This window comes from Pseudochaenichthys georgianus, chromosome 11 (assembly GCF_902827115.2).
Source record: "Pseudochaenichthys georgianus chromosome 11, fPseGeo1.2, whole genome shotgun sequence".
NCBI lineage: Eukaryota > Metazoa > Chordata > Actinopteri > Perciformes > Channichthyidae > Pseudochaenichthys > Pseudochaenichthys georgianus.
The window spans coordinates 22,143,355-22,215,443 of NC_047513.1; the positions used below are offsets into that span (position 1 = coordinate 22,143,355).

General features: G+C 41.0%; 5 protein-coding genes across 7 annotated transcripts in view; 3 read left to right on the forward strand and 2 right to left on the reverse strand.

Moving 5' to 3' along the window:
• The first annotated feature begins 9,549 nt into the window (after nucleotides 1-9,549).
• cdca7b (cell division cycle associated 7b) lies at nucleotides 9,550-33,960 on the forward strand. 2 transcript variants are annotated; one of them, XM_034093941.2, is made up of 10 exons: nucleotides 9,550-9,636; nucleotides 25,574-25,717; nucleotides 25,819-25,919; nucleotides 27,251-27,488; nucleotides 27,573-27,635; nucleotides 29,084-29,266; nucleotides 31,549-31,704; nucleotides 32,108-32,257; nucleotides 32,893-33,029; nucleotides 33,550-33,960. In XM_034093941.2, exons 3-10 carry the CDS (start codon nucleotides 25,819-25,821, stop codon nucleotides 33,569-33,571), a joined length of 1,050 nt encoding a protein of 349 aa, XP_033949832.1. In that variant the 5' UTR covers nucleotides 9,550-9,636; nucleotides 25,574-25,717; the 3' UTR covers nucleotides 33,572-33,960. The 2 variants fall into 2 exon arrangements, with proteins under 2 accessions (XP_033949832.1, XP_033949831.1); XM_034093940.1 differs by lacking the exon at nucleotides 9,550-9,636 and adding an exon at nucleotides 23,053-23,278.
• Nucleotides 10,603-11,100, forward strand: LOC117454771 (lactose-binding lectin l-2-like). The gene has a single exon (XM_034093942.1). It carries the CDS (start codon nucleotides 10,624-10,626, stop codon nucleotides 11,098-11,100), a length of 477 nt encoding a protein of 158 aa, XP_033949833.1. The 5' UTR covers nucleotides 10,603-10,623.
• A 1,314-nt stretch (nucleotides 33,961-35,274) lies between the features above and the next one.
• On the reverse strand, nucleotides 35,275-44,095 carry sp4 (sp4 transcription factor). Of its 2 annotated transcripts, none has more exons than XM_034094535.1 (7): nucleotides 43,523-44,095; nucleotides 43,199-43,269; nucleotides 41,897-42,319; nucleotides 40,257-41,433; nucleotides 39,370-39,568; nucleotides 38,647-38,840; nucleotides 35,275-37,541 (listed from the first exon to the last, which is right to left on the reverse strand). In XM_034094535.1, the coding sequence occupies exons 1-7, from the start codon at nucleotides 43,527-43,529 to the stop codon at nucleotides 37,276-37,278; spliced, it is 2,337 nt and encodes a 778-aa protein (XP_033950426.1). In that variant the 5' UTR covers nucleotides 43,530-44,095; the 3' UTR covers nucleotides 35,275-37,275. The 2 variants fall into 2 exon arrangements, with proteins under 2 accessions (XP_033950426.1, XP_033950425.1); XM_034094534.1 differs by having other exon boundaries at nucleotides 38,647-38,846.
• A 20,507-nt stretch (nucleotides 44,096-64,602) lies between these two features.
• Nucleotides 64,603-67,572, forward strand: sp8a (sp8 transcription factor a). The gene is made up of 2 exons (XM_034094890.1): nucleotides 64,603-64,795; nucleotides 65,468-67,572. Exons 1-2 carry the CDS (start codon nucleotides 64,775-64,777, stop codon nucleotides 66,665-66,667), a joined length of 1,221 nt encoding a protein of 406 aa, XP_033950781.1. The 5' UTR covers nucleotides 64,603-64,774; the 3' UTR covers nucleotides 66,668-67,572.
• A 2,164-nt stretch (nucleotides 67,573-69,736) lies between these two features.
• Nucleotides 69,737-72,089, reverse strand: part of itgb8 (integrin, beta 8) — a 17,390-nt gene continuing 15,037 nt past the window's right edge. Inside the window, exons 15-16 of the mRNA XM_034093835.2 lie at nucleotides 71,861-72,024; nucleotides 69,737-70,242 (exon numbers count right to left, since the gene is read on the reverse strand). Of these exons, the coding sequence (XP_033949726.1) occupies nucleotides 70,114-70,242; nucleotides 71,861-72,024 (293 nt within the window). The 3' untranslated portion in view covers nucleotides 69,737-70,113. The remainder of the gene's footprint in view (nucleotides 70,243-71,860; nucleotides 72,025-72,089) is intronic.

Here is a 72,089-nt window from a genome sequence, read left to right on the forward strand (position 1 = left end):
CCTTCCTTGCACTTTTGTGTATAAAAGCTGAAAAAAGTAGATTATGAAGTACTTTGTTTTTAGTAGATGTCGTTAACCCCCTGAGGCAGTCCAAAAACTAAGAATCTGTCTCTTAACCACCATCCCCCGAGAGCCATAACATATTTCAACTCCCTACAGCAGCTGAGGTGTGAACTCCCGTACAGAATGTCAGTCACTGTGTAACACTTTTTTAGTTTTGGTCGATGTGAGTGCTCGTATATCTTGAAATCGTTTTAAAAATGTTGCCAGTTTTTGAATGATTTTAATAGTTTGTTTTACTTTGCATATTTCTGCAGGTCTCCCTTGAAAAAGAGATCTATGATCTCAATGGGACCAATCTGGTTAAATAAAGGTTTTATATTGACTGGCTAATGTGCCATTTTATTTGTGTTTTACAGCTGTATTTGTCTGCCTTTCATGTCTGTGTTTTATATGTTGTAACTTTGTACATGCTGCCCTTCTTGGCCAGGTCACTCTTGGAAAAGAGATTTTAATCTCAATGAGGTTTTTTTTTTACCTGTTAAATAAAGAATATATATATATATATATATATATTATATATATATATATATATATATATTAGTGACACTCTGCAGATTTGTGTGCAATTCACATGGAGGTTGAGGCATTTTTCCAAAAATATAATGGAAAAAAAAGCGAGAAAGACAAAAACAAAATACGTTGAAAAGTGGATGAGTATGTCTGTCTCTCGGGGGTTGGTTTGTTAAGAGTCACAGTCAGAAAAAGTACTTTACTTTCTACCAGTTGTAGAGTTGTCATACATAAAAAACACTATCATAGGTCTAGGAGTGTTTTTAGCTGTAAAATACCTCCACATTTTAGTTTTCAGCGTACGGTTAAATCTTTCTACCATACATGGCTATATGTCAATGGCGGTTATATATAATGTTGTATACCGTTTTTCTTCAACAAGTTTTGAAAAACTTTAAAGAATTCTTTCCCCGCAGCTGTTAGTGACTTTTTAGGGATCTCGCTGTGTGTTAAAACTATATCAAAAGCTTTTTGGTAACCTTACCGTTCTTTTTCTTTAATGTTTGAGCACAGGTTTTTCTATATACATTTACGACTGTTAATAAATAATTAAAACCATCATTATATTCGGACAGCGACTGTATATCACAGAGATCTGCTTGAAATTGTTGCAGCGGTCTGAGTACGAAAACTCTGTTTTCTTACAAAATGCACCAGTGTCGACTTGTACAAATGTATATGGTTTATCCTCTGATAAATATTCTCTGACTTTCTATATATATATATTTAAGTATATTACCTACCTACCTCCCTCTGTTTACAACATGTTTGTCTCCATAGGGGGTTTATGTCTTCTCCATAGGGGGTTTGTGGTTTTCCCCCACCCTTATCCTTTAGCAAAAAGGCTGACTTTTTAAAATATCTGTTTTTTATATGCTTTACTTTGATTTGGAGCACCCAACGGATGGCTGTAAGTTGTCACCGGTGTCTCGCTGATTAAATTCATATCAAGACGTCTCTTGGCCATTTTCTCTCGACTTGAAAAATATTTAAGAGTGACTAAAGACGATGGCTTTTTATTTAGACAGAGGGAGAGGGTGAGGGGGAAAGTGTGTGTGTGCGTGTGTGTGTGTGTGTGTGTTCCCCCTCCTCCACCATATGTTCTCTCCCCTCATGTCCTGTCATGTCCTGTTTGCAAAAACAGAGAGGTTTAAATATATGTTTTAAAGATGCCTTACTTTTGGGATTAATTTCATGTTATTTGCAAGTATTTGTAAATTACATTCGATACTGTATACAGGATTAACCACACAGGAAGTGGTAAGGAGGCGGGACATATATCCTAGACATATTAATTGATTGAAAACAACGGCATTTTATTTTTCTCATTTTTTTAATTTTAATTTATTTTTTATTTTTATTTTGAAAACCGGAAGCGGGGGCGGGACATCCGCCGGAAGCGGGGGCGGGACATCCGGTCGAACGAGGCGGGACTTCCGGTTTCAAAATAAAAATAAAAAGGTGGGACTTCTGGTCAAATAAGGCGGGACTTCCGGTCGAAAAGGGGCGGGGCGACCTGTCACTTTTTCTGCATACTAATGAGATTGAAGTGGCATTTGTACCACTACTATCTACTGTTCTGCTCTCATTATGGGCTACGTCCCTCCTGATCTTCACAGCATACCGGGCATGGCTCAGCACATAATTGCAGAGATTCACATTGAACCCTTTCATTCTCTCATGCACCCCAAACAGCCACAACTCCTTCCATACCATCGTTTTTATTATCCTCTCGCCCCAACATTTATCAATTAGCTCTTTCAGTCTTTCAAAGTACACTCCCAGCTTGCTACATTCAAAAAAGTCATGCATACACGTTTCAACCTTTGTCTTACACACATCACATTCCCTCTTCACTGTGACATCAAACTGGCTTATGTGACGCAAATTTTCACACTCAATGCTATTCCACTTCACCCTTAAATTTCCCCATATCTTCCGCACATCAAACTTCTCAAGAACCTTTTCCCACACACGCTCAGAAGCAGGCCTTCTCATTTTATTTCCCCTCAGTATTTTGTAAATCGTCTTAGTCTTTACCTTTTCTATTTTCACACACATCTCCCTCCCCCACGTACATTCCTGCCACACTCTCTCCACCTCTTACCGCTTCGCTCTCAATCATTTCCCTCCACCCACCAGGCATTCCCTTTTTCACCCTGTTCATGATCCCTTCTACTGTTTTCAAAGGCATTCTCCCCCCTCTACCCCTCACCTCATCCACTGTCACCTGTGCCCCCATAAACCCCGGTACATACTCAAACCAAATCCCTGATGTGTCTGAAACCCGCCCCCCACATTTGGAGATCGAATACAGGGCACTTCTCCACAGCGATCATATGGTTCAGGAATACAGGCAGATTCCACACTTGTTCAACATTCACACACTCATGCTTCACCCCTTTTAAGAACTCCCCCCATGCCAATAGAGCCTCTCTGTGGTACTCCGAAACACTGCTAAGCATTTCTTTTTTTAAAGACATGAATAAAGCGCTGTCACTACAGCCTCCACACTTATTGATTGCTTCTTTTAAAAATACTTTCCAAGCATGATCTTTTTTATCTTCTTTGTCGCTGATATATTTAAGTATCATTTTGACCCTTAATGCCTTCTTTTTCCTTTCCAAGTTGATCAGCTTCATCCCTCCATCCTTATGCTCATTCTCCATTACCTCTCTCGCAATTCTAACACCCCTCCCACCCCACTAATTTATTGCCGTGTCGACTTCCTTACGAACCCTCTCCGGCATTTCCATGACAGTCATGATATAGACTAATTTGCTCCCTATGAGCCCATTTATCACAACTACCTTCCCTCTTAACTTCAAACATCTCAGCTTCCAAAACCTGAGCGTCCTCTTTATGCTGTTAATGATTCCCTCATATTGCATATCCCTCCCCTCCATTTCCTTTATACCCAAATTGACACCCAGCACCTTAAAATAATCTTTCCTTTCCCTGAGCCCTATTCCTGTCCTATCCACTCCATCCTCATTACCTCTGATTTGTCCGTGTTTATCTTTGCCCCTGACGCCCTGCCATACTGCCCTACTTTTAACACTTCCCTCACACTATCCCCATCTCTGACCGTAACCGTGGTATCATCTGCATACTGGTACAGGAGACTGACCTGTCCCCCTGGTGTCTCCACCCCCCTACTGTTTTGGTTCTGAATTAGCATTGTGGCTAATGGTTCAGCTGACAAGGCATAACATGGAGGAGAGAGGACATCCCTGCCTGACCGACCTCCCTAACCTAAACACGTTGGTTATGATCCCATTTATCTTGACACAACTCACCGCCCGACTGTATAATCTTTTGATCCAACCCACCAACTTCACTCCAAATCCCGCTTTCCCTAACACTCTATATAAATACTCGTGATTGGCACGATCAAACGCTTTGTTCAAATCAAGGCTTATTACTATGCCCCCCTTCCCCTCCATGTGTTTTATGACGTCTGATACTGCTTGTCGTATCACTTATATCCCTCCCCGGTACACTATACGCCTGAGTCCCACCTACCACTGTTTTGATAACCCCCTTGATTCAATACCCCAGTACCCTGGCCAGCATTTTTTAGTCATTGTTTTTTTTTTTTTTTTATAAACTTTAATTTCCTTTTTCGTAAACAACACATACAGTTTCAGTGACAACAAATTGCAGGTTGTCCATTTTTTTTGTTAACCCCCCCCACCCCCCTACAGAATAAGACAAGATTAATTGTACAAAAATATTTTTGAAATAAACAAACAGATGGTACAGACAGCACACATAAAAATAAAATAAATGACAAGGTCGAGATACATGTTAATCATGGTTGACTACAGAGAATCTGTGTTCTAATTCAGTTGTTTTTTTTATAAATATAAATCAGTTAGGGAAGAGTAGGCAGTTTCAAACTTTCCATGTAAGTTAAAAATGGTTGCCAGGTCCTATATAATTTACAAGTGGAGCCACCCAAAGTACACTTTATTTTCTCCATGTGTAGAAACATCATAAGTTCTGTCACCCAGTGGACATGAGTGGGAGACGCTTCCTGCTTCCACCTCATAAGTATAAGTCGCCTCGCAATTAGGGAAGCAAAAGCAACAGCGTTTGAATAATGTCTGGAAAGGACAATGTGGTCCGGAACGACTCCAAAAATTGCAGTAAGAGGAGAAGGGGTATATTTTACTTTAAAGATCTTAGAAAAAGTATCAAATATAGATGTCCAATAATTATGAAGATGTGGACATGTCCAGAAAGTATGGATGAGGGACCCTGTTACTGACTTACATATGTTGCATAAGGGATCCACCCCTGGATACATCTTTGCTAATTTTTCCTTTGATAAATGAAGGCGGTGTAATACCTTGAATTGGAGAAGGCCATGTCTGGTACAAATTGAGGAAGAGTGAACTCTTTGAAGGATGGACTGCCAATTATCATCTGTTATTTCAAATGCTAGATCATCTTCCCACTGAGATCTGATTGTCGAAAGAGAGGGAGAATGCAGGGAGGAAAGTACATTATACAACACCCTAATTACTCCTCTATTCTGCACATTTATTTCAAGAATTCTGTCTAAGGTTGTTTCCGCTGGTTTATTTGGAAACTGCGGGTATTTGCGACGTGTGAAATTTCGAATTTGGAAATATCTGAAAAGATGGCCAGGTGGAATACAAAATGTTTCTGTCAACTGACTAAATGAGGCAAATACCTTGTTTATATACAGATCTTCAAAACTACGTATTCCCCCATTATTCCAGATCTTAAAAGCAGAATCCATCACAGAGGGTGGGAACATATGGTTCGAGTAAATCGGTGATCGTATGGACATCATATGTAATCCAAACCGTTTCCTACACTGTACCCAGATTCTAAGAGAATTATATACTAATGGATTACTCTTGTAGGTATACAATTCCAATGGAAGAGCTGATCCAAGCAAAGCCGGCAATGAAGTTCTACCGCAGTAGGCCGATTCAATAAGAATCCAAGCTGGTGTCTCTGTAGAAGGAGCACTCCGTACATTCGCCGCCCAATAATAGAATTGGAAATTGGGTAGGGCTAGCCCTCCTGATTGTTTTGTTCTCTGAAGGAAATCTTTACAAATCCTAGGGGTTTTATTATTCCAAATAAATGCAGAAATATATTTGTCCAGAGTATTAAAATACTTTTTTGGTATAAAAGTTGGAATACATTGAAACAGATATAAGAATTTAGGTAGGGTGTTCATTTTTACTACATTAATGCGTCCAATTAGCGATAATGGGAGATTGCCCCATCTCTGAAAATCTTTCTTAGTACGTTCAAGAAGGGGGGTGAAATTTTCCTCAAATAACTTTCTATACAGATTAGTAACCTTGATGCCCAGATACGTCATGTAATCAGTTTTTACCTTAAATTGAAATGTTTCACATGAAATTCCTCTGGCTTTAGAGTTTATGGTGAGTAGTTCACTTTTGTTTACATTTAATTTATAACCTGAGATACTACCAAAATCCTGAAAAATTGCAAGTGCATGGGGAAGAGAGCTTATAGGGTCAGAAATGTAGAGTAAAAGATCATCGGCGTATAATGACACTATGTGCTCCTTGCTTGCCCGTTGGATTCCTTTAACTCTGTTGTCAGTTCGTAGTTTAATTGCTAATGTTTCAATACATATTGCGAATAGAAGTGGAGATAAGGGGCATCCTTGTCTGGTCCCACGATTGAGAGGGAAATACTGGGAGTGCGTGGCATTTGTCCTAACCCGAGCCATGGGTGAGTTATATAGGAGTTTTATCCATGAAATAAAATTCTGGCCCAGTCCAAATTTATCGAGGGTGTAATATAAGTAATCCCATTCCACCCGGTCAAATGCTTTTTCAGCATCTAGCGATAAGGCTATCTCAGGTAGTGGGGACGATGGGGTATACATAATATTAAAAAGCCTACGTAAATTGAAAAAGCCCTGTCTACCCTTCACAAATCCTGTTTGGTCTGAAGAGATAATCGAGGGCAGATACTGTTCAAATCTGAGAGCAAGTGTTTTTGACAATATTTTAAAATCAACATTTAATAGCGATATTGGGCAGTAGGAGGAACATTCTAGTGGGTCTTTATTTGGTTTCAAAAGAAGTGAGATTGTTGCTTGCTCAAGTGTAGGGGGGAGACATTTTGAGTTCAAGCATTCTATATACATTTCTCGTAAAAGTGGAGATATGCTCTCACTAAATGCTTTGAAAAATTCAACGGAAAACCCATCTGGGCCTGGAGATTTTCCACTTTGCATTGACGGCCATTTTAATTTCTTCCAGGGTAATTTGATTTTCTAGTTTACCTTTACTATGCGAGTCCATGGTCGGAACTGGCAATTTATCAAAAAATGTGTCCAATAACTCAGGTTTGTTTAACGAGTCAGATTTATAAAGGTTAGAATAGAAGTATTGAAAACTCTCATTTATCTTGTCTGGCTCTTTTGTAATATGTCCAAATTGTGTTTTGATTTCAGGGATTATATGTGTAGATTCCGATTTACGTAGCTGGTGGGCTAACAATTTGGAAGCTTTTTCCCCATGCTCATACCATAATCGTCTAGACTTTAGCAGCATTTGTTCAGGTTGTTCAGTTGAAAGTAGATTAAATTCTGTTTGTAAATTAAGCCTTTGCTTGTAAAGATCTGGAGAAGGAGTGGCTGAGTGTTGATGATCTAATTTCATTATGGCATCAGTTAATTCAATTAAACGTTTTTGTTTTTTAGTAAACGAACAGTAAGAAATTATATGGCCCCTTAAGAACGCCTTCAAACTTTCCCAGATGGTACTATAAGTAACATCAGTAGTTATATTTGTTTTGAGAAAAATATCGATCTGCTTCGAAATGTACTGAACAAATCCCTCATCAGATAGCAAGAGAGTGTTAAACCCCCATGAATAAACTGAGTTTTGATTTGGGAAACTGAGCTCTAAAACCAGAGGACTATGATCAGATATCACAATACTATTATATGTGCATGCTTTGACATTAGATAATAGCTTTTTGTCAACAAAAAAATAATCAATACGCGAATACGTTTGATGCACTGGAGAAAAAAAGGAGTATTGCCTACTGCCTAGTCGATGGAAAAAGAAATCACCAAGCGTCAACAACCCCATAGGTATCCAAATATGACTGTAAAACTAGAGAGGACTTTCAGACTGGTGAGGCTCTTGTGGAGGAACGGTCTAATGCAGGATTCATAATCGTATTCAAGTCACCCCCCAGTATTAATTGGTGAGTATCAATACAAGGTAATGAGTGAAGAAATGTTCGGAAAAAATCACTATCATCACAATTGGGGGCATACACATTAGCTAAAATTAGAGGGGTGTTAAATAATGAGCCCACCACAACTACATAACGGCCACTTGGATCAGCGGTTACATCAGAGACCACAAACGGAGTTGATTTATGAACAAGAATCGCAGTACCCCTAACCTTATTATTCAATTTAGAATGAAACATTTGTCCCACCCAATCTCTCTTAATTTTAGGATGATCTTGAATTTTGAGGTGTGTTTCTTGGAGAAACGCAATGTTCACTTTGAGTTGTGAGAGATGGGAGAATACTTTGTTACGTTTGGTTGGGTGATGAAGTCCTCGAACATTCCAGCTGATAAGATTAATATTGCATCCACCCTTTCTTAAAGTTGAGGAAGTAGGAACTGCCATCAACATTTACCGGAGGGGGAAATATGAAGAATAACGTGGTACTTTTGGTGATACATTTGAATTAGCATCGCAACTATAGTCAACCTTAATACAACAAACAGAGACCAAGTAAAAACAGACAAAAAAGCAAAAAGTAAAAACATCAACCCCACCCTCCCCATTATCCTCAGTATCATCCTCTTTAGAGAAACGACAAGACTCCCAAAGCTTCCTAGCTTTCCCTGAGATCAATACACACTCCTAACCTCAAACACTGTCCCTTTATTAATAATGTGTTTGAACTATAATCCTTAGGCTAAACCAATGACTATATGCAATACACTAATAAAGAGAGTCAACAAAACGGAGAGAACAAAAACAAAAACATCAGCAAATGTAGGTGAAAATAACAATACAAATAAAAAGGACACCTTTAAATCACAGCCATACCTTGCGATTACAGTGTAAAACAACTGTGGACTTGCAACGTGATTACCCGGACCACCCGGTGAACAAAAGCGAGCACACTACAGCGATACCTGCCCTTTAACCCTGTGACGTCGGTTTGTTGACAAAAGGAGCTTTAGCAAAAAGAGCTAACAGATAACCCGGCAACCAGTTCCACAATGATGCCCTATATAACACAAAATAACTGAATTTTAGAACATGGGTGAAATCAAAAGCGTACCTCACTTTAAAGAATAAAAAAAAAAAAAAAAATGTACACCGGTAATTAAATCCAATCCAATGAATGGAAATAATGTGACAACTAAACGTTAATGCGGGTCGCTGCTTTACAACGTTTCCAATAAGTAAACAGACTCACGTCGGGCTTAGGCTTCAGCTGAATCAAACAGAGGACCGTTAATAAGGTCCTTGAAATAATTAGTGAGTAGTTTCGACTTGGCTTCTTTTTTCCCCTCTCTCCAACTCACATTCAGGCTGGTCGGAACTTGGCCATGACAAAGTCCTTTGCCGCTTGCGGGTTTTCAAACATCTTCGTCTGCCCGTTAAAGGAGATCCAAAGACGAGCTGGATACAGGAGACCGTACTGGACACCCTCTTCTTTACGCAGGAGTTCTTTCACTTCGCTGAATGCCGCTCTGCGTCTACTCAGGTCGGCGCTGTAGTCTGGGAAGATGAGGATCTGTTTTCCTTGGAACTCCAGCCGTCCCTTCTGCCTGGCCAGGCGCTGAATCCGCTCCTTCTCCTGAAAATAATGAACCCGAAGGATGAACGGGCGCGGTCTGTCCCCCTCTCGAGGAACCTTAGCTGTAGCCCGATGAGCCCTGTCCAGGATCGGGGGCTGCTCTAAGCCATTAGGACCTCCGAGAACCTCGTGTAGGAGTCCGGCGATAAACTGTGTAGGGTTTCCCTTCTCCAAACCCTCTGGCACTCCTATGATACGTAAGTTGCACCGTCTTCCCCTGTTTTCCAAGTCATCCGTCTTCTCCTGTAGCTTCTTGTAGTCACTGTTCAGGTTAGCGTAACGCATCTCCATTGCCTGCAAACGGGCATCAAAGCTGTTCAGCCCTTCTTCGTGGGCACGTAGTTTGTCATGGCATTCATCCAGAGCGATTTTTAGCGGAGAGATGGCCCGTTTAATCTCTTCACGGAGACAGTTATTCTCTTCTTGAATAACTTCCTTGACAATCTCACGGAATGCCTGCCTGTAGCATGCTAGCATCCACACTGCTCTTGCTAGTAGCTTTAGCCTCCTCGTTGCTAGCCTGTCCGGTTTTTAGCTGTTTTGGGGGCATCTTGTCCAAATAATGTTCCAAAAATAAAACGTTAAATATTTTGTTGACTCTCCAAATACTAAATTAACTAACACTCAATCAAATGTAAAGCCAATTATAGCTTAAGTTGTTAAAAAAAGTGGGACCTCGTGTTTCACACGTCTACTCCATGGCGTGCCCTCTCGAGTCCCCCTTTAGTCTTCAGTGTGATGTGCTGGTTAGTCTTTTTCTTTGCATGAAAATGCTTATTTCAACACACTTCGACAGACTGTTATAACTTACCATCAACATTCATGCAGATAGTTATAGAAAAGCATGTTTTTCTGGGACTCTTTGGCAGTCAAACAGTTTTATTTAATACCTTTTGTTGGTTTGGTTGAAATAAATGATGGATTTCGTGAGACATCTCCAGCTGAGCTGTTAGTCTTTTTTTAGCCGATGTGCAGGTACTGTGTGGTTGTGTAAAACAGACAGAATATGCACAGTTCAGTTGACCAGTGATATTAGGCCAACAGTGAAAACACTTTCCCCAATGCATATATAAAAGGAGGTAGCCAGTCACTTGTCTCCTTCAGAGTCTCTATCCCATCGAACGCTTCAAATAAACTCAACCGACAACCAACCCTTCATCCTGCTCCTGTGACGGAGAGACATCATGCTGTTGTTCCTCTTCCTGTTGGGTCTGGCTCTGGGTGCTGTGTCTTCTTCAGATGACCCTCAAGGGAAGCTTAAGTGTGGCAGCTGTCCCATGTTCTGGTTCTCCTTCAACAACCACTGCTACAAGTACATCGCCAAAGATTTGACCTGGGCTGCAGCAGAGCTCCAATGTGTGTCAGAGGGAGCCAACCTGGTGTCTATCCACAGTCAAGAGGAACAAAAGTTTGTCACATCACTGATTAAGAACTTTGACCCTGCTGAGGGATACACATGGATCGGACTCAGTGACGTCCACCAAGAAGGAAGCTGGATGTGGTCTGATGGGTCTGCAGCCAAGTTATTTTTTTGGCATACAGGAGAGCCAAACAATACTAGAGGAGTTCAACACTGTGTCGCCACCAACTATAATCAGAAATGGGACGATTGGATATGTTCCATTACTCATCCCTCAGTTTGTGGATCGCAAATAACTTAGCAACTGAGATGTTACATAATGTCTGATTGAACCAGGCCACTGTGAAACTGTACACTTATATGTGTGTAAAGAAGTCATTTTACCAACCTTCATTTCCATGAATGTTATATATTTACAGGTAATTCGATTGAATAGGATTTCAAACTTAATCATATTAAAACATAAAAGTGTGTTTCTATGTTTACATAAATATGTGCATTTTTCATTGTAACTACATTTTGTATTTGCAATTATAGAATCAGTCACATACTTTTTGTTCTGTAGATTTTTTTCACCCGCTTGTTTGGGTTCATTCAAACTATTGCGACATGTTCCAATGTATCTTTCCGTCCGTGTATCAGATAAGTATTGGAACAACACAGGTATAACAGCTGCTGCATTCTCAAGGACTCTACATATCTTATGTGAAGGTCTCTTAATGTACAGGAACAGCAGCATTTACCAATCACCTATGAAAAAGAAATCCCTCTGTTAAGAGAAGAAGAATAAAGTTTGAATTGAGTGTATGAAACAGAGGCAGCAGGCAGGACTGGAGCAATAAACACATCATACACTTTTTAAATATTGCCTCACTAAGGATGTGTGGAGATGCCAAAGAAGAATAAATGCATGTCCCAAAAGTCCAAGAGGATCTAAAAGTGAAGACCAACTTTTAAGAAATCTTTAGTGTAATGAGCAGCTTAGTCTCTTTTGCATTAAAGAGTATCTTTCAAAAACAGACCATCATCTCACCCCACCAACATCTCCTGGGGATAGCTAGAGAAGATTACATCTTTTATGGCACTCTTTAGCAGTGCACATGTTTTAATATCTTCATTTAGTCTTGTTAAAAATGAATAGTAAGTTTAGTACGACATCTCCAGGTGAGCAGGCCGTCTTTTTTGCTTATGTTAAGGTATGTTTTTTTTAACATGAGGCAACATTTCTCTTTCTTCTGAGAAACATTTGTTTTTAAATCAACACAGCAATTGTTAGTCGGCAAGATCTACTAAATCAGAGCTGTGGTCTGTTCCTATTCAGTGTCATAGAAAGGCCTTGTGGCAATTATTTTACCATTACCCTGTACATTATGCCAACACATAAACACATCTCACTGTTATTAGAGCACTCGTATTGTACTATATTCCTAATTGTATTGTATATCGTTTATTTGTGTTGAGGCGACAGGTTCATGTGCCATGTTTAGAGGTTTAGTAAAGTGCAAGTGCATTTTCAGAAGGAAACTCTTGTGTGCTTTGGAGCTACATGCTGTAATGTAAAAGTACCTGTTCAATCAATCAATCAATGTTTATTTATATAGCCCAATATCACAAATGTTACATTTGTCTCAGTGGTCTTCACAGACCACTTGTTGTGCCTTGTGGCCACTGGAGGGCAGCAGAGGAGCAAGTCAGTGCGACGATCAGTTGTGAATGAAAAGAAGATTAGACACAAAGCAATAAGTCTCCCCTGAAATGAATACATTATGTTTTATGTGATATATATTTACACAAGCTTATGGTCTTGGCCTAATGTTCATCTTCATTTTTCCCAAGCTAGGAATTATTTGTGGTAATGTGGTGGCTCAATTAAATGTTTACAAAGCTTTGGTGTGATGGGCAGCTTGGTCTTCATTTGCTATAAAGCGTATATTTTAAAAACAGACCATCATCCCTCCCGACACACATCTTTTGGAGATCGTAAGAGAACATTTGTTTTTGGTCTGGCAATGTTTAGCACTGCCAACATTTGATTTGATATAATTTACTCCTCGTAAATAAATGTATAGAAGGTTTAGTGTGACATCTCCAGGTGAGCAGGTAGTCTGGTTTTGCTTATGTTAAGGTGTGGTTGTGTTTAGTGTTGATAAGTTCAGTTGACCAATAATATTAGGCCAACAGTGAAAACACCCTCTCTGATGCATATGTGGCAACTGTGACTGGGGTCCCCTTGGCTTTAAATAGCTGACAACACAAACTCCTGTTAAGGGGATGGAGGAACCTGTGGACCCTCAATCTAAATCTAAAGTTCTTTTGCAGATTGTGGGGCTTCCCTTCACAAGGACAATAACAGAGGCATGAATTACCAAATAGAATGCAGCTTTATTTCACAAATATACATGTTAAAATGTCAATGTTCAGCAGCTGTCAACGGATAAAGGGTGAACATAATATACATTACTACATTGTGGGTTTACCCTCCTCAGGTGGGCAGGTCTGGTCCACTCGGTCTGCCTGCTATCTGTGAGGGATAAAAAAGAACAAAAGCATGCACTACTCAAAGCACAACTTCTACACAATGATTACAGTGAGAGTTAGTTTACTCACCCTTTTAAAGTGTCACACCGTGCAGTCCCTACACTGAAAGCAGACAAGGTTCCCACACAGAGGGAGAGGAGAATAACCTGTAACACAAACACTTAGTCAATTATATTGCACACAAACTGCACACAAGAAAACAATTGACAGACAATTAAACAAAAAGTACTAGAGAACAGTAGTCTTTTTAAAAAAATAAACGCAACATAATAGTTGCCAGCTAAAACACCAATTCAATATAACATTAAAAGAAGGTTAAAAATCAGGCTTTCTTTGACAGAGTAATAGATCCTCCTGGCTCAATCCAGGAGGGGAAACGGTCATACTCAGCTCTATGGATTAAACACAAAAACAGACGTTATAAATAATAATAAAAGCTATAATAAAATAAAGTTAAAAAACGTCCATTGCCAGTTTCCCGGGTTGCTTGGCTGGTTATGAGCACTTATACACTCTGCAAAACACGTACAAGTTGCTTAAAAACGATTACAACTTTTAGTAAAACACCATATTAAAAAACACATTGCTTATAGCAGACCAGGTCTCGTCAGCTGACGCCCAGGGAACGCGGGTACAACGCCTTTGACCGAGAGCTCCTTGGACTCTGGCTGGCCGTGCGGCACTTCCGTTTTTTGCTGGAAGGCCGTGAATTTACGGCGTTTGTCGACCACAAGCCGCTCACGTTTGCCATGTCAAAAGTGGCGGAGCCTTGGTCTGCACGTCAGCAGCGGCAGCTGTCTTACATCTCGGAGTTCACCACAGACATTAAGCACGTGGCTGGCAAATCGAACCTGGTCGCAGATGGCCTCTCCAGGGTCATCATCGGAGCTGTCCAGTTGGGCCTGGACTATACCCGCATGGCGACGGACCAGGTCACGGACCCCGGCGTACAGGCCCTGAAGGAGGACATCTTGGGGCTGCGCTTGGAGGACGAGGTTTTCGGTGACGCAGGCGTTACTCTCCTGTGCGACGTCTCCACAGGCCTGCCAGTCGTTCCCGCCATTTTGAGGCGCTCCGTTTTTGAGGCAGTGCACGGCCTGTCTCACCCCGGCGTTAAGCCTTCAGTGCGCTTGGTGGCCACGAAGTTCGTCTAGCGGGGGCTAAAAAATGACGTGAGGACTTGGGCTGGTGAGTGCTCCGCTCGGCTGAGCACGTCTTCATCCGGCACGATGTGCACAGGGGTCCCCTACAGCCTCCTTACGATGAACCTTTCCTTGGTTTTGGAGCACGGGGTGAAACACTTTGTTGTCGACCTGGGTGGTAAGGCCGAGCACGTCTCGGTGGACCGGTTGAAGGCGGCCCACCTGGATTTGGACCAGCCGGTGGTGCTGGTGCGACCTCCGCGGCGGGGGCGCCCCGGCCTTGATCCCGTTCACTGAATTGAGACCCGTTGTTCCGGTCTCGCCTCTTCCGGAGACGCCCATGCAGAGGTCGTTTTTCCGGCTCCCAAGCTCAGTAGTCGTGGGGGTCGACCTGTCGTTCCTCCCCGCCATGCTGACTTTGTTTATGGGTCAATTCTGGGGGGGCTTGTGTGGTGACACGTTATAGGACATAATTCACCATTGGGATTATTGTGTTGCAACTCGGACCCGTTAGTGAGGGTCATTCATGCTAGCTTGACATGCAGTAGCATGCAGTAGTAAGTGTACTCACCTTGTCTTGATTAATGGATAATAAAGTGTGGGGTTCCATACTGAACACACCGCCTCTGACTCCCATTCATCGACTCTACACTATTCAAATTTGTTTTAACTTGAATTGTTAGTTTTATTTCACATGGGCAAATTTGGAGCAAAAACATTCAGATACATGATTTTCAAAGTAATTTCTGTTTGCTTCCAGACACAATCCTGTGTATTGTTGACCAATGCAAACGGACCACACCCTGGACAACAGTATTACAAGTTTAAACTCCCCAAATAACCCAAAACTAGAGTATCAGCTTCAGTTCAAAGATCATGGAAAGGAAGGAGGGAAGGAGATAGAAATAGTGTATATGGTAAATTGGCAGCATTTATATAGCACTGTTCCACTCTCGTGACCCCTCAAATGACTTTGACATAAGTCAAGCTGAACAGCAAACCAACTATACGGTTTTGATCACAAATGGAATGATTTCCATTATTATTCTTATCACTCAGTTTGTGCATCTGGCATAGCTTGTGTTTAGCAACTGAGATATGACATCTTATTGAACCAGGTCCCTGTTCACCTGTTACTCTGTTAACGTGCCTTTGGCCACAAGACACAGATGTACACTTACTGTGTATGAATGTCCTGTTTGTGATATATGCAACATAATGGTTCACTTTGTTAACAAGGAAACTGTTTGATGTTCTCATAAACGAGTCATGTTTATCATAGAACTTGGTTTAATGACCTTAATAGTGACGGAGCAACATTACATCCACATGGCAGTTATCACAACACTACTCGAATCCCGCCTGTTGATCCCTACATCCGGTACGGTGCCTGCAGAAGGACAAAAGAGACCAAATGTGAATACTCTACATCCCCTTTCTTTAGCTCTTCCTACAGTAGTGAACAAAACTGTTATACTGAGCACATACAGAACATACAGAATGCTGCAAATGTACACATTATCAAACTATGTGTGCATTTAGTAACTGATGAACACAGATGCTATCTCAAAGAATGAGTGTAGCAATTAACTCAGTAATTACTACAGTAACAAAGTAGATTACTAAAATAGAATACATTTGCACTGTGAAACAAAACTTTAAGTCTCAATATGGCATAACTGTGTGAACTAACAGTTTAGAGACATTGTTCTCAGAGTGGTATGCTTATGCATACATGACAAAGCTTCAGTCTCTGTATTTGGGATTAGGCTTGATAGCACGGCCTGAGCGTGTCCTGTAGACACTCTCAGGAGTGTCTGACAGCAGTTTAGCTGTGTGAACATCAGCCCTCATGTGTTCACTGTTCAGTGATTCCTGTGTGTTACACTCTGTAAACTCAAGTCCTGTGTCCTGATGATCAGTGTCACTTGTGGAGGTATGTGACGGGACAGGCTCAGCTACAGGCAGAATGTGCCTACGATTCCTTCTGTACAGCTTCCCGTCTGAGTGGACGACGTATGACCGGGGTTCCTTGCAAATCTGTTGAATCATTCCAGTCCTGTTGTAACCTTGTGGGGTCTGCATCCTAACAACCTGTCCTTCCATCAAAGGTTGTAGTGGTCGGCTTGACTTATCATAGCACTGTTTTTGATACAGCCTCTTGTTTAGAAGCTGGGCTTTTACCTCTTGTGGATGGCGCATGTCTGGCTCAAGCAGCTTCACCGAGACTGGGGAGTGTTGTACGTGTTTGTCTCGACATCAGTCTCTGTGCAGGAGATCCTAATTTTGCGTCACGTGTTACATTCCTGATGTTTAATAGGTTAAGAAAAACATCAGTTCCATCTCTATGAGATTTCTCCATGAGCTGCTTAGCACTGCGCACAGCCCGTTCAGCTAGCCCGTTGGACTGGGGATACTCAGGGCTGCTGGTAATATGAGTGAAGTCCCACTGTGAAGCAAAGTCTTTAAAGCGCTGGCTAGTAAACTGCCTCCCATTGTCTGACATGAGGGTGTGAGGTGCTCCATGAACTGAGAAGTGTCTTTTCAGCTTTGCAATGACTGTTGCTGCAGTGATGTCACGAAGCATGTCTATCTCATACCAGCCTGAATATGAGTCCACTAGCACTAAGTATTGCTGATTGTGCCACTCAAAGATGTCAGTTGCTATACAGTTGACCACGGCAGGTCTGGAACTGGATGCAGATGGAGTGGTTCTTTCTGCTAGTGTGGTTTTGTGCTGTTACACACTGAGTATGACTGTATTTCTGTGTGAATGTTGTCTGTCATAGTTGGCCAGAAAACAATGCCACGTGCTCTCCGCTTTGTAGCTTCTTCACCAGGATGTCCTCTGTGCATGATGCTGATGTATTCTTTCTGTAGTGACAGAGGAATAACTGCTTTGTGACCCTTCATTATGACTCCATTTTCAACAATCAGTTCGTCTCTGAAAGGAAAATACGGTCTAATGGCATGTGGAAGATTATGCTGTTTAGCGGGCCACCCGTGTCTGATAGTGGTGCTGAGTGTTTGCAGAGTCATGTCTTCAGCGGTGTGCCTCTCTAACTCTTCTAAGCGAGAAGAAGATATGTAGTTAACAGTCATCACGTCGAAGTTGTCCTCTTCTTCATCTTGCTGAACTGTGGAGCTGCGGGGAGCTCGCGACAAAGTGTCAGCCAGGAACATTTGCTTTCCGCATTTGTACCCAAGGGTGATGTCGTACTTTTGTAGTCGTAGCATCATTCTTTGTAGTCTTGCAGGTGCTGTGTGTATGGGCTTTTTTAGTATGGTGACGAGGGGCTGGTGGTCTGTTTCAATAGTGACTGGTTTACCATAGATATAGTCATTGCATTTTGAACATGCAAAGACCACTGCCAACAACTCTTTTTCGATTTGAGCATATCTGGTTTCTGTTTCAGTTAGCGTACGCGAAGCATACGCTACAGGTTTTCCTTCCTGCAAACACGCTGCACCGAGTCCGTACTGTGAAGCGTCACAGGTCACAGTCATAGAATAGCAACACCGGTGGGCAAGACATGCGTTTCTTTAAATCTTCAAAAGCTTTCTGCTGCTGTTCATGCCATGTCCATTCTGTGTCTTTATGTGTGAGCTGCCGTAATGGAGCTGACAGCTGGCTGAAGTTTGGTATGAACTTTCCAAGGTAGTTGACCATCCCCAGAAATCTTTGTAAGGCTGGGACGTCTGCTGGCACTGGCATCTCACTAATAGCACTTGTTTTGGAAGGATCTGCTTTGAGTCCCTCACTGGTGAAAACATGGCCGACATAGCCGACTTGGCTTAGCCTGAACTTGCACTTGAGGGGGTTATGCCTTAAATTAACCTCCCTGACCCTGTTAAGCACTTTTCTCAGGTTGGCGTCGTGCTCTGCAACATCTTTACCTGCAATAATGATATCATCAACGATGATTTCACAGGGGTATCCAATCTGTTCCATGGAGCGCTGGAACACCTCCCTGGCAGAATTGATTCCAAATGGCATTCTTAGAAATCTGTAACGACCAAAAGGGGAGCTGAAAGTGGTTAACATGGAAGACTTATGGTCGAGTGGAATCTTCCAAAAAGATCTCTTTGCATCTAATACAGAAAACATAGTTGCTTTTGACATGTGTGTGGCGACTTCTTCCACAGTACGCATAGGATGGTGTGGTCTTTTCAGAGCAGTGTTCAAGTCTCTTGGATTAATGCATATCCTGATTTCTTGTTTGTCCTTTTTGCTAGTGGCTACCATAGGACACCCAATGAGTGGGCTCTGAGACAGGAATGATGACGCCCAGTTCCTGCATCTTGTCGAGTTCAGCTTTGACTCTGTCTTTCATAGACACAGGTATGCGATGTGCAGGACGAACGACTGGTTTTACATCTGGATCGAGAGTCATGGAGTACGTCACAGGTAGCTTTCCAAGCTCATCAGAGAAGAGATCACTGTATTCTGTTTGGATCTAAACTGAAAAAAATCATCGTCAGTGGGGCTTAATTGATGAACTGCTTCACTGAATGAAACTAGTCCCATCCGTCTGCACGCTCGTAGCCCAAGCAGTGGCAGGACATCCTCTTCTACAATGTAGAATGGTAGCGTGTGGACTTTTCCCACTAGATGGCACTGCAGTCTGACTACGCCCGCAGTTTTGATTTTGCTACCACCATATGCAACAAGATTAGTGGATTTAAAACATGTCTGTATTTGTTCATCTCCTTTTATCACATTGAATGGCATTTTTGACATAACATTGCACTTCGCACCAGTGTCTACTTTCATCTCAACTACATCATTGATGTGCACAGTGACAAAAGCCTCATCATTTTTTTCTATCTGTGCATCAGTTGCATCAACACTTACTTGCAGTGTTACGCCATCTACATAGAATGTTTCATCTGTAATTGTATCAGCTTGATCAGGTTCTAGTTGATGAACTATCCTCCTGGGCCCTTGCCTGTTATATGCTTGTTGTATGGACTTGCAACACTTCTTGAAATGATTCCACTTTTTGCAGGTATGACACTGTTGACCATTAGCTGGACAGTTGTCCCTCTTTGCTGCATGACTACCTTCACAGTTGTAGCAGTTGGAAATACAGCTAACTCCATTTGCCTGAGGTTTCCGTTTGTTGTCGTATTTTCGTGTTCCTCTCTGGTAAGTCTGAACTGAATCCACATTTGTGGCAGAGTGATGTGGCATAGCTAGCGTTTTATTGTGCTCTTCAGTCATCTCATGGATCTGACATATGTTAACAGCCTTGATTAGTGTTAAATCACAGTCTCTCAGGAGCACTTTCCTTAAGTTGTCATTACTGATACCACAGACCAGTCTATCTCTGATTAGTTCTTCATAGAGATTCCCAAATGTGCAGCTCTTTGCCTTGATCCTTAAAGCACTGCCATACGATTAAATTGACTCACCAACTTTTTGATTCCTTGTATTGAACTTGTGTCTTTCCATCAGTGACGTGCGGTGAGGTTCATGGCTGGTGAGGCACTGACTCTTTCAGAGTTAGATTTACAAATATTATATTTTGACCTTAATCGAAATATTCGGTTATTTTCAAAAGCTTTTTTAGTCTGATGCTTCGATTCATTTTAAACAGACCGTTCAACAAAAGGATACCCAAAATCTAAATATTGGATTGTTCTTTCTTAGTAAGATCTCATTTTCATTACAATTGGGGTCTTACCTTGACTTGAAGATGAAGTCTTGTGTCCATGCTATCCTTCTGGACTCCATATCCAGGATAGCATGGACACATGTGTAAACTTGTATATGTGTGTGAACAGAAGTCCTTTTGTCTAACCTTTATTTTCATGAATGTTACATATTCATACTGGTCGCTCCAGGGGTTAACGTTAACCAAAAGCATGGCGTGAAGCTCAAAAAATGGCAGCATGGTGAATGGTTACAGACATGTTTATCATCACCTGTGTCTCAGATTTCAATGCACTTCATATAAAATGATCTGTTTTTGTTGGGAAACAAAACAAATTATTAAAACATAAACTGTTCATTTTTTATTTCTTAACTTCTTGTGTTTTTCCTTTGTTATTTGATTGAAAATAACCGGGTGAAACAAAAGTGCCCACAATCCTTCTGTGTATTGTTGACTAATGCGGACCACACCCTGGACAACAGTATTACAAGTTTAAACTCTCGAAATAACCCAAAACTAGAGTATCAGCTTCAGTTAAGAGATCATGGGCCTTTCGTTGTGGTAGACATCTTATTGTGAGAGAGGAACAGGAAAAAAGGTTGGAAGCAAAAAGGAATCAGGGAAGGAGATATAAATAGAGACTAAGTGTAAATTGGCAGCATTTCTATAGCACTTTTCCACTCTTGCGACCCCAGAAAGCACTTTTACATAAGTCAAGTTGAACAACATGCATACACAGACCTGCTAAGGTGGAACAAGATTAACACATACTCACACACTGTTGGCCATGCAATCGGGAGCAATTTAGGGTTAATTATTTGTCCCATTGACATGTTGACTGCATGGGCTGCAGGTTGAACCACTGATTGGTAAAACCACTCTCTTCTGAGCCATAAACTTAAAGCCAAAAGAGTAACATGTTTGCAGTGTGTCAACAGCTGCTTTTGTCTCATCCACACTGATTCCAGCTGGCATGTAGCCGCTAACCCCTATCATTTTGCATTCATCCTGATGAGTATTTTACCAATCAGGATTCTGACATCTAAACAGCAGTGGAGGATAATTATGATGTGAAACAAACAGGAAAAAAAGGCCTGGTGTGATGCAGGTGCTGTGTAATTGCCCTTGGAAATTGATACAAATATTAAGTAGCTGGGTAATATCATGGGTAATATCCAGGCTTTTAAGAAATACTCAGGTCAAGTCCTCCGTCACCTAGTTATATTGTTTATACGTTTACATTTTCTTTCTGGTCACGTCAAAGTACGGTGGCTGACAGGGGAAAACGCCCGAACGTGCGCTTCAGTCCCAGCTGTGTGCATCACGTTTTAGTGTCCCCTGCTTTCCGTTGTGTTTTGAGCTTCTTGCAGCATTTTTTTATTTGCTCTGATTTGTATTTGTAGCGTTTTTGTCTATGCAGCGCTTTTAGTAAACCCTGCACATGTTTCGTCAAGTTGGTGAATGCTCTTTAAATTATGTGCATGCGTTATCAAGTTGGTGTAGTTTTTTCTTCATTTGCATGTGTTTTGTCGGTTTTGTTACATATTTGTTTTTATATTTGAATAGTTTTGTGTGTGGTTTTTTAAAGAGTATATTCGGACAAACAGTGCCTTTTTTGTTTTTGTCAGAATTTAAATTGGTAGACGGGATGACATGCAGCACATTTACATTGGCCCCCAGCTCAACCAATTGAGCTATACAGTGGCCCTGTTTTGGAAGTGCAGCGCATTCTTCTAATGTGTGTGTTTTGGGCTGTTGTAGCCCCTCTGTAGACCACCATAAAGAAGACTACTATTGGGAAAGATTCAATTATTTCCTTGTTAAGCATAATGGAAACACCTCGTGGCTCCAATGGTTGCAAAGTCCCCTTTACCTTCAAATTTCACTTATTGCACATTAATTCAATATAATTTCATATGCAAAACCTTTTTCTCCATGTGCCAGAATTCATTGCTCTAATTAGTTTTCAGGCAACATGTGAAGACTATGGTTACTGAGCCTGGCTACAATGACATCTGGCACACAAGTTTAAGGAAACATTTCGGGAACAATTTTTAGGAACATTTTTATGATTTTGCCCTTAGGTCACAAGGGAGTAACTAACTAATGTTTTTATTTTTATTTTATTTGCCGAAATTCCTGTCAAGATTTCATGAAAGTCAGTGGGGGAATACCTATTTAGATACTTAACTAAAATGCAGACGCAGTGATATCGCAATTTACAAGACGCCTACTTACAGTATCATCACCAAATTGTATGTGCTATCGTAAGTAGAAACATTCATAAAGCTGCAGAATAAACCCAAATTGTTTATTGTTATATTATATTATGTAGCCTATCCTGTTGCTATTTTGAACATTTCATTGACTAAACTGAGAAAAATCATTGATTGATAAAATAAACAATAAAAATGATTGCTAATTACACTCTTACAAACTAAATAAAACACAGTATTTTCACGATTTTAAAACCTGAATGAATTGCAAAACAAATAAAAAACATTTGCAATGTGATTAATAACTTCAAACTATGAGTAATGGTGTATTATTAGGTAAATATCGGTAAATATACACAAAATAAGATTTTTGAACAACACATTTGAGGGACAAGAGAGACAATACAACAATTCAAATAATAACATTTAAAATATTTAGATTTGGTTCTACGTTTTTATAAGAAGTCAAATGTGTTTTTAAATTGTTATCTTGAAACATTTAAAAGGAGGGTTTTGTAAAACCCATGGATGAAGGGAACTAGGGCATGTTCTCCTTGATTAACACGCCCATATGCCGTTTTCGCGCGAAAGGACGGACTGCACCATTATGAGTTTCGGGGGTGATACAAAATAAAGGGACTACTTAACATACAGTTACATGTTCATCGAAAACCAAAAGAGACCAAAAACCTTTCAGTAATCCAGAGAGCTAAGTGGAGTCTCACTTGTTATAATTATTCGAATTACCTCAAAACTAACATATAAGCAGGGCAATAACAAAACCCCTACTTTTGTATTGAAAGGAATTCACCAGCGGTTAATTTTTAAACCCTCCTTACCCATTTGCTTTTCATGTTACAAGGCATACATTTCTGTTGGACTGAAATTAGCCTTAAACTGAAATAAAAATGACCCTCACATCAAAGGTAAGTGGCATAGCACTTCGTGTCAATCTAACTATTCCCCCCGTTATACTCAAATACTCAAACTATACACCATTGTTAACGCTGTCGGTTCACCTGGCCTGAGTATGCCCCATTTTTTTTTAAAAGAAACGTACTTTTATCTTCTGAAAAAGGGTGGTTTTCTGCTGAAGTTAGTTCTGTTCTGTAACCCTGACATGCCGCCATTATGTTTTGTGTAAAAGTCTATTTCCAAAACCTGCATTGTATTTGTTTTGTACCTGGTTTGACCAGCAGCTAGCTTACACGTGAGTTTCATCACATCAATGTTCATGTTTACATTTTGGCAGTGATTTAAAGTTACTAAGAGTACTGTGCTTAAGTACCATTTTGAAGGACTTGTACTTGAGTATTCCAATTCACAAGCTACTCTGCAGCAAACAAAGTAAATAAAATAATGATTATAATTAGAACGTATCATTTATATTTCACTCGGACCTGGGCAATTCTGCATAACACTTTAACTGTTGGTACTTTAGGTACATTTTGATGCTAATACGTTTGTGCTTTTACTTTACTAAGTAAGATTTTGGAAGCAGGACTTGTAACAGAGTATCCCTGCTCTCTGGTAGTCTACTTTTACCTAAACACACACTGAGTACTTCTTCCACCTGCCTGCATTTTGGCTGAATATAAGTACAGTTAGCTTATGCTCAAAGTAAAGGTAATTGTATCAAGGAGGTGGGTCTGTGCCGCCCTCGTCTTTTAAGGTCAGAGGTCAACATTTCTTAGACTAGAGGACAGTTCACAAGTGGGAGCTGGGACATAAACAAATAGATCAGACAAGGCCATAACTCTGTTGTACACTTGAACAACAGTCTCACGTGTACATATTTATCAAAGATTCCAAGCTTTAAAAGTCAGTCTTTTACATAGTAAAATGCTTGCACAATGTAATTATAAGAGCCCACAAAAGAACAACATGTTAACACTTGACCTAGTATTGTGTTTTGGGTCCTAGACCTCTTTACCAGTTAAAAAACAATCAGCTAGATACGTCATGAGTCTTGACTTTACCTAAATGTAAGGACATGCTGATTTGAAAGATAATTTTTGAATTACATGTTCACAAAGCCAGCTACTGAAAAATATTACATTACTTATTTTCTGGATTTTAGACTTTGGCTGTAAAATCTTTTGAATGCATAAGATCTTTATATAGTCTATAACTTTGATGTGGAAAGTATCATATATATATATATATATATATATTTATACCTGTACATAAATACTTACTTTTTAAATGAAATGATCATGCTGTGGTGTATTTTCCATTATTTGATACCTTCATCAAGTTTGCCTGTCCAAATATAGAAAGGTTACAGCAACAAAAAAACGTTTTTTTCATGTTTAGTTTTAAAAAGGTCAGAAGAAAAAAACCAAATTGTAATTAATATTTATTTAATAAACACACAGCATGGGGGTTCTGTTGAACAATGAGGAAGTAAAGCCAATCCCCGGAAAGTACAAGTTAAGTGTTTGTTTCCTTTGCACTTCACTTTGTCATTGGATATACATTGAGAAGCTGCACAGGTCGGATGTGATAAGGACGTTTCTTGGGTTAAGTTTAACATCTGCCAATGTCAAATCATGAAAACGGCTTCATAGTTTTCACAGTGCCACAGCCGAACTTCTCCATTGTTCCTTCCCACCGCAGACAGTTCAGTAGTCATGGATGTACACGGTTGGAACGGTGCTCCCTCTTGTGTACATTTTGAAACTGTATCTGAGAAGTTACAGTTTTCTTCTCAAGAACCATAATGAGTGTGTAGTTACAACACCTAAAGCATTGCGTGTATCTGTACGTTCTAACGCATGCATTGAGTGCTGTTTCTTCACCATAAAACATTTACAAAGCAGAGTTTTTGGAATCTGATGGAAGCTTGCATTTTTCTTCTTCCCTGTGTTTTAAGTTATGGTATTTTAATTGACAAACAAAAGACAGCACACAAGTTAGTTATATATTTTAAAATGACAAACCTGTATAGAATGTAAATACACACACATGCATACAAACGATAAGATAAATACATAAAATCTAAAGTATCAACCCTAACCAAGGTGGAAAGCTACCTTACCAGGTGATCTTTTTCTTATTCTGATAGCATAACGCCCGTGTCCCTTGTCTTGTGTGTGCACACTGGACCCAAACAAAACAGGGAGCTACTATAAAAATTAGCTCCTTGGCCTAACTGGATGTCAAAAACTCCACACCATCTAAACCTGGTTTAATATGATGCTTGGTTTGTCTGCCAACAGGCTCCATGCTTCAAATCCAAGTTCATCACTGCTGAGCTGGCTCTCCTGTTCAGTCAGTCAGACAGTGAGGAGGAGTTTGAAGGTTTTAGCGAGGATGAGGAAGAGCAGGAAAGAGGAACTTTTAACAAACGGCTAAAGAACAAGGTAGGAATTGCATATTGTTGACTGTTTTTTGTTTTGGGTGGGAAAAGTGTGCGATACTTCAGCCAAAGCACCAGGCTTAATGTTGTCTCTGGTTTCTCTAGATGGTGGACTCAGAAGAGGACAGCGAAGTGGACACAGGCTTCTACTCAGATGACGACGAGACCCGCCCTCCAAAGAGGAATAGTCTTTTGGTAGCCTTGAGGTGTGTGCCTCTTGTTGTTGTTACCACTTCCACTAACAATGAGCTTATTTGGTCTATTTGTGTCACACATGAGGCCTTAAATCCTGTTTAGGCAGAAATATTCCCTGTCTGACTGTTTGTGTGACTGCCTTTTTGTTTTTGTTTGTTTTTAGTCTTGTTTTTCTTTGTAAAGCGACCTTGGGTCCCATGAAAGGCGCTATATAAATCCAAGCTATTATTATTATTAATATTTGTGATGTTGATGAAAAAAAGTGAATTGGCCATATAGTCAAATTATTGCTGTCTTCCAGTTGTTTTCTTCTAATACACAAGATGGTTATTCCTGCATTTTACTCGCACCATTTTGTCACTTGTACTTTTTATTGCACTATTTTATTTCTTGAATTGTATGTCTTTTAAAGGTCCCATGTCATGCTTTTCTGGTTATTACCCGTCCCCTTGTGTGTTATGAAGGTTTTTATGCATGTAAACGGTGTGCAGAGTCAAAACCCCTCAAAGTACACCCTGTAGTGAGTAAAACTCTAACACAGAAAAGACCGGTCTATGCTGCCCCAGAATGCCTCGTTGGAGATTTCTCTTTTTCCATTTGTTTCTTCCGGGAACCGCATGACGTCATGCGGTTCCCGGAACCAAAATTGACCAATCTGCGGAGCTCCTCACACACCAGGATCCCTTGGCGTCACTATCAAACGCAGTGGGGGGAACCTTTAGCGTACATTTTCAACCAACAGGGAGTTCCATTGACTTGCATAAAGCTTCCTGGTTGGTAATAGATGAGTTGGGATCGCGGAGAAATGCTCCCCGTAGACCCATTCTCACAGCGTTTATAAACCTTTTTCTTACTCAATATCAAGCCACACTTATTGTTTTTACTTCGGCTGTGAGTTTGTGTGTGCTCAGGATGAGTTTCGCGCTGTCTCGCTATATCGCCGACCCGGAAACCACACCAGTAAACCAGCTCACTGGGCAGCGAGCCTCGCAACGTCCCAACCAATCAGAGTACACTGGGCTCACAGGGAGGAGGGGGGGGGGACAGGAGCTCCAACATGCCGTTTAGGACAGAGAGTGAATACACATACTTTACAGAGATGCTGTATGAGAAACCAATGTGAGTTTGGAACATTGCTCAATTTAAATCTATTCTAGTAGACCTCAACAATGGAATTATGATCAGTAGAAATGGCCATGACATGGGACCTTTAAGTATGTTTAACCTTGCACTGTTGTAGGAAGCTGTGACTGAAGATTTTAATTACAGACAACTGTGTTGTGACAACCTTAGGAATACACAGGCCTGATTCATGACAATTCCATTGATCCTTCATTTCCAGGTTTCCTGTCAAAAGACGATCCATCCCAAAAATGGAACCACAAGAGAAAAGTGTCAACAAGCCAGTCAAAGAAACTCCTTCTTCACAGAGAGCCAGAGGAAGACAGAGGATGACACTGAGGCAGCAGCTGCAGAGTGAGAAAGGGGGGGGGGAGGAGGGGGAGGGGAAAGCCGAAGAGGAGGTCCTGTCTCAGAGCCTACAAAAAAGAAACCAGAACATCCAGGAAAACAAAGCCATGGTAATTAAGCCTTTGTTTGCTCCATATTCAAACACACTTTGTTACATCTCCTTTACCTATGATCTTCTCTGTGGTTGTGTTCAGCTGGCTAAGCTGTTTGCTGACCTCAGCACCATGGCTGACCTGACTCCTCCCACCACCCCTCATGTAAGTATACGCACAAACAATAAAAGATTATTGATCATCAGTATCATTGTACTAATAAACATGAAATAAACAACCATACTTTTAAATGTAAACATAGAAATCTTTGTTGTCTTGTTAACATCCTTTCAAAGATTATCGGATAGCATCTCGCTGTTGTTCCTAAGTAGTTTAAATGCAATTAGCCCAAAATGGATATGGACACAGCAGTCAGTAATGTAAAAATAGTACACAAAACTCAACAATGAACTATACACCAAGCAACGCAAGACACAAACCAAGGCCAGTTTAAAATAACCTATTATTTTTTTGGTTTCACTTTACAGGTTTTCCCCCTTTTTACCGTGAGATATTACAAAAAAAGTAATTGCAACAGCTCCAAAATTAAGTTTGTTTGCGATCAAGGAGAACTAATTGCATGGCTATTATAACTAGAAATGGACTAATATTGACAACTTGGGGCCAGTGTCCATATAGCGCCTTTTTGAAATTGAAAAAAGACACTGGCGCTCAGAGAAGGGGTCCATGTGGAAACAGGCCCTTATTGGTTAAATTGTATTCAATAGAATGCCACAGTGACGCGTCCTAAAACCCGGAAGTAAGTTAGCATTTTTACCACGTTCGGTTTCTTCGACAAAAAGCAATTTAATTTCTCCATAGGATTTTGGAAAATAGCTCCAAATAAGGTCTGTGGTCGACACACATTGAAGAGACGGATCACGTTTTGTTCTACGACATTAAATACATCAGCAGTGTATTGGTGATTTTTGAAGAGTTTTCGTGTCTGAAAAACGATGGTTGTTAACATGTGGCTGAATAGGACTACAGAAGTTGTTGAGGCCGTTTTACGTCATTACACCGAACACGTAAAACACTCCCGCTAAGTTTGTTTTTCCCCATGTTCTGCTTGAAAGCAAGTCCCTGCCTCCTGCAAACTGTTAAAACAAACGCTTCAACTTGTACAATTTTGAATCTGTATGTTTGAATATGGATCTTAAGTTGGCGTGACGTTGAAGCTGCTGTAGTTCGTTTATAGCATAACGTTAGCATTTTGCTTCTGGCGATTAGATTTACGATTTAGAAAATTATAAAAGTAGGATAGACATGTGGATATTATCCGACTGAACAAAACGTGATCCGTCTCTTAAATGTGTGTCAACCACAGATCTTATTTCCAGCTATTTTCCAAAATCCTATGGAGAAATTGCATTGCGTTTTTGACGAAGGAACCGGAAGGAGTTTACTTCCAGGTTTTAGGACGCATCACTGCGGCATTCTATAAAGATACTATTAATTACCTTTTCGAAGCAAAGCTGCATGATTAACAGTTGCTGAAACTAAGGAGTGCTGTGGAAACGGATCAGATTAATTTTTCTGAGGTTGCCTCAATTTCTTTTTTTTCTCTTTTACTGCTCTGATGTATAAACCTTGTATTTGTTTTGTCTCTGCAGAAGAAGAAACACGCGCTAGAGAAAGCAACACCCAGGAAACGCAAGTTTGAACCAGAGATGGGCTCAGAAAGGAGGAACCCGTCCCGTAAGGCTCGTCCCCGTGAGAACTTTGCCGTAGAGGAGAAGAGCGAGCCGCTCACCAGCAGAAGCCCCAGGACGATAGACCCCAGGAGACTGATGGAGGTACTTTATTTAGGGGGTTACATTTAAAGATATGTTGTAGCCCACACATTTTCAACAACATCTGCAGAATACACCCAGCTTTAATGTATGCATAATGCAATGAAGTTCATAACAAAAGGGACCTTGCTTGATTTGGGAGTTCTCTATTTAGGAATTTCTTCATTATGTCATCCATAATGTAATTAGACTGTATACAGTAGATGCATGGGTTGCATATTTATAAACGGGCAATCAACTTGTGTTTCATGTTATATATTTCATATAAAAGATTCATAAAAAATAAAAAGACTTATTACATTTGGAGAAAAAAAAACAATAATACAATCCCCAGTTAGTTATCTAGTCAACTTAAAGGTGGGGTAGGTAAGTTTCAAAAACCGGCTCGAGTGCACTAAAATTTGAAAGTACACAACCGAGAAGAATCCACCCCTTCCTTCAGACTTCCTTACAGAGCACGTCCTCCAACACACATGAACGCGCACATGACGTCAGCAGACTGGTGAAAGTGGCCGCCTGTTGCTGGCGAGTCATTGAAGTACTGCTGCAATGCACGCCCAATGACGGCACGCCCAATGAGGGCACGAGATACATTTGTACGAGATGGAAGATGGAAGGCTGACAGTAGGGGTGCAACAACTAATCGACTTAATCGATTAAAATCGATTACCAAATTAGTTGCCAACTAATTCAGTCGTCGATTCGTTGGTGACGTCATCACGTGTGTTTTACACCCCGTTAAGCTCTAACTTTATTAGTCTTTGTATCGGTACTGGAGACATTTAAAAAAGATATGTCATGTATTATTGCTACAAAGACATTATATCGCAGTCTTAGTGTCGCCAACTCGTTTCTAATATGCAAAAAGACAAACAAATGCGTCTATGATGTATTTTCGATCTTTCTCTCCCCCGCCTGCTTGCGAGGGGGCGGGGCAGTTTACACACGGGCAGCTGCAACATGCAGCAACACACACGTGGGAGATGGCGGAGAGAACGCGCTCCGAGGTGGTTAAACTTTACCCAACCTCGATGTGGAGAATGCTCGTTACCAAAAGTGGAATAAGAGTTTAGCATGTAAGGGCGGTAACACGAGCTATTTGTCTAAACATTTAGCAAAAGTGCTCCACATCCAGACGGAGGAATGCACCGGGTTCGACTGTCTTTCTAGCAGCTCTGTAGCCCCGTCCACAGTAACGTGTCCACGTCAGGTGTTATGTATGCTAGCAGCAACACACGGAGCTAACTACATTATACAAACATAATGATTAGAGGTAACAGAGTTATTTGCGGACTTTTGGTGACAGAGCCTTCAGTGTGGCATCTCCCAACCTCTGGAACTCTCTCCCCTCCGAAATCCGCAGCGCCCCAACCCTGGACATTTTCAAAAAAGCCCTCAAAACGCACCTTTTTACCAAGGCTTTCCCCACTGTATAGTTAGTTTAATAGGTTTATTTGTCCGCTACTTCCCCCCCCACCCCCTTAACCTGTCTGCCTTTTTTCCCCTACTCCCCCCCCCTACCCGACTTGTAAAGCGACCTTGGGTTTCCTGAAAGGCGCTATAAAAATATTATATATTATTATTATTTAGTTTGTTAAAGTTTCAGCTATTCTTATATTTACAGTTGTGTCATCAGATTATTTAATACGATTTGTTAAAACACTGTTGTTTCTTTTGATGTGAAATATTATTTATTTAATTTGAATAAAAAGCAATGTTAGTTTTGTTCACAATTTAAGTTATTTCAATAATATATTTATTTTGGAATCAAGTATTCATCTTTATTGTCTTCATTGTTAGTTTCCACATGCCTAAAACAACCTCAAGCTAAATCTAAAAGTTGATGGCTAAATAAGAGCGTTTGAGAAATTGTGCAAGGCATACAGTAATAGTCCGAATAGTCGATTAATCGTTTCATTAATCGATAGATTAATCGATTATCAAATTAGTCGTTTGTTGCAGCCCTAGCTGACAGACAGGGCGGCAATCCAATCCGTTTAGCCGGGCCGGCTAAACGGATTGGTTGTACTTTTTACAGTACTACGGCTTCCATAGGTGACATTTTTTTATGGATTTTTTGTCAAAGCACTTCAGATATTCATTGCTATCGGGATGTTAAGAGCATTCCATAGAATATAACAAAAAGTGTATCTCGAGCCGGTTTCTGAAACTTACCTACCCCACCTTTAAGTCTATAGAGTAAATGTCTAAAAATGAAATTGTAACTTAAAAGGGAGGGAACATTTGTATTTTTAATTTGCAATCTGCCGGTCCTGATTGGTCAGGTGGACGAGGAACATGTCGGGGAGAAAAAGAAAAGGAGGAGGAGCCAGAGCTCCAGGAAGAGCCAGTATGACGTGAGATCAGTGGAGGAAATCACCAAAGAAGACCTGGACAACATAGCATACCGCAGCAAAGACAAGATCTGGGACAAGGAGAATGTGAGGCACATCCGGCTTTAGCTAATCAGTTGTCTTAGCAAAAAACTACACTGTCAGGTTTCTTGGGTTAGTGCGGTTTTTCACTGTGTGTGTGTGTGTGTGTGTGTGTGTGTGTGTGTGTGTGTGTGTGTGTGTGTGTGTGTGTGTGTGTGTGTGTGTGTGTGTGTGTGTGTGTGTGTGTGTGTGTGTGTGTGTGTGTGTGTGTGTGTGTGTGTGTGTGTGTGTGTGTGTGTGTGTGTGTGTGTGTGTGTGGTGTGTGTGTGTGTGTGTGTGTGTGTGTGTGTGTGTGTGTGTGTGTGTGTGTGTGTGTGTGTGTGTGTGTGTGTGTGTGTGTGTGTGTGTGTGTGTGTGTGTGTGTGTGTGTGTGTGTGTGTGTGTGTGTGTGTGTGTGTGTGTTCTTCAGGGCAGCTCGTGTCACCAGTGCAGACAGAAGACTCTGGACACCAAGACAGTGTGTCGCAGTGGTTTCTGCGTAGGGGCCAAAGGTCAGTTCTGTGGGCCGTGCTTGAAGAACCGATACGGGGAGGATGTATGCGATGTGCTGCTCGACCCGGTCAGTGCTAATACACGTCATCTGTAATTCACTTTTTATTAATTGGGATTATTTTATTTTAAGATGAGTGTGGGGTCTTTTGGGACAAACTCACATCTGTCAAACCTGTGGCTGAAATGTTTATGTCACGAAACATTGTGAGTTACAGATTAAGAACCAATTTGTCTTGTATTTTATTCTTTTCAGTTTGTTTAGAAGCTATCGCAAAGTCTTATAGAAGGGATAATGAATGCAAACAGGAAAACTATCATACACAAGCTTTTATAAGATGTCATGCTTTCAAAGATTTCTGTCTTTAAACAATTTATATTATTGTATATATTTTACACATGAATATTAATATTCTGCAATGTTTGCGAGTTCTTTCTTATAGATTTTTCAAATACAGAAATGTCAAATTACAGCTTTTAAATAGAGTATCCAAAGGGCTTTTAGATGAAGACATTTTCTTAGAAGAAATGCTGGTTTCAGCTTACATTTCTCGTGACAGCCGTTAGTGAGCATTTGACAGCAAAGACCGTCTAAAGAAAAATAAGATATCCCACAGATATACCTACAAACCCCAGCATTGCTTCACTTGTGTAGAGGAGTAACTACATGTGTTGGTCACCCATAATATATATGTTTCTCTCTAGACGTGGTCGTGTCCCATCTGCCGAGATATGTGTAACTGCAGTCTATGTCGTAAGAAGGATGGCCGCTGTGCGACCGGCATCCTGGTGGGATTGGCCCGCTACAACGGCCACGACAATGTCCACAAGTATCTGGAGAGGTACGAAATCTCATTCTCACTGAACTGTTTACTGTTACAGACCTGACTGGGATCTCCCTGAAACAGCCATGATGTGCACATTTTAGCAATTTAATTAAGAACAGTAAGTGTAATATCCCTGTTGGGTAATGTCTGTGCTAATGCATTGAGAATGAACTAGAGGTGCAGCTTGTCTTATTTGTATATATTGAAATGTATCTTTGGGGAGCATGTTGGACAAAACAAATTCATGTTTTCATATTTTATAGAACGTTTAGTTTACAATGGAAGAAGGAAGAAAGGGCTCTTTAAGGTGCTTTCAAGAAGGGAGTGTGAAAGTACAACAACCTACAGATAGCATCGGTCAGTTAGTTTGCATATATGCTCATAAAATACATGAAGCGTTTTTTGTTTCATTTCTGTCTGCCCCTCTTTGTATTAAGAAATATTGAAAACATTGCTGACAGACAAGAATGGAATAATCTTCAGTTGCAGGCCTTACCGCAGACTGAACTCATGTCTTGTTTTGTCTCCTTCGCAGTATTCAGAGGGATCTGAAGTAAAGTCCAGAGAGATCGGAGAAGAGAAGCTGCACAGTTTCGTAGAACTCATTTCAATGCACATTTTTTTATTTAGATTTCATCTAAATAGAGAAGCAAAAACGTTTAAGTCAAGGCACATACACTGTTTATGTTTCATATGTCCTCATTAAGGCCTGTTTCTGCTGTTCTGAAAGCCAGTTCTCAGGTTTGAATTGCATGTTTTCATTTGATTAGTTCTATTGTTGATGTTCACTCGTAAATATCTTAGATATGGTTATTTTGTCAGTTTTAAAGATGCAACATTTTAAAGATGCAAAAAGATGCAAAATGAACCTTTTACTGTGTATATATATATACCAACTTATCTTCTAAAAGTTGTAACTTTACGAATTTTTGTCCGTTTAGTCTACTGTACATTTTAATAAAGTATAAAAAATGTAAATTATTTTCTAATTGAATATGATCATTTATCGTCTTCAATGGAATCATATTGTAACAAAATAATAAATAACATATCTTGATACACAATTTAGCCATTTAAATGAATAATAGCAAACATATACTATAACACACATTTCTCATATGGTCTGATGAGAAGTATTTTAAAGAAATATCACTTTGGATTGTAGTTTAACTTGCGTAGGAATGTACAAAAATAGGCTTTACCATGTGGTTACTTCATATACACTTTTCACTTATTCAATTACCAGAAATGCTATATGCTATATAAACCTTTTTTTAAAGATTTTTGGAGGGAAATCCATCTATAGTACAAGTAGGGGAGGCGCACACACACTATGCTGCATGGGAGTTGTCTGAACGTTTGTGTGTGTTATCTCCTCAGGTGAGTAGGGTCAGGTTAACTGTTGCTCTTGAGCCAGTCAGCTGATCTCACATAATGAGCAGGTAGAGGTCTGAGGTCACCGGATCTTCATGAGACATGCAATGTGAGTGAGATATAGTAAGGCCATTACAAATTGTATCTAATCTAATGTCTTATTTCTTTATCTATAGTGTCAGTCTTGCAATACAATCAAACATCTGTCCTTGTTCTGATATTTAAAGAGTTCATTACGTCTTTCTTTGGTCTCAAAATGTTCACGAAATACCAGAGGCTACAGAGAGAGGTTGTAGATTTGGTGTTTTTGTAAGGAGTAACACGTAGTAGGTATGCGTGAGCTGCCTACTACGTGATGCTCTTTGTAAACTTGCAGTCAGTGACCTGCTGGTGAACTCCCAGAAGTCACACTTTGATCGTAGCTGGGTAATGCTTGGGGTGTAATGTAGGTCATGTTTTATTGAACAAGACGGCTTATTAGTCTGTTAAATGTCCACATGAACGAAAATAACCCAATCAGTCAAAGCTGTTTTGTGTTTTTGAGTGGTAACGGACTATCCTGTAACAGAACGGTCACAGGTTTCATCTTGAAGGCATCAACTTGGAGTCCATGAACAGCAGACATTGTAATTGAAAACAGTAATTGTTCCCTAAAGAGGCATGTACTCTAATCAATACACTCTGTTGTCATAATACTGTGTGTGTGTGTGTGTGTGTGTGTGTGTGTGTGTGTGTGTGTGTGTGTGTGTGTGTGTGTGTGTGTGTGTGTGTGTGTGTGTGTGTGTGTGTGTGTGTGTGTGTGTGTGTGTGTGTGTGTGTGTGTGTGTGTGTGTGTGTGTGTGTGTGTTCCATTAGATTGATATACAAAAATACCAGGGCAATAGAGTGAAATTTGAGACAGTTTTAATCACTTTATTGTCAAGTGTTATGCAGGCAAAGCATATTTTTTCTGCTCAAGGTTGTCCTTTTTTTATAGACATAACACGATTGTACAAACCAGTTTGAAAAATATCAATAAACTGGGGCCTTTGAGGCTAACCTGGCAAAAAACCCATTATCAAATGTCATGGAGACGAAGAAACATCTTTTAGAAAAAGATTTACAAATGAGATGTCACTACAAAATATCAAAGAAAAAAGTTGGTTGTCACACAAAATATTACCAAAAACATCTAAATCTGTTTGGTATCAACCTTTTCAACTTTAAACAATAGTAACTTTTTTGCTTACTTCTTCTTTTGTTATATATTTTTCTCCAAAAACAAGTTATGGCGCAAAGAGAAGAAGAAATAAAACGGCAATGGTCAGACGTAGAAAAAGAAAACAGAAGCACAAAGAGTAAAGAAGAGAGAAGCAGCACTACGGCAAAAAACTCAAACATGCTGTACACAACCTCAGAATCAACGCACACAAATACAAGTCCAGCAAAAGGCAAATAGTACAAATCAAGGATAAATAATAAATTAGCCGTACACAGTGGGGTCCTGTGTATTAACATACTTTAAGGGGACTTTTTAAAACAAGATAAATTCTATAAAATTATATGATTTTTTTTAATTTAAAAATAATGTACGCACTGAACTAACACCACCAGAAAACATTTCATAATATCCACATAGCTAAATAGCCTGACCCACCCACAGCTGTCCTCACTCTGTCTCATCTTAGCTCTCTGTGCTGTGGTGCCCTCTCCATGTCACCCTTTAAAAATGCAAGAGGCTCCCCCGGCTAACGCTGAGATTCCTTCTGTACAACAGCTTGTGTTAAGGCAATTGTGGTACATCGGTCAGGGTAAGAGGGTTTGTCACCAGAGCACAGAAAGCAAAAAGCAACATCAGTGATGGTGCTGCTGTCCAACAAAAATGTACCATCTGATGGTCGCTTATCATATAAAAATTACTGTGATGGCAAAGCCACCCAGTGGTGTCTGCAGAGTAACACTCTTTGTTCGGACGACAGCACTGCTTTCGGATGTTCTCACTAATTGTATTAACAGAGAAAACTTCCCCTGACAATGTAAACATGGTTTCACTAGGATTGTCATTAAAGTATTGCTTTCACTAGACAAACAAAGTTGTAGAAAGCTAGATTGTTTTTAATCTATAGAGCTTTTTTTTCCTCATGGCCACGGCGCCTCGATAGGAATGCATTTTTTATAAACATTTTTATATGTGTGCTTTTTTTCTACTCTTTTTTTTTTTTTATTCCCTCTCTTCTACAATAACAGTTTATCCGTTGACTGGTCTCAAAGGAATCAATACCTGAACCTGATCAGAGGACTAAACCTGAACCATGAAAAAGAAACTCAAATTAGGTAGATCCTCTGGGTGACAGCGTGGGAATTCAGACGCACGCTCATTCATACGGATCACACACACACACACACACACACGCGCCCACCCTCCCAAGACTACCCTATCACTGCTCTGCAACAGTCCTGTACCATGATTGACCCTCAGCACTGTCTGACAGGTATGAAACAGGAACACAACCTTGTGCATAGAGTTCAATTCTGTTGCGATTAAGAAACTGTCTCTCGTTGTTTTTTAAGATTCTGCAGGTCCCCTTGTCTTGTGCTAATCTAGACATTTCTTGCATTCCTTTCCCCACAGTGAATGGAATTATTTTAGATTTACTCTATAAATGCCAAACTAACTTTCATATGTTTAGGCTACATTTCTGTTATTATATGTCTGTTATTTTTAAATTGTAATGTTTTATATTTATTTGTTTCTGTTAATTGCGTAATCCTGTCGCTTTTACTCCCTTTTTCATGAGAATATTTTTTAAATTTTGTAAAAAGAAAAAGTAGCCACCCCTAAAGTCTCTGCAAAGACTCCCAAAAAAACAGGAAGTCAGCCTTCAGCAAAGCAACAGGAGTCTGTTGCTTATTCAAACTCCCCCTCTTCCACCTCCTCTTCCTCCATGTGATTAGAGGTGGTGGGTGTAGCGGGGTCAGAGTCACGAGAGAGGGTCGCCACAATCTGAGGAGAGGCGTCCAGGTCTTCAGGGGCATCATCCTCCATGTCATCAGTGGTGATGATGGCCACCGCAGCTCCGCCCTTCTTGTTCTGGTGGGTCTTAATGTGCTTGGAGAGGTGGTCGCTGCGCATGAAACGCTTGGAGCATTCTGGACACTCGAAACGCTTTTCCCCTAGGGACAAAAAACAAAGAATTAGAGAAAATCTAATCAAGAAAGGACCCTAGGTTTTCTACGTAACTCCCTAGTTGTTGACTGCTCTAGTTGGAACCTTCTCTCCAAAAAGTAAGTTGTCGTAAAACAGTTGGAATTGTTTTATTACTGGTGGAACAATATTGGTTTTTCGAATACATATTGGTATCTTTTAACATCTTACAATCCACCAAATAAAACCCTTCACTAAATAAATGCCCACAGGTATAAAAAAAGAGGACATTTTGTAAATAAAAACTCATTAATGCCAAACATTTTTAGTGTGCACAGCATTTATCAGCAGATTGCAGTATCTTCATGTTTTAACCCTTGGATGCACGAGTGACGGGACCCTACACTCTTCCATAAGTGGGTCAAAAAGGACCCGTATTAGTATAATATGTGTTTTTATGTCATTTTGGTTAAGAAAAACCACTTGTATAATATTTAGGATTATATTTTGGTTCACACAAGAAATATTTTATATTTAATTTTTCACTATTTAGAATTTCTTTTTAAATCTTGAAAAAAAAAAAGAAATTCCACAGAAAATGCATGCGGGTCATTTTTGACCCACTTATGGAAGCAGGGTAGTAATACAAAAACTACAATTTCTTAAAATGTAAATTAGAAATTTGAAAGGCATGATATCCAAAACATGTTTTTTGAGGAATAGCCGGAATATGAAATGATAAAAAAAATGTAATTACAAAGATACTCTAAGAAAACCACCTCACCGGGTCAAAAAATACCCACTTATGCATCTAAGGGTTAAAAAGACAACACATTCTTATCTTACATTGATAAAAGTGACCTTCCCTAGTGATGGCTCATTGAAAAATGCAAATAAATAATCATCCATGTTAGCGTAGTCTACAGCTAAAGCCAATTAATTCAGAATGACTTAAGTTGCTCTACCACCATTGATTAGTGGGCAAAAGTAATCACACGTTTGTTATAAGTAACAATTATGTATAAGGATATGTACTGGATTCCAATTTGCTAAAATGTTATCAACGCCAAATCCTTCCAGCGTCGCATGTTAACCCACATCACCGGCCCTCATCTCTATGTGTATTTTCTCCACCTGTGTGTGTTCTCCGGTGTCTCTGCAGCTCGTCGCTCCTGGTGAACCTCTTGCCACAGAAGATCCAGTTACAGACGAACGGCCTCTCTCCGGTGTGCCAGCGCAGATGGGCCCTCAGGTGGGACGTCTTTCCATACACCTTCGCGCAGCCCTCCATGTGGCAGATGTGCTGCTTCTTCTTTGTGGGGTCCCCGCTGTTCCTACAACACACATGCTGATTAATTTGCATCACAGCTGACCTGCACTGTGCCCTTAAGGGTTTCAATTGTACAGTACACAAGCTCTGATTGATAAACTTACATCTCTTGAGTGAATTAGCGTGAGCGTGAATATTCTCAGTGCTAGCTCCTCATTATAAAGTGAAGTGCTGAGTGGTGAAGGGTCGGATCTCTCACTTTAGGTAATGAGCTACACTGTGTTCTGACCATCTGTCAAACCAGTTATCCCATCATGACATGACAGTCGTCACCAACTTTGGGATATGCATTGAAAATATGCAAACAATCACAGTTTTTCTAACTGTAGGGGCTTAGTGGGGTCTATAGGTGGGGGGGAAATCTTAAATAATTTGTCCAACGCCAGTTTTCTTGTGAATGACTAAAAGAGCTAGATTCAAATATGTGTTTTAGACTTGTTTATCTCTTTTTAAGGAATACACACCACTTGTAAATCGCTATTCGACCGATGTTTAACACCACCTATGTCTTTGCAACGTGTCCATACCTTCCCTCTCCATCCCTGCAGTTCGGACAGGAGCAGGCAACACGGCGAAGCCTCTTGCTGGGCAGGCCCTCCTGGTCAGAAGAGCTTTGGACCGAGCCCAGCTGGTCTGGACTCATCGATGACCCCGATGCCACGTTCCCAACAGCAACCGTTACTGGAGACGACTGAACTTTTACCCCGTCCTGACCCTGTGGTTGACCTGAAAGGTGATTTAAAGAGGCAAAATGTTATATTGACCCTGGGGTGGACTGAAGAAACTTAAAAATACAAGATCCCAAACAGTCTGTAGTTAGGGCCAGCAGGACACCCCGTTATAACTCAACTTTCAATGGTATATGTACCGCACAACTGGAGATTGGCATGTTGAAACAGGAAAGCCTTATACGTATTTTCTCAATAACTAATGCCTAAACCAACACATTGTTTCTAAATCTGAGACTTTGGACATCCACTTAGGCCAAGTTTGGAAAAAGGCTTCCCCTCAACATGGCTTATTTAAATTGTTTATTTATCACACTCAACAATTGAACCAACATAGCCTAATATTGCTGTTTAACATTACTATCAACTAAATACAACATTTCTAACTAATTGTTGACTCTTAGAAAGTATAATGCTGTAAGATGTCCTTATTCTCCCTTTTATATCATATTTAAGTGAATAGGTTTTTGGTTTTGGACTGACAAATAAAGAAATGTAAAGACATCACCTTGGACATTTTTCACTATATTCGGATATTTGATTGACTAAACAATTAATTAATTCATCTAGTAATGATCAGCAGATTAATAGATGATGTACATTATCATTATTAGCAGCCCTAGAAGTAATTAATAGAACACTGCTAAATCCCTATACATTCGTACAGTTACTGAGTGCGGCCTTACCCTGAAGACCAGTAATGGTGAGGGGAACACCCTGCACCTGAACCCCCGCCGGGCCCAGCCCCGCGATGCTGACAGTCTGTACCCCAGACCCTGGGTTGATCTGGGCTGCGCTCAGCGTCAGCGGTGCTCCACTCAGGGAGACCAGCCCTCCACTCCCCATTGCCGTCCCACCGGACATCGGGGCCAGTGTCAGCTGCTGTGGCATGGCCGTCCCCAGTCCACCCTGCAGGGAGACCCCGCCGGGCAGCTGCAGTGTCTGCCAGGTGATCTGCCCAGAGGGGGACAGGGTTGGAGTACGGATAAGGACCTGGGCAGAGTTCTGGAAGGCCTGGATGGGCTGCAGGGTTTGTCCTGGGGCCAGCTGGATGGTCTGAATGTGCTGCTGCTGCCCCTGGGCCTGACTCTGAGGCTGCAGCTGGATCTGCTGCACAAACTGGTGCCCCATCTGGCCCACGATCACTTGCTGAATGCTTCCTGCTGTATCTATCTGGTGCTGCAGCCCGTTGGCTTGGTTCTGGTTCTGAGAGTCTGCCTCATTGTTCTGCACTTGGGTGTCAGCTGGTCCACCCTCTGATCCCGTAGAAACCACTTGTATCACATCTGATGCGCCGTCACCCTCGGCCCCTGCTGTCGTGCCGGTTGAGGCTGTCAGGGGAGCTGCCCCAGACACTGCTGTTGTCACTAGCTGGTTACCATTGGCAATGGAGAATGTGCCATCTGCTGATTGGATGAGCTGCACAGCCCCACCTCCTCCAACATTATTTATCACAGGCAGAGCCAGGGTCATGCCACCTAGGTTTATGGGTACTGTGGTCATGACAGGAGTCTGGGATCCATGCAGAGTCTGCAGCTGCATGGGGAAAGACTGTGCTGGGCGGATCTGCAGCGGGACCGTCTGATTGGCTGTACTTGTCAGGATGGTTTGCTGGTTGGCTGGCTGGAGGATAGTCTGGGTCTGGCCTGGACTCTGGGTCTGGATGAGCTGGACCTGCTCCGCCAGAGCCCCGATGGAGGATGCTGAGCTGATATGGATCTGCTGCCCATCCGCCGTCTGCAGGTGAGGGATGACCTGATACTGGACCCCGCCGCCGGCATTTGGGAGGTTCTGAACCTGGATGATCTGGAACTGCTGCTGCTGATTGGCTGCAATGCTGTTGATCCCAGCTACTGCCTTCACCTTCCCAACAGGAAAGGAGAAGTGATACAGTTAACAACACAAACATTGGCAGACAAATAAAACAAACTCGCAAACCTTTCTGGATCATTCAAGGATCAAAGTGTATTATAATTCCCATAGTTGTTATACATTTTAATCCTTATATAATGCATGATCTATGTACTATCCTGAAGTGTATGCGTATTGCATTACAAACTTGCTTAAGATGATCATTGTTACCAAACATATATAATTGTATCTAAAATAACTTTGCCGTTTTATAGTATTATGATACTTCAACTTAAAAGTCATTATAGAAATACTTTATAATGTATTATAATATTGGTTATAAAGCAATATTAATGTCTATGAGTACTTAAACAGTGCTATAAGAAGATTCCAACCCATAATAAACATGTTTATAATCCATTTTTAGAAATAACTGTCATAGAAAGTGAAACCCACTGCTTCTCCCACTTCTCACCTTGCGTCCACCCGCTGAGCTTTCATTAGCCAAGGTAGTGGCCAACGTCACAGCAACAGGCTGATTGGTGTTCTCTTTGGCCATAGTGGGCGCTGCTGTGATGATCTGCCAGCCGTTCCCCGTGAATTGAGCCGGGACCAGCTCCAGCTGCTGGGGCACCAGGGCCTGACCTCCAGACGCGTCCAACACTATCTGACCCTGGAGCTGACCAGCCTGCAGCTGGAACTGACCTCCCTGGAGCTGGAACTGCTGGGCCCCCAACTGGGCCTGGGCCTGAGCCTGAGCCTGGGCCTGAGCCTGGGCCTGAGCCTGAGCCTGGGCCTGGGCCTGAGCCTGGGCCTGAGCCCCCTCCGTTACCCCCTGCCCTCCGATCTTACTGCAGGTGGCCGCTAGCAGGGCCAACGGAGAGGGCTGCGAGGAATCCTGGAGGAGAGAGGAACGGTTAAAGAGGAGTGGCGAGGGAAGGAGGAGAAGCTAGATGGGGTAAGACACAGGCGGAAACACACAGAGAGCTCACATACATACACAAACAAGAAAGCACAACATATGAGTAAAAAAAGCCAAAGGGAAAGGGTGAGCCGGTATAAAAGTAAAACACACAAGGAACAATTTGAAACAAAGATGAGGGAGAGAAAGAGTGAGGGGTGGGGGAAAACACGGTGCACCAAAAAGAAACACAAAAGCTGAGAGAAAGAGAGAGAGCTGTCAGTGGAAGTGGGCGGTATTACAGGAAGCGAGTGGGTGGGCGTGTGACAACCACATTTCTCTTTTCTCAGAACACTGGAAGAAAAAGCCGCCTTTTCTCTTTCACTCTCCTCCCTTTCAAAAGAACTAGGTCGCAAGCACATTTTTATGCTGTACATCTTGGAAACCGTCTAGAATCTATAACAAATACAGCAATGCTACAATGCTTTTCTTGCATGTCTCACACACAGAGATGTATTAAAGAATAACTGTCTGTCTTAAATGTATCTAAAAGGTATACGCAACCTATACAAATATGTGTTTAGCAATTATAGAACAATACCAACACTGCAGGTCTTTTAAAAAGTAAATCCACCTGAATTCAATTATTTTTTACCCTATTTCAAACGGACAACTCAAAGATAAAGTGGCTGAAGTGTGACAGCCATATAAGCCTATTCAAGAGTCTCTCAGCAGGGCTGCACAGAAGCAGGAAGTGGAATTCACCAGAGAAACGCCCCCAGTGTGTCTGGCTGGCTGGGAGGGAGGGAGTACATTTTGGCTTACAGGCAAGGCAAAAGTAATGAAGTATGATAAAGTCATATTTGTTTTCTGTACCTGAGATCCAGAACTTTTCCCCTTCTTTGATGCTTTCCCTCCTTCAGTTCCAGATGATTCCTTCTTGGAGTCTGTCAAAAAAAGAGAGTATAAATGTGAGAATATCTCCAGTTAAAATATCTGTACATTTCTAAATAGCACAGTATGGTCATGTAAACACTAAGTTGCCTCAACAAAAATCTGATCATAAATGCAGATGTAGTCAAAACAAAAGTGATCAATAAAGATAAACCAGTAACCTCATCATCAATATGAAAAGGGTCTCCTATCTGTCAGACAGAGAGAGAGAGGGGGGTGGAGACGGAGAGGGGGGAGGGTACCTACCACTCATAACGCATTAATATACCGAGAGAGAGAGAGGGTGTAGTTCACGGTAGAAGGCCGGCCGGGTACGGAGGCGGAGGACGGGCTATATGTTCGGCGCTGGGCCGTGTCGGATCTGCCCGTTTGACGAAACCACCCACCGGCCAGGAAGGGCGGTGCCAAGCGCAGGCACAATCAAACAGTCCCTAGATAACGGAGATAACGGAGAACACAGTGAACGTCACCGGCACCCTCGCAGCCACTCCGTATGTCTCTTTTACCGTAAAGCCAGTCCATATACGAACAAATTGGCGCTTGTCAGAATAATATCCACAGAGAAGTTGGCAGTGTGTGACCGTAGAGGCCCACCCACTTCCATTTAAGCATCAGGACAACACCCTCTCCGTTGCTCCTGCCTGTCGCCGCCGCTCCTCTCGCAGCACGACGCGGGGACGCCTCGTCTCCGTCCGTCGTGCACCGAAAACACACCGTCACCAGTGTTTGTATTTAACGCGTATTCTCCTTTTTTTCGTGCACAATTGGTTTTTTAAAGGGAAGATACTGTGAGATAGCTGTGGCTTTTGTGGGCGGACGCGCTCCTCCCATATATTCAGATTGGACGACGGGGCTCGGCGTGCGAGGGTCGAGATGGGAGTTGTATTTTGATGAAGCCTCGCCTTCTCGAGCTCGGTTAGGCTGTCGTGACTACAACTCCCAGAATGCATCGGTGCGTCAGTAGGGGCTGGCTGGAGGTAGTCATGTTGGTGTGAGAGCAAGGGGAAGGGCGGTGACTTCTGTGTAGTGGGGGTTGGGCGAACGGGAAAGGGAGGTGTGTGTGTGTGTGTGCGTGTGTGTGTGCGTGTGTGTGTGCGTGTGTGTGTGCGTGAGTGAGTGAGTGAGTGAGTGAGTGAGTGAGTGAGTGAGTGAGTGAGAGAATAAACCAACAAACCAACGTGCAGCTGACATGTTTTATTTAAGCCTAATATGGAAAGCTATTTGCATTACATTGAGGTCTTTACCCAAAGCGACTTACAATGTATGCAATAAACCCTAAATATTCAAGAAGAAAAGTGATGACATTTTCACTCAAAACAAGCAAGTCCATTGTAAGTGCTGGTGCATAAGTGAAACTCCTAAATACTAGAAAATATATATTTTTTTAAAATATATTTTTATAATGTATATAAGGTATATAAGAGAAACAGGTGGGTTTTCAGTTTGCACTGGTGGGTTTTCAATTCAACAGTCCCTATTCACAATCTTGAGTCAACTTTGAACTTATATGAGTAAAAAGAGTACTTTGCCATATCATAATATATTTGAAACAATGTTTAGTCTCACCTGGGCCCTAACCACATATGCAGGTATCTGTCTCTCTCTTCTTACGGCTGGCATCCAACCTGCGTTTTGCAGGACTTTCAACCTTCAATAGCACACACGCCACACATGCACTGCACTACTTTCATTGCTGACATATGCACATTGTTGTTTTTGTGTGGACCTTAGTTTAATAGGTAATTTCCTTTTTGAAGTAGATTTGTCATTTAAAGGTGGGGTATGTAATTTTGGAGAAACCAGCTCGAGTGCCAGTGGCGTAACAAGGTTGTGATTAGCCCTGGTGCAAATATTTTTTTTGGACCCCCCCCAACTCAGCGCTGCTTGCTTCTTTTTTTTCTCTCTCTCCACATTCAAAATCTATTTAAAACTCATAACAAACAAACAAAATTCCCAAAGTTGTCTTGAAATGAACTTAATAAATAAACAAAACAAAAAATATAGCCTACTTATGCAAACAACATTGAATCTGGACTTGAAATTATTCTGATTAGGCCTATTCGGCATTATTCCTGGAGCACGTGCTCTATCTCTCTTTCTCTCACTCTCTCACTCTCACTCACAAACACAGGCTTCAAATCAAGTTGTCATTACAACAAACACACACTTGCAACTGATAACACTGGCAATTATTTTATATTTATAAAATATATATATTCAAAAAAATCATGCTTCAAAAAACAACAAAATCATGCTTCAAAAAACAACAAAATCATGCTTCAAAAAACAACGGCACAGCGAACTAATCACACAATCACAGAATGAATCGTTCTTCATCATGGCACAGCGGCCAAACGTTATCACAGACACAGGTTAGGTGTGCACCATGCACATTTTCCAACATAAGAGAGGTCACAATTATATTGCTACAGATTTAAATCTCCGATCCCTCTCCATAACAAGAGAAAAGCTACTCATCACCATTAGAAGTTAATCTTGCGGGCCTTGCACTCAGCAAAGTCGCCAACAACGTTGCTCAGGTCTAACTTCCGGGCCCTGCTGTTCTCTATTGAGAGTGTTGCCAATCCACTGAGTCGTTCTTGTCCCATGCTGCTTCTTAAATACGTCTTAATCAATTTGAGCTTTGAGAATGAGCGTTCTGCGGTCGCAACAGTGACAGGTATGGTGAGATATAACAGCAATGCTGTGCACACTTCGCTAAATGTGGCTGCCATTGAGCTGTGGTCCACAATAAGCATCTTGGTCATATCCTTCACAGATGGTTCTTTAGCTATTTCAGTCTTAAAGCAGGCTCTGAATGCAAGGAGTTGGATGGGGAAACTCGGGGATAAATCCCTGCTGTAGTGGTCCGCGAGGCGCTGCGCGTGCTGGTGAAGGGCATTATCCTGCGCACGGTTCAATGTCCCGGGGTGGATAGCCTGGAACAGTTCGTTCGTTTCACGCATAGAAGTGAACCTCTGTGACAGCTGGCTGTTAATGATGTCCAAGCTGGCGTTGAACACATTAATTCTGAAACGGCTCTCGCCATCACTAAGCCTCTCGTCTTGACTGAGTTGAAGTGGCGTTTCATCCTTCTTTTGCGAATTCCCGTGAACTCGCTCTGCGCTCCCCATCTCTCAGCAAGATTTTGAGCGGTGCGTTTGACCTGGTCAAAGTCATCTCGGTATGCAGATAGGGCCTGTATTGTGTTTTGGAGGAGACCAACAGCTTTGTGGATGTCTACATCCTTTGCCTGCAACATCTTTGACACTGCATTCATGTTTTCCAGTATTTTTGTCTGTTGTACGACAAGAAAAATAAAGCTTAATTTTTCCATATGGTTTTTTAGGGCTGTAGCCTCGTCCCGTTCCTCCCTCTTTTCGCTGACCAGAGCGATTTTAGTTCATGATATCTACATACCGGTATCTAAGGGCAGCAATTGCATCATGTCTTGAGCACCACCTGGTTGGGCAGAGGCGCTTCATGGTAACTTTACGATGCTCTGAGAGTTCTGATGACATGATACCGGAAAGGAGTGATACTCCTAATACTCTTAATACTTTGGCTGAAAAAAGTATAAAGAGCCGCCCTCAACAATATCATAGAAATTGCGCAGCTCCGCTATATTCTTTACGGAGTCATTCAGTGTCAGATTTAAATTGTGTGCAGCAAAGTGTACATATTTGGCAAGCGGTTCCATCTCCATGATCCTGGCCTGCACACCTGAATAGACCCCACTCATGTTCGCCGCGCCATCGTATCCCTGGCCCCGACACTTGCTCAGGTCAAATCCGTTACTTCTATGCTGTCCAGGATTTTCTTTTGGAGTTCACGAGCTGACGTGTCCACTGTTTCCACAAACCCCAAGAAAGCCTAGTTTATCAGGATATCTTTTGCGTTGTCGTTTTCATCCCTCTGGATTGTCACATATCTATACACTTGGCTAATTTGGTCTCTTTTGGAAATATCTTGGGTGGTGTCCATGATCACAGAAAAAAACAGAGCATTATTTATTTCTACTTGAATGTCGCACTGCACCTTTGCGATTATGTAGATTATCTCATTTTGAACAGCTGGATTCAAGTATTTCACAGAACCTTGTGGTCGCTCAACAAGTTCTTTCAGAACCGGATCGTAACATGCTAAAAGTTCTATCATACTGAGAAAGTTTCCACTGTTGGGCTGTCCAAGAATCTCCCTATGTCCTCTAAAAGCCCAGTTACAAGTGGCCAGAGTGATTGTAACGTTGACAATACGCTCAAGTACCTGTCTCCAGTAATTAGCAGCATTCCTTGCATTCCTCTCCATGTTTGCATCGATTCTCCTGTTTTTCTTCCACTGTTCATATATGACACACGCTCCGACATGGACCTGAGATTGTGCATGTGAGTCAATCCTCGCAGACAAATGTTGCCAGTCACAAACTCCTTTGACCCACGCATCACTGTAGAACGGTGCACCTCGGTCTGCGAACAGCCAGCACGGCTCACAATAGGCACAGTCCAGGGTGGGGGAGTAACACATCCATGTCCGTGGCAGTTTGATACCTGCTCTGGTAGTGGTGGTGTAATACATCTCGGAGAAACACCTGTTTCCTTGATGTGTGTCTCTGAGGAATGGGCCGGTAGGCCTACATGGGCCAGTTGCTATAGTATAGCCTTTGATCTTGACGTCGGGGGTCTCAATAGCGCCATAGAGTCCCCTATCGGTTGGGGAAGGGGCCCTTGCGGGAACTGTAGGACCACCGCCGGGCACAGCCAAATCCATCCTCTCCTCCTGGCTCATGGCTGGAGAAGAAGGTAGCACAGCCACGGATACAGCTTCACTTGTGGAGATAATAATAATTCCTTACATTTATTATAGTGCTTTTCCAGATGCTCAAAGCGCTTCACAAATACACATTACACATATCATACATGCAATGGTCATGTACTGTGGACAATACCCACAGGAGCAAGTTCAGGTGAAGTGTCTTGCCCAAGGACACAACGGCCTGACGCAGTGGCGGCAGGAGCGGGTTTCGAACTGGAGTTCCCCAGCACCCCCCTTGATCTGATGATCAGATGCACAGACCACTGCGCCACCCGTCCCGTTTACTGTTCTCTCTTGTCCTTTCTCTTTTGAGCGCCGCTCTTGTGTTTTGGTTTGCTGTACATTATAAATGCTAGCTATTCAATTTGTTATAATTCTGCCGATCTTGCTGCTGCTATAGCTATGTAGTACATATAACTTTTGATGTTGATTTAACGGTTCACTTGTCACGCAAGATATCACATGACATGAAAGGGAGCAAGGTCATTGGACAGACAAATTGCAAATTAATTTAGGTTGCTAGGTTACTTTGAAGACAGCGTGAACCAGTCAATGCCATTGGGGCCCCAAAAAATATCATTGGGGCCCCACAAAAATATATATATATTAAAAAAAATTAAAAAATAATAATTATATATATACATTTTCTTTTTCTTGTTGCATGGGCCCCTGGACGGCTGTGGGCCCCGGTGCAATGCACCGGCTGCACCGTCGATAGTTACGCCACTGTCGAGTGCGCTAGAATTTGAAAATACACCGCCGGAAAAAATCTGCCACTTCCTCACAGAGCCCCTCCTCCAACACACACGAACGCGCACATGACCAATGAGGGCACGAGATAAGTTTGTGCACAAATGGAAGGCTGACAGGCAGGTAGGCCATCCAGTTACTTTAGCCAGGCCGGATAAAATGATTGGTCGTGCTTTTTACAGCACTACGGCTTCCACAGATGACATTTTTTTAATGGATGTTTTGTCAAAACACTCAAGATATTCATTCCTATCGGGATGTTAAGAGCATTCCATGGAATATAACAAAAAGTGTATCTCGAGCCGGTTTCTCAAACTTACCTAACCCACCTTTAAGTTATTCACCAAACACACATGTGAAATGTGAGGATGTGCTACTTTTTCTGAGTTTATATCATTGTAAATTGAAATTATATTCAAAGTACTTCCTATAATAATATTTGGCTTCAAAAATCCCTTTCATACTATAGTCAAACTAATTCATTTAGCTGGAAAAGAGCAGCAGAGAAAATAAGTGCTATTTGTTGCAGTAGCAGCAATCACACACATTTCTTGTTTGTGTACCACCTTTCTGGAGCAGAAGTCATGTCTCCCACTCACGCGGCAAAAACTCTTTCAATCACCCTAAGGGAATTTTAAATGATAATTCATCACAGCAAACAGAGCTACATGTTGATGTAGAATAGGCCTGGGCCCCTGCCCAGTAAGTCCTCTTCTTCAGAGGAACCCTCTCTGAAGGAGTGACTTTCGCCTTGTGGAGTCACAGCCTTGTTTCACAGAGCAGAAAACATCATTAGCCGGCACACAAGGGAAAGATTTAGACTTAAAGGCTAGAGCATATCTCTGACACAGAGGCACTGTCTCTATAAGATGCACCCAGTCCTTTTAAATCACAAGTCAGGATAATACTGAAAGTTTAACCCTTTCATATCGTTTTCAAATTCATGAAAATAGGACATTTGAGTTCAACATGTTGAAGCTCTTTAATACCCAACATAGAACTTGAAAAGGAAATAATAGGATTTCCACATGAATGGGTGTTTGATTGGGTGTTATTGTTAGTGTTGTCATGATGTAACATTTCATATAAAAGACTTGGGTTTCAAATCTGACTTTTCTTCATTAGAGACAAGATACTATTCAACATGGCTGCTAGAAGCCTACTATAGCCTACTTTTGTGTTTCAGTTTGGTCATGAGACTATTAGTCTCAGCGTGCTTTCACTGTCAAACCACACACACACACACACACACACACACACACACACACACACACACACACACACACACACACACACACACACACACACACACACACACACACACACACACACACACACACACACACACACACACACACACACACACACACACACACACACACACACACACTATGTAATTACTGCGGAAGCCAAGTGCCTTGTTCCCGCCCCATGGGCCACTCGGCAGGGCGTTGCTAAGCAACGAGGTCTGGTCTGAAAAGGGGTTGTTGCATGTGTGATTGTATGGTGGTGATGGGAGGATGGACTATGGACTGTTATAGATAACTGTATGCCACACAAGAAAGCCCATCTCTAATATTCAGCGTTATAATACCAGGATGTATTCACAGCTGCATTCATCTTCAAAAAAGTCACATTTAACTTGTAGGGATCATAATAAAAAAAGTACTGGGATGGGTCTGCACATTTAAGACATGAAGGATCATCAAATAATGAAATATTCATTTATGTTATTACAATGTGGAGAAAGTGAAAGTGGCTGTTAAACTTGTTTTCCAGTTGCCTCCACTAGATGGCGCCATATACCAGATGGGGTTTCATACAGCAGTTATTGTTGTCATAATAAGGTATATAGAGATAGATTTTTGATACCCAGACGGACATTTGGATGTTACAGTTGCATACATACATAAATGGTTTACATAAACAAAGATAAATTAACAGAATCAATAAAACAATATAAAAAACAAAACGTAATTACAAATATTTAAAACTAGACCGCATACATTCATCTTCCTTAGATGTAGTATTCAGAGCTTTTATTCAGTAAAGAATAGACGTTTTGAAATATATGATTGTTACAAACAAAAGTCCTACTATGGGCAACATAATTAACCTAGATTTTCAAAGTAAAAGTACTCATTTGTATCCTTTTTATTTCATGCATTAGGGTTTACTCTTTAAAGATGCATGGGCACTTTCCATGTTGGCAGGTTTGTATCTCTTACATGCAAACTCCATCGGAGAGAAGAGCTCAATGTCTTCAATTTGAACATTAGAGTCAAGTTTAATCTTGTAATGTTAAATGCCAAAACATTTACTAACTAATTAACTGCACATGTATATGGACTTCCGATGCATATATTTTAGCATTTTGTAAAATCTTGACATGAAGATTGATCAAAGCTATTCCATCGTTTTTTTTTTTTGAGTCGTTGTTGGCCAAAATCAGAAAAAGAGTTTATCCTTTAATATACAGACATCAACACTGTAATTCACTCATACTTCTACCCCTCTGAGGGACGGAGCATCATTTCAAACACCTCTGATGGATTTGATTTGCATGTTGGAGGTGATTGCATTTTCCAACTCATTCAAGATGTCCCATAAGTATGATAAACTATAATATCTTCATGCAAAGGAATGCAAAGTTAAATGGTGCACCAATGCATAAGCATGTTGGCATGTGTGAGTCAGTGAACAGTTATGATTGTTTGCATGAAATTCCCCAGCTTTGTGCAATCGTATGCGTAGGTGTGCATTTGTCACACAGGCCTCGGCGTCAGGATGTCTCCCTTTCCTAAAGGTTAGGTTGTAAAGAGAGATATTTATGACTTCTACCGTGAGTTCTGGCAGATGCCTCCGTTGTTCATACCTTGAGTGTGTGTGTGTGTGTGTGTGTGTGTGTGTGTGTGTGTGTGTGTGTGTGTGTGTGTGTGTGTGTGTGTGTGTGTGTGTGTGTGTGTGTGTGTGTGTGTGTGTGTGTGTGTGTGTGTGTGTGTGTGTGTGTGTGTGTGTGTGTGTGTGTGTGTGTGTGTGTGTGTGTGTGTGTTTGAGTTTGAGAGGACGTGTTGACAAGTGATAACAGACATGTTTCACATAACTTTCCTCTAACAAGCTACAAGGTGTTATTAGATGAGATAGATAAACTGGATTGTCATTCTGTACTCATCCTTTAGTGCCAGTACATGTGCATGACAACAGATTATGTCACTGCTTTCCTTTGGCTCCCCACTGATATTACACTATAGCATATATATGCATACACTATTTGGGATTGTTTGTAGCCTTTATTTAACCAGGTGAAAGCCCCTTGAGATCAAAAGATCTCTTTTTCAAGGGTGACCTGAAGGACATTAGTTACACATGTAACATAAAAACAACAGAACAACAATAAGGATGACATACAACATAATGTACAGGGTACAGTTTACAAAACTCTATTTACAGTGACAGGTACCATGAGTATCAAACAGCATGTCACCCAGCCGAGTTTTAAAATGATGCAGGGGAACCAAAGTGCTCAGTTTTAAACAGGTTTGCAGACTGTTCCAATTTAGTGGAGCTGCACATCTGAAAGCTTTCTTCCCTAAGGCAGTCCTAGCACTTGGCACATTTAATAAAACAACATCATGAGATCTCAGGCAATACGTACTTTCAATTCGTCGAGAGATCAGAGAGCAGATATAAAAAGGTAGTTTACCCAACATGGCTTTATAAATGAACATTATTGGGAAACTATAGCTCAACAGATCTAGTTCCTCCTCTTCTATGCTTGAAGTATGAGTGCAGTAACCTGAGAAGGTATTGCGTAAAAGTTCGTTTTTGAATTCTGGAAACATGACGCATCACTCTACACTGTACTGGAAGTTTTGTGAAAGTTGGCAGAGTTGCACTATGATGACAGTTGACTGATTGATGCTTCCTGTATGCTGTCTGGATCAAGTGGAAAACAACCGGTGAGTCTCAGTGGGCCTGGTGCCAGTTCAGGGTGTGGGTGGGACACATGTCTAACCACCTTTGTTTGGACGAATCTTTCTGTGGCTGGATGTTTTACCATAAGCACACATGCCGTATGATTTCACAGAAGTTATCAGTTGTTCATGTTTTTAAAAGCCAGCTGAAGAGATATAGTGTTTTTCCCAATCCCTTTTCGACTTGTGAGGACATTTTATTTCCAATGCACGTTGCTATCTGACCTGATATACGAAAATGTGTTGTGTATTTGGTTTGAACAAGGCAAGGCAAGTTTATTTATATAGCACCTTTCAGCACCAGGCAATTCAAGGTGCTTTACAAAAATGAAAGACATTCAGACAAAGGCATTTAAAAACAGTAAAAGATAATAAAAGAAACATTAAAAGAAAAACAAAAAATGAAAGACATTAAGAAAATGGCATTTAAAATCAGTCATTAAAAATAAAAGCTAATAAAATAAACATTAAAAGATAAAAGTTACAGTGCAGTCTAAGATATGAATAGTTCAATTATTTCGGTTCTTGACTTTTAATTTATTCACAGAACCTCCCTTTGGAAATCCGAACATTTCCGTCCCGATTGTTAATTTAATGTTTTCACCATGTTATGCTCGCATGACATCCACAATCGGACCCTCAGGAGGGTGTACTAGCCCCCTACTCTGCTTTGCGTTCCATGACAAAATCTTTAAGTGTTACCTGAACACCCCGTGTTACCAAAACACTATTTTTCACCCGTCGGTGATGTGATACTTGTTCCTCAGTACAAATCACCCAAAAACTGATCGTAAACCCTGGCTACGACGGATATCCCAAATATCCTACTTTCAAGCAGTCCCTCTCATAAATGTCATGGAGTTTAATTACGTTTACATTTAAAACATTAAAAGAAAAAATACATGGATAAAAGTTACATAAGTAAAAAACATTACAGGGAATCTCCTTCAGACTGATGGGAAAGTATGTCTCTGTTGGTCGTTCAATGTGTGTTTGTCTGTGTGCCTGTAACCGTCTTTGACACATGGCAGTACTCAAAAGAAAAGAAAATATTCACATTTTTACCTCCGATACGTTCTAAAAATTAATATCAAGCACATGTTGAATATCATAAATGACTGTTTGTGTTTAGAGTAGCTTGCGCAATATAACAAATAGGAACAAAATGAGCACTTAAAGTTAAATGAACTTTATGCTTTACAAAAAAGCTCTTTCAACACAGATTCTTTAAGCATGTTCTCAATAAAAGTCGTTTACCAACAACACAAGAAATGTAAACAGGTTGTATGGTGGAAAAGAAGGAGTGTTATTGTAATTAAAACAATCGTCATTGTATGAACTTACATGACATCTAAATAAAGCATGTTTTGTGACATCATTTGCTGGTTGTCCCACCATGTATTATTGTATGTCTCTGCTGGAAAGGTTACAACACTCTGAAGGCGATGGTGGGAGTGTTTGCGTGTCTGTGTGTGTGTGTGCGCGTGTGTGTGCGCGTGTGTGCGCGTGTCTGTGAGTTTGTGTTGGTGTGTGATGCACATTTGACAGATGCTATCCGATCCCAAAACATTTATCAAATACGGTCTAATTGTCCGGAATAAAATAAATGTGTGCTGGTCCAGATTTGTGTTTGTGAACTCAAAAGTGTTTCTGAAGGAATTCTTTGGCAATTACCCAAAACACCAGAGTGCAGGGCGGAATGTTAACCGCGGTTGTCATAGTAGCCAACTGAGAAATAGCCAATCAGTGACCGGATTGCAACTCATCGCAGAAGCTGAGCATCAACTCGGAGATCAAATAAATCTCTTAAAGACCTCCATGGAGAAAAACGTTTTTCACCCATTTTGATCAGGTCAAAGAAATCTTGTTACAATGATCCCATTTAGATCAAAATGGATGCACCAATGACAATCTGTAGGCATGTGCTTTTGGTCTTACTTTGTGAAATGTTATGAATGATTTTATTCGGATAAGAAGCTTCTTTTAGGCCTCTAACTTTAATGTCCGCAGGGACATCGTTAATGAGTAGATCAGGGCTCTTTATGGGGCTGATAGTTCTAATTTACATAAATAGTGAGTAATTCATTTTAAACTACGGTATTTCAGTTCTTTAGCGATTGCTGAATTTGAATAACCTTATCAATAATTATTCGGTCACAGTTCCAAAACAGCCTTTCGTGGAATAAAAAAAGAAAGAAATGTTGAATTTGTAAATGGAAAGCAAGATAAAGTATAGTATGATGTAACTTGTATGATAGATGGGAATTATAATTGGTAAAATCACAGGGTTTAAGCTCAATCTTTTCCATTTCTGCATTTTAATGAAATATTTCACACAGTGCATTTATTGAGAAAACAACAGCCAACATCATGTGAAGTTATATCTGTGTTTTTGCCATTTGAACTCAACCCTTACTAAATACCTTTGGGTTATAAACTCTCATTCCCAACATTTGGGTTTATAAAGGTTAAACGGTACCCTGTGAAAAGAGAAAAGGTACCACATAGTTAAAGCAAAATGTGCAGTTCAAATTTCAAATGTATTCATATCTTTTTCCCTTGAACCTACAATGCCTTGGCAAATTAATCGGTAATAAAACAATACCAGTTAGTTGTATCCCGACCATCCATACCTTAATGAGTTGACCTGTTCTGGTACAAATATGAAGCTTGGAATCAGCGTGTTGTGAAATATGGATTAACAACAGATTGTGTCGTTGAATGACTTACAGGTAAATTGAATGGCTACTTTTCACTAGTGAACGTTCAAACATGACTCAAGAGACTTCAAACACTAACAAAGTGTTTAATGCTCTTGCTACAGCTTTGTTCCAACTACAATGATGAGGCCGACATAATTACAAGTCTGGAGATTCAGAAGACGCCTTTAAAGACAGTCTCTGAATGACCAGAATGTGCAGAATGTGAATGTTGGCGACATCTTCAGGTATGTACTATATGCATTCATCTGTGCCGCTGTGTGCATGTGCTTATACATTTTGCACATCTGCGTTTTAATGCAGCAGGTCAGGCACCTACCCTCTCATCAACACATATATGCACAGATTACACTGGATACACTACCTGTGCACCAAGAGAGGGAAACAGTCAACCTGTGGTCAGCCTCGAGAGGCATTTGACCTCAGTGGTTTAAAGGTCATCGCAAAAACTCCTGAGGACAGGAGATGCTTTAAGATGCAACATCATTATGAGAGAGAGATAGGAGTAAAACCTTGAACTGTGACTGAACTCTGAGTGGAGGTATGACCCCAGATATATCACAAGTTTAGCTGAAGTTTTAAATAAAGTTTAAAATGTAGATTGATTGGTTTCTGCAGTTTGCAAACAAGGCATTTTTTACACTTTGAAAATATTCAAATGTGAGGTTGCAAAAACACATTTCAATCAATCAGCTGTTCAAGGCAAGAATAACAAGATTGCTAGTGATTTATTTTATACTTCAGGACATTAAAACATTAGCTCTTTGTTGGTCAGGCGGGGGTTATTAAGAAGGGCTTTGAAAAGGAAATGTGCTTAGTTGTTTCACCGTTATATCATCACTTCCCAAATGCAGCTGAACTCAAAGACGCAGAATTAAGCTGCATTGAAAGACTATTAAAGAGGACGAGACCCATGCTGTGCTTTCAGACAGTGAGCAAGCATGTGTTTAAACAGTCCCTTTGAAGCCAAATGTGAAATGATTAAGTCCGCTTAGAAGTCTGTGTAGCTCTTCGGTGTGTGTGTATGTATGTGCGTGCATTGGCTTCTTTGAAGATGCTACTCTGGTACGAGTTCAGGAAGACCTTTACAGCAGTGCTAAGTGGAGGGTGCAGCACGCCATAAAGATCCAAGATAAGTGTGTGTAAATGTGTGTGTAGTTGAGTGCAGGACCTGACATGACTTGCGGGCCCGGTAGAGCTGACGCCAACCCCTTGTTTCTGACTGTCTGTGTATGTCCTGAATGACAGCCCAGAGGCAGTGCATGTGTGTGCGGTTAGGTGGGAAAATAAACGTTTCATGTTTGACGGGAACCATCAATAAAACAGGAACCATGAAATCACCTCAAAAACCACCTGAACCTGGTCCCAGAGAGTGTAAGGAATGTGTGTGAGAGGAAGAGCAAGGGAGAAACCAAGAAAGAAGAAGGGTATTGACCTGCATTATCTTCTCTAATGTGTATAACGCCTCTAATCACATTACCCCGATTGATGTCCAGATAAAGTAGAATTAGTCTGTGGGGATGGTGAAAAAAAAGCAGTGTTCGATTTAAGCTCTCTTTATACTGAGCCAAATCTGGGGTGGTGTTTTGCTTCTCTTTGTGGAATAAATTAACAATTTGTTGCATGGCAATTAGCATGAAAAAGCAAGCAGCTTTTTTCCAGTCAATTTAACGTCAAGCCATTTCTCAGTGCTTTTCTTAGCCCCCTCTCTTCTCCTGCTCCCTCAGCCCCCGAATTTTATGGCAGGCATTGTGGCGAGGTGAAGCGCAATGAGTGGGAGGAGCACTAGTTAACCAGGAACATAGCATCAATTGTGCGTGTGTGTGTGTGTGTGTGTCTATTCGCATGGATGTGCATGGCTGGGTGTTATTGCATGGGTTTGTGCTGAAAAGTGCTTTGGTCAAGATAGAATAAGTCATGGTAACCTTATTCACACGCAACACATTAAAAAGTAAGTACACATAGCTTAGTGAAGGCTTTGTTTTCTGCAGGACATTTAAATGCAGCAGTTAAATGTAACTAAGTATGTTTCGTTTACTGCACTTAAGAAAAAAATTATCATTTTGCTGCTCTTTATACTCCTACTCCATTACAATCTTTCAGGAAAATATAGTACTTTTTACTCCAGATATAGCTATGTTTAATTTATTTTAATATGTTTCTGATAATAGTTCTGCACTTCTCCTTGACTTAAGTAACATTTTGAAATCAGGTTATTAGTTATACGGGAGTATTTCTATGAAGCTACATGAAGAAGAATACAACAAATGTATAGAAGTGTAAAAGGGTTTTTGCAGATGCCTTAGAAATGACTAAATGGCATGACCAAAAGTCTTTAAAATGCTAAAACATAACGATTTTATATTTAATAATGTTTTCCTATTTTGCATTTTAAAATCTAAGATTAATAAGAAAAATAAATAAATAGATAATTTACCAAATGCCTCTCGCAATAACATCCCACACATTTGTTTAAACCCATTCTAAGTTTAATTTAAGTCTTATAAAAGTCTTAAGCTGTAAGAACTGTGTATTCACAGGTTGTAACTGAAGTGTTAAAGCAACAGAAGTACAAGAACAGAAGCGTATCTAATTAAAAAAAATTAAATGTATGTTGTGAAAGTATTTGGAATGGTAGTTAAAGTGGACGCTGTGGAGGTAACTGCATGTGGTCTAAAAGAAGCTGAAATGTAGTTTTTGCATGCTAACATCCACAGCAATTGATCTATTTAGATGTGAATCCAAAAGTTATCCAAAAGAGAAGAGACCCCCAAAAAATGCCTTTTGGTGGGATTGGGGGAGTCTACTCAATCACTACTAGCCTCAGACAGACAGATGGACTGCTGGCCAATGAGACACACACACGCACGCACGCACGCACACACACACACACACACACGCACGCACGCACGCACGCACGTGCGCACACACACACACACACACACACACACACACACACACACACACACACACACAAACACACACCTCAACGATGACCTAGACCCCCCACGCTGAGGTAGCAGTGATCAGATGCATCAAGTCCATCCATCAAGACTGAAAGTGAAAAATGACGCCTGGAAGTGTATGATTATGCTCCTAGGCATTGACGCATCAATCAACACACACACACACACACACACACACACACACACACACACACACACACACACACACACACACACACACACACACACACACACACATTCGACCACACATTAAACACAGAGAAGACGCAAAACTTGAAAAATGAACAAGAGTAAATTCATCTTCTTGTCTGTGGAGTGTGTGTGTGCTTGTGTGCATGTGTGTGTGTGTGTGTGAAAGAGGGATGAACAGTGATATTGTTGAAGAGATCATGGTCAGAGCAGGATTTAATCAAGGAGAGAGTGTGAACAAGTGTGTGTGTGTGTGTGTGTGTGTGTGTGTGTGTGTGTGTGTGTGTGTGTGTGTGTGTGTGTGTGTGTGTGTGTGTGTGTGTGTGTGTGTGTGTGTGTGTGTGTGTGTGTGTGTGTGTGTGTGTGAGGGAGTGTGTCGAGTGCTCTTCACTGGTTGATGCTGAGAAACATCACCAGCTACAATCTTACACAAGCTTTAAAAGAGATTAGAGAAATCAAAACATGTGTGACTTGTGAGAAATCCAACTTTCTGTTGTTATGACTTCATCCCCCGCTCACTTGCTCACTCCTCATCCTCTTCTTTTCTTCCTCTCATCACCCTCCCTGGTGTGTTTAAGACAGCACCATTGGAGGGTATGTAATTCAGAAACGGTGATTTGTGTGTCTGTGTGTGTGTGTGTGTGTGTGTGTTGTGCCTCAGTTTGTGTGTCAGTGCCAGCTGTGGCAAATAGACCATAATAACAGACTTTAAATGCCACATCCGCTCCTACTTATCATGTTAACCCCTATATTAGTCACCCCATTATATACAGAAAGTGCTGCTGGTTCCTGTGTTCGTCTTTGTTACCGAAGAGAGGACAAATCCTATGTTGTATGTTAAAAGAAAAGGCCTTTTTCAGAGTGAAACATTGAACCGAAAAATATTAATTTTGAAAAAAGAGAACCAATCATTATCTTATCTTAAACCATATCTTATTACCAATCTGTGTACAATTTGAGATTTTTGGATGTACTTGTCTCCATTCATTTCTGTCTCTTAATTAGCAGAAACTCACTTGAGTCGTGACCTTTATATATACAGTCGATGGTCGTGACACACTCCATATTGGTTTCAAGTGTGTGGCATGATCATTTCATTCACATTGATTTGTGGTGCAACATCTCAAATACAGAACACATTTAATACAACTTGACAAAAATAATATTTTAATATTTGAATGCAATTTCAAATTATACTGAATACATTGAAACAGCGCCTGTGTGGAATGGTGAAAAAATACATTTTGATTCCTAAAACAAAGCAACATTTATTGTGATTGTGATGTAACATGTATGTGATTTGCAGCAAATGACAAAAAGTGTTTTCAAGTGTTTTTTGGTTTTCCTGCAGATGTTGCTAAAATATTTTGGCTGTGACGATCAGAGCAAATGGCCAACTGACTGATGGTAACAACACCAAGACAGCAGGTAAGAGAGGAAAGCAAGGTGAGTAGAAGGAGGAAGAGAGAGATGGATGTGTGATTAGAATGGGTCTGATCGGTCATCACAATGACAGAAGGTGAGAAATACAGACGGACTTCAGCAGTAGGGCTCTCATATTTTGATGTCGAAAGAAAATGACCAGATAAATATATAGCTCTCAACTAAAATAAGATCATGTCTCATTGCACAAATTCTTAGATGGGATAAAGTACAGAACTTTATTCTGAACCAAGTCTTGATTTGATCACTTATTCCACAAGCATCTATTTCATGAACAAAAGCCGAATATTCCTAATTTCAGTGGCAGCATCTTTGTCACATAAAATAGTAGATAACACACTGTCTAAGAGGAAGCTACAGTAAGTCAACAGGGCTCAGCGCGAGTGGATAAAAGCTATTGATCTGCAATCAACACGCTCCGTTTGAAACGTCTGAGGTAAAGCCTCCTCACAAATGTCAATGGCATTTGAAGGAATCAATGAAGACTCCTCCTTCAGACGCATTTCATTAATGCGTTGGCGCGCAGAAAGGCTGCTCGCCGTAAATCAGCCACTTTATTGTCAGTAGCTAACAGAGACAAGACCAAAGTTGATAGAGGAGCAGAGAAACTCATAACGCAAGCAGCTTCGGCAAAGACACCACTTTATAGCACGAGTGTGTGTGTGTGTGTGTGGGGGGTGTGGGGGCTTTTCATCCACTCCAGTTACTAATCACAGTCTCATTCTCTCTCCCCCTGCATAATTCTCCCCCTCGCCTTTATAAATCTTTCCTCCCTCTCCACCTCTTCCTCTCTTTCTGAGGGCAGAGACAGCAGATGTGTTGGCAGCCTAAATGACCTCTGTGATGTATGACTTAACAAACCCTAGGCATCCATCAACCCTAGTGTGTGTGTGTGTGTGTGTGTGTGTGTGTGTGTGTGTGTGTGTGTGTGTGTGTGTGTGTGTGTGTGTGTGTGTGTGTGTGTGTGTGTGTGTGTGTGTGACAAAGAGAGAGAGAGAGATGCTCATAAAGTACAATTTTAATTCACCTTCAGCCCAAACTTGTGCCTTACAAACACCCCGTAGAGGCCTCTCTTCTCCTCACCCAGAAATCCATCCCGTTTCCCCTCTCATTTCATGAATGAGTGTGTGTATGTAGATGTGCTGTATACATGAATGTGAATGAAGCGCCTCAACAGAGTGATTACATTGGCCAGGATTCCCTCAGTCTGCTGCATAGATAGACTGATGATAGATGCCCTTCCTGAACCCTGCATGTGCGTGTGTGTGTGTGTGTGTGTGTGTGTGCAGTAAACCTTACATGACGTGAGACCATAGCAAAAGTTTGAGAGAGTTAGTCAAAGAAAGTGAGTTTGCATGAGGAAAAAGAGGGGGTTTTGGTGCTTATTGATCCTTTATTGTCACTCCAGTGGGGATATTGTAAATTGCTTATGTGAAAGATTTCATCACAGCAACCAGAACACGTTTCCCCAGCTCTGCTGCCACGGTCGTCCATCAGCCCGACGCTGACAGACGACGGACGTGCCCTCTCCACGCAGTAATTACAGGAAGCCAGGCAGGAGCTGCTCCAGGCACATCCTGGCACACCGCTCACCTGGATGACTTTTTCCTCTCTCAATTTGTTTTAGGGCTTGAGTTTAAAGGGCATAAAAAGACAAAATCAGTTCAATCTGTCAGAGATAGCCATGTATGGTTTCAGGTACTTTTTATACTCAGGGCGTATCTTATTTTATTAGTTTAAAGTAGGTTTCCACAATTAAATATAGGAAAATGTAACACTTAAGTTTGATAAATATATTAAACTACTTTTAATTTAGTTTATTATTCATAATATTGTCTTCAGGGAAAATGTTGTCATGAACTTTAGAATCAGAATTCCTTTGTTGTTCCCACAGCTGGGAAATGTACAACCCTGCTATTTCTAAAAAAAACAATCCAACACAATGGAAACATATATTCAAACAATAGAAAACCTTAGCATAATTTATTTATTTTTGTCTATGTGTAAAGATTCATGACATGATTTGAGTTTTTTTTTTTACTTTTGTCACTGTCGCAACTTGTGACTAACTGAATTCCAGTAAATACTTTATGTAATACTTTACTTTAATCTGGAACCTATTTGTTTAATCTTTCTTTTACACAATCTGATTGGCTAACCCTCTGGTTGTAATGAATATTTTGGGTGTCATGTTTAGCAGCTTGTCTTTTGACTCTCTGATTCTCCTGCTAATTGTCTCAGCAGGGCAGCTGACCAAGATGGCCGCCCTGGCCCCTCTGGACTACTGTGAGTCTACTCTGCCAACAAAAGAGAAGTTGAGGAAAATACCAAGGAGAAACAAAATACTTCACCCATCCCTCTCCCCAAGAGGTGCCAGATCTTTATTTCACTCTTTTCACTCTTCCTTTTCTGTCTCAGTGCCCACAAAGTGATTGGAAAGCACACGACAATCTTTTTTTGTTGACGTTCGATGGCGCGTGATAATGTGGTCATTATCATCGCTAAAGGAACAGGTTGGGGCTCAGACAGGGTTTCATTGGGGGCCTTTATGGCACACACACACACACACACACACACACACACACACACACACACACACACACACACACACACACACACACACACACACACACACACACACACACACACACACACACACACACACACACACACACACACACACACACACACACACCCACACTCTCAGTGTGGGAAAATAATGCATTTAAAAGAGGGACAGCTGTTTGGGTGGCTCGTGAGGATGGCAAGATGGCCTACTGTAAACTCCACCTGTGCACACGGCCATGCCTCAGGCTGTGGGGGAAAGCGCGGGCAGCGTGGGAGCCTGTGATTTTGTCCGGTCCACATGGGAGGTGTGTATGCCGGGCTCCCCAAAATGACACCCAAATAGATGACTAACAGGCACTCCCAGAATTTAGCTTAAAATAAACGTAATCTTCTTTTAACTTCTATAAAAATATAACCTATTTTGACTGTTTATAACCCAGGCCATTGCTGTATGTTCCTTTAGTATTATTTATACTGAAATGTAACTTACAACTTTAATAACTTACAGATACTATTTAAAAAAAAAAAAAATCATAATTTATTTTTCCAAATTAAAGACGAGAGATATGTTACAGGAAGAATTCTCCAGACTATTGAAATGTTTTGCTTTTGTATATCTGAAATCAGATGTACCTCCTTATGCTTGTTTTTGCCAAGTATTTAGAATAATCTACATTTTACCAATCTTTATGCATTTTGAAAAATATTTCATTTCAAGAAATAAAATCTATGCTCTCATGGAATCACCAAAATGAATATTGCGCGCCATCAATCACTCAATTTAAACGTTGTGTGTGTGTGAGAGACTGTGTGTTGGGGGCTGAGTGGATGAGGAATGTGATTAACTTTTCCGTCTATGTGTGTCCAGCTGACTTCATTCAGGCTGGTAATAGAACAATAGAGATGAAGAAAGGGCAAGGAAGCAGTTAATACCAAACAAATGAAGAAAATGGATTAAATCCTGCATGGTTTATTAAATTTGAAATTCAAATGAAATGCTCCCTCTTTGGTTTTGCACATATATTAAGAGGCTGCAGGATCATTCTAGGTTATTTCCAGAGTGTGCGTCATCATATAGGTTAAACACGAATGATTTAGGATTTCCTATTTACCTGTTTGCATTCAATTGATTAAAGTGTTCCCTCATAGTCATGCAGCTTGAGTCTGAGCTTGGGCCAGTATTTAAATGCTCTATAAAACTGAGGAAAGAACAGGAAGAGGTGTTTTTTGAAAGACGACATTTGTTTTGTGTTGAATGAGATGAAATTGCGGAGGCAGTGGTGGTGTCCTCCCCTCCTTGCCCCAGGGCTGAGTAGATCCGCCCCAGGGACAGGATGGGACGGACTGGGCCTGCCTCTCATTCATCAGCCTTTCCCTTTGTATGGCTCCACAACATCAGTAAAAAACAGTTTAAATAGCTAAAACAGCTTATCTATCTGAAACATTCAAAACATTACAGTAATTACTTTTTTACCAAAAAAGAAAACGTTGTCTAAACCGTCCACAAGGCGCCCCTCTCAAGTGTGCTGTTGCTTGTGAGTTTTGTTTGTTAAATTGTGCAAATCTTCATACAAAATTCTTGCATTCAAATATGATTGAATACCACACTGACATAGATCTTTGGTGACTCCGGGCCCTTACATTTTGCCCTCTTTGCCTGGTTCACCATGGAGCTGTTTGAGCTCCAATAAATGATACAAATCTGCATCAAATGATAAAAAATAACAACCAAATAATGACACATCAGCAATTCAGCATACATGTTCAGCCATACCTGTTTGGAGGTAAGTGGTGTGTGTTTTGTTTACATAGCTCCAGTGAATTTATTGTCTGTAACTTCATATTTTCTCCCACTTGTTGCAATTTTGAGCGTGCCACTTTTTAAATTTACGACAACGACTTAAGAGGCCAAATATTTAGCAACAATGTGAGCTGGTTTCTGATTGGTACTCCGGCTCTTACCGGCACTTCAAAGCCAAGAAGACGCTACAACTACCAAAGCAGCTGAGAGGAAACACACACTCATCACAGTCAGTCAGTGCGAGCACACACACTCAGACGAAGATATCACAGACCATGGCTGCTACACTGCTCGGGGTAAGTTTAACATTTTGCCAAAACATCCTTATCCGAGAAATCCTGAAAAATATCGATTTGATTATCCTTTAAGGGCTTTGTTCATTATTGGAATTCAGGAGACGCAGTTAACTCCGTACATTTTATATTCAACTCCGATAAACGTTAATGTTTATATAATAGGCTTAATATTATAAAATACTTTATTAATCAGCATACATCAGTTGTTTTCAATCGTATGTTTTCTTACCTGTTTTCACTGATCATGTCATAGTTAGTGAACGCTGGCTCATGTCGAGCTACCAGGTAAATGCTTGTTATTTAAGTGAAATTACGAGGCACTGTAAAATACTTATTTTAGAAACCTTGCCACTGTATTGTAATACATTTAGTTACAATAAAGTGAGGGTCTACTATCAATTTAGTTAGTTATTCATAATATGTAAAAGTTGACCTGCCGTATTGTCGGTTGAGTTTGCTGACAATTTGGAGACGCTGCTCCATTGTCTGATGGATCTAATCCAGAGGATCACTGTTTGTAAAGCGTTCACCATGTCACATTCATTCTGGGCTTCATCTGCGATGCCCAAAAAGTTAAGCGCAGTTGTTTAATATTTTTGCGCGTCTTTACGCACACCATGTTTAGCCAAGACTCTAGTGACCGGTCTAAATGTGTCTGCGTGTTCCCCACAGGAGGAGCCCCGGCTCGGCAGCGCGCCGCTGGCAATGTTGGCCGCCACCTGCAGCAGGATCGGTGAGCCCAGCTCCTCGTGCTCCCCTGCTCTCTCCGATGGAGCCCCAGGATTCGCGAAGGGCTTTCATCCGTGGAAGAGAGGGGCTACTGGACACAGCAGCCTCGGTGCATGCTTCACTTCCCTCGGGGTTCCCCCAACATCCAGGAGTAACGGGACCGGACTGACGGAGAACTCGAGCGCATTCTCAGTGACCAACTCTGCTTTTGGGAATGATTATTCAATGTACCAAACCTGTGTTCCATCAGACAACAATGTTACTGATCCTTCGCACGTACAGAGATCCATGTATCTGACCAAATTCCCCTCCTCGGTGGAGAGCATAACAGGGATGTATCCCAGGATGCACACACATCCCTACGAGTCATGGTTCAAACCAGTGGCAGAAGTCAGTAATGGGTCTGCTGCTTGGTGGGACATGGGAACCAGCTGGGTGGACACACAGAGTACAGCCGGGTTACCCTCTCCTCTGAGCGGCTACAGCACTGAATACAGCTCCGCCTTCGGTCCCGGGGCTTCTCAGCACCTGCACCCCGCTACACAGCACCTGTTTGACGGATTCAGGCCACCCGTTCCGACCCCCTACACAGAGTCAACGACGACAGGAACTCCCGTCGTTTCTCTGCCCGCATCTTCCCGCTCCTCCTCAAGGCGTTACTCTGGCAGAGCCACGTGCGACTGCCCGAACTGCCAAGAGGCAGAGAGCCTGGGTCAGGGCGGCACAAGCCCGCGGCGAAGGGGCCTCCACAGCTGTCATATCCCGGGTTGTGGCAAAGTTTACGGCAAGACATCTCACCTGAAGGCTCACCTGCGCTGGCACACCGGGGAGAGGCCGTTTGTCTGCAATTGGCTGTTCTGCGGGAAACGCTTTACGCGCTCGGATGAGCTCCAGCGGCATTTGCGTACACATACCGGGGAAAAGCGCTTCGAGTGCTCCACGTGCCACAAACGGTTCATGCGCTCAGACCACCTCGCCAAGCACGTGAGGACGCACAGCGCAGATGGCTCAGAGGATGGCGCGGAACCGGGACTCGGTAAAGGCAGCAGTGACACGGACAATAGCCTCTCCGGGAGCCCAAACCAGTCTCCCGGGCTTCACGTCCCAGCCAACGAGGGACAGTCACAGTGTGCTGTGGAATAATTTACAAAACTTAGCAGGAACAAAAGCAACGCGTGGGCATTTTGATCATTGGCGGTTCTAGAGGGGTAACACTGTTGCTTGGACCCCCCCTGTGGCCCCCCTCCAAAAGACTAAATCTATGATAATGCAATTTGTGAAAGTGTTACAGCCAACACAGTGTTGCTGTAACCTGGTGCAGGAATGTTTTTTTTTCAGTAATGTAATTAAATATATTGAAACTAAGTTACTGAAACTAATTATGTTGTTAAAACAAATACCAACAAATATATCAAAGATATCAAGATATCAAATGAAAACAACGTTTTGCTGCATGAATAACGTATTAATTGCCGCAAAATGCATTACGGGTTATGGTAAAGTAAATAACTAAACAAAAATTGCAAGTCATTGACACAAATCCTGTTATTGAAACAAAAACCAATAATGGTATTTTATGTTTCCTTGTGTTCTATGATTTTATACTGAACTAAAAAAACTCCTTCAGTAACTGGCCCCAGCACCGCCCCCCAGTACTTGGTCTAGAACCGCCATTGGATTTGATTACACTGTACCAGCCTGTATGGAGTGTGTTTTCTCGAACACTTAAAAACAGAAATGGCACTTTACGATGAACTTCAGCTGTAGATAAACATTGTGTCCTTACCTCATCTTATATGTATCCTTCTTTAATAACACATTTGTACTCTACAGTTTTGTTCTGACTTGTGTTATTTGATTACATGTCATATGCAGCTAATTTATTCTACAAAAAACTTTTTTTGTTTAGAATTGAACTGTTACATCATTATATGGGTTATTTTTTTGACATGATCGCGCTAAATTTTTATTTATCGAGATGTTTGTTTATAACACTAAATTGTTCTGATTTATCTCTGCCTGTAGGTGATTATACTTACTCAATAAAACAGGACATTTTGGGACATGTCATATTTAGTTTCTCTTTGAACCTTCGTGTGATTTAACTTTTGCATGTTTTTTTACATTATCCTTCACTAAGGAATATTGTTTTTTGAGTTCAAAATATTAAACAGTAAATAACTCTTATCATCCTGACTATCAGGAATATAAATATATAATTTAATGTAATAATCAAAATTGCAGCAATTAATAATAATTAACTGCTAGAGTTCATCACATTGTATATGTTTTGACTGGATGTAGCCTATCACTGTTAGCAGACATGCACACGTATATCAAGCAAACTCAAACTTAAGGTAACATTTCAGTTGCGCTCTGGTGTAAAATAAGGCCTGGAGCATGCTGCGAAACGTTAATTTCCCTGATCAAAGTATTGAAATTATATTGAGTTTGCATTGCAATGCTGATAAAAGAATGATATCTGATCGTTAATCAAACATTGTATTCTTTTACACTTCCTCTCTCTGTTGGTTCAATGTTTAAAACGACTCTCGTCTCAGTTTCCTTAGATTGCATCTCCACCTAGTGTTCACTTTTTATGATCACCCTTCTGTTGGACCACATGGGTTGATCACACATCGAAGTTTTGCACATATTTTGTTGCATTACGTGCAAAATGTAGGGTGGCTTGTAAGAAGGAATTGTGTCTTTTGGGGCTGCCTTATTTTCACGTTTTTCCATAAATCAGCCCAAACTAATTTCCCACAATTATTAAAATAATGTAAAAGAAAATCATACACACAACCTGAACAACTTAAAAACTCAATAGCTGGTAATTAAAAAATCTTGCACATTTTATTGTGAAGAAAACATTCATGCTACACAACTAGTCACATTATTTGCCAGCAAAACTACACATAAAAGTGCTGTTGTTATTCCGAACTCAGTGCCGGGTTTGATGAGATGATTATAGCTTTATTGCTGAATCATTCTCATGGTTAAAGATAGATTGGTCTTCATAAACACAAACTGTTCTTGCAGCCTATAACTCAAGTAGCCTTATCATAAAACAGCAGAATTATCATAAATACAAAAGAAAGAAAAACAAATCACAATAAATTATAATTAGTGTTCCCGACTTACAGTAAAAGAGAGCAGCTTTTGCTGTAAACAAAATTAGGTTAAAAACAATTCAAAGAGAGGAACAGGATTGGGCAAGCAAACGTTTTACCAAGATGCCATGCAACTGGCACTCTGGATTCAGAGGACATAGTGCATGAGGGTTTACTTCCACCTCTGATCTCAGTACCGTCAGAGCTCATTTGTACCTTTTCCCAGGAGTTTGAGTCTAAACTTGTCAGAAATGGCTCTGCAATGATCAGCAGATGCATGCAGACACAGTCCTGCTGCTGTCTCTGTTAAAGAGGCTGCATGTGTAGGCGTTTGATGATGCTGTTGCCATTTTTCAATCTATTGTTATTCCAGTGTTGTGGATGTGTTTGGCTTTAAATGCACTTAACGCATATACAGATATCTTGTAATGCCCAACATTAAGCAAAAATCATTTAAAACCACAGCTTTTCTAACCCAGAGACCTCCCATGTTTCAGTAGTATAATGCAAAACAATTGTCCTATTGCAAGTCTAAACATATTATGAAAAACACATGAAAGTAGATTCTCACTTATGGTAGAAAAATGCCATAAAGTAACAGTAATTTGCAATGCAGTTGATCCATTAACAGAAATGCAACAAATAAACTACGAAGACCAGGCATGCCAACAATTAATGAAGATCTGATCAAATTAAGAGATAAAAAAAGGCATACAGACTATTACAGAGTCATTGGTGTGCTTTGGGAATTACTGTAAGTCCCAAGGCAATACAGTAGAGGTCAGTAATGTGATGACAGTGTTATTGCAGAAAATAAATGTAGTACCTCAAGCTGGCCACAGGAGGGCAGACTAAGACAGGGAGATGGTTCAGTTGGAGCTTTGTAGTGTCACACAATCCCATCATCCTAACATATAGTGTTCTCACTATAGACTCATAAATATACCGCCTAGATAGAGCATACGCACGCACCTATCTGCACACGCACACGCACGCGCACACACACACACACACACACACACACACACACACACACACACACACACACACACACACACACACACACACACACACACACACACACACACACACACACACACACACACACACACACACACACACACACACACACACACACACACACACACACACACACACACACACACCTTGAAGTTAATGGATACAAAAGCGAGGAGTGATCACCCTGTGGGAGAAGCAGCCTTCTTGCTGCTACTGAGGAAGGACATGTGCTTTTTGTTTCATCTCCATTTCCTGGATACTGGCCATATTAGTCACACAGTCGATAAGAGTTTGGTCAGGTCATTTAACAAATGTGATTCCATGGAGGTTTTCATAGTTTAGTTTATCATTATCAGTCTCCACGTGCAACTGATTGAAGTTGAATGATCATTTAGAAGCAGAAGCGAAGCCTGTATTTGACTTTTCTTCTCTATAGTGACTTTCTTCTGTCTTTGCTTAGTACTGCCAGGGGTCACCCAGGGGCATCTTGGAATCCTGGATGTGCATCTCCACAGGTCGGTCAGGTGGACTCTCTCTCCTGTAAGTTACTGTCTTCTCGTTGCTTGTTGGGATGTATGAAAGGTCCTGAAGGGTGACAGAAATGTGCACTCAGTAATAGGCATTTCTGTTTTTGTGGGAAGTCATGTGAGTTCAAATTTAGCACAGCAGAAGAGGATATATCTTGACCTTTAGTCCTTTTGTGTGGGTTATGTTGTACAACTTTCTTCTGTCCCTGTAACGTATCCTCATGTAGCTTGTTTGCATATTTTGGCAAAAGTTATTGCTAATTTTGTCTGTTCTACTTCAAATTTAAGAAGCTAAAATTGACCTTTGTTGATACACAACAAAGGTCAATTGTAGCTTCTTAAATGAATGCTCTCTTCTCAAAACTAATTTCTATATTCACAGGTTACAACTTGGTTAGGTTCAGGAAAAGATAGCGGTTTGGGTAAAATTATTTAGCAAGTGGCAAAGTTACGTAACAAATACATGCAAACATAAACAGACGTCTCCTGCGTTACAATCAGTCCCTGAAGAAGTAGAGCTCTTAAACACCTGCAAAACTTCCAGCCAATGTAAATATGAACTTCCTCCTGAGAGTGTTACATCATGCTATAAGTAAGAATGCAAATGTTACCAAAAACAGATGCATACATTTTTAAAGTCTATAATCAGCACTGTCATTAAGACTATTCGTGGGGAACCATGAATAATGATGTGTTTTAAAACAATTTCATGCCAGTTTAGGCACACATATATTCAGAAAGCTCATTTCAAATATCCTCAGTTTCCTTCTTCTCAAAGGTGCTGTAGCCTACATCATTGTAAAATCACAAATCTGGACATTGTTGGTGTCGAGCTGGGAGTTGAGAGGAAATGCAAAATACAGCTGTACTTCTAACAGCAGGCTCACATTCCTCACTGCTGCTTTCAGCGAACACTACACACGAACACAAATATCCCAAAGAGTTGAGGGGTCCCTGTTCCTCTGAGGGCTACAGAAACACCTCCACCTCCTCTCAATTAAACCCTGCTGTGTTGAGGACCGCCTCAAGCAAACCCTGTGGTGGAAAGATCCACCTTGGGACCCGTTATCGTTTGCGGGGTCCGTTTCCGCGTTTACGTGTCGGCCGCGTGTGAACGAACGGGCTATACGCGAGAGAAAAGTAGCAGATACAACACGTTTTGTCCTCGTGTAAACGGCACCTTATAGTACATTCACTCAAGCACTGTACTGCTACTTCATACTTCTACTCCACTACATTTTGCATGCAAATAATGACCATTTCACAACCTTAGTTTCTAGTAACTTTGCATATACTATTAATAATACAAATATAAAATCGTGAAATGACCTATGATGTAGGCTACTATGATATACTTGGGAGTATAAAAAGGCATTCAAGTTTTGTCCACCGTTCCCGGCAACAAAATAAAAATTGTGTTCACATTAATGCAAGACAAATGATAATCCAGTGATTTAATATATATTCCGGAAACAGCTTTTCTGCATGAAGATAACTTTTCTTTCTGGTATTTTAGGTATACATTTATGATACTTCTTCTATCATTTTACTATAGTAACATTTCGAATTCTACTTTTAGCTGAGTATTTCTACGTTTTAGTGTAATAATTTTGACTTAAGTACAATTCATGAGTACTTCTTCCTCCACTGAACATCATTGACTCTTAAAGGCTCACCTTTCCAGTGCAGTGATACACTGTGACCTCAGCAGCGCCCCCTGGTGTCAGGTTCCTCTTCTGTAGCAGCAGCCGGGACACAGCCACCACCACCATCCCGCACAGCACCGTCAGAGCACAGACACACAGGAACGTTCCCACCAGCCGGCTGTTGCTGGCACACTCTGTGGACACAAACACACACACATTAACTTTTAGTGGCAATAACTGGGACAGGATGGCTCTCACT

Bases quoted from the DNA above. Each gene is read 5' to 3' on its own strand.
- LOC117454771 (XM_034093942.1), top strand. From the start codon at position 10,624: ATGCTGTTGTTCCTCTTCCTGTTGGGTCTGGCTCTGGGTGCTGTGTCT.
- cdca7b (XM_034093940.1), top strand. The intron at 25,718-25,818 runs GTAGGAATTGCA...TGGTTTCTCTAG, and splicing joins ACAAACGGCTAAAGAACAAG to ATGGTGGACTCAGAAGAGGA. The intron at 27,636-29,083 runs GTAAGTATACGC...TTGTCTCTGCAG, and splicing joins CTCCTCCCACCACCCCTCAT to AAGAAGAAACACGCGCTAGA.
- sp4 (XM_034094534.1), bottom strand. The intron at 39,569-40,256 runs GTAAGGCCGCAC...ATCACCTTTCAG, and splicing joins CACCATTACTGGTCTTCAGG to GTCAACCACAGGGTCAGGAC. The intron at 38,847-39,369 runs GTATGGACACGT...TGTGTGTTGTAG, and splicing joins TGCAGGGATGGAGAGGGAAG to GAACAGCGGGGACCCCACAA.
- sp8a (XM_034094890.1), top strand. From the start codon at position 64,775: ATGGCTGCTACACTGCTCGGG. The intron at 64,796-65,467 runs GTAAGTTTAACA...TGTTCCCCACAG, and splicing joins TGGCTGCTACACTGCTCGGG to GAGGAGCCCCGGCTCGGCAG.